Raw genomic sequence first — 62,629 nt, 5'->3', positions numbered from 1 at the left:
TACGCTGCCGGTGCGAACAGCCAAAGTATTTAACATGGGCGAAGAAAGAAGGCGGACTGCTTTTCGCAGCCCTTCTACCTCCTTTGCGTCCCCGGGGTTAGAGGATGATGGTGTGACGTTAATGTATTGTTTTACATTGCATGTGTCACGTCATGATAAATCAGTCTCCTATGTCGCTTGTACCAGGAGCCGCCCGTGTCACTGGTTATCTTGGCTCGCTGTCTGGCCGGTAACCAGCCGTCCGGACCGCTCCGTGAAGAAGGAGGAGGAGATGTTTCTTTACTTGGAATGCGGCCACTTTATTTCTCGGATATACAGCAGGAGCAACACTCGCATCACCTCTAGGTGCTCCGTCACTTCTCCTACAAACACACTTTTAGCGTATTTTCCCACAATACCCTGGTGCACTACGTCACACACTACAAACTTTCCTTAAAGGGGCAGGCCATACCTGCAACACAACAGCTCTCGGTCTCATATACAGATGGCAAGAGAAAGCAGAGACGCAGACTCAGCAACTACATCCGAGATCCGATGCACCTTATTATTATCTGAGGGATTTTTACACACTGTCTGATAAACATTCCGACAGTAAAGGCAAGGGGTAGTGATGGATAAGGTTTTCTTTAGCAAGTTAAGTCTTTCATTCTCACTTTCCACCTTAAAACTATGAAATGAACTGAAATATGAACTAGTTCAGAATTGAAATGGTGAACTATGAACGTGAACTATTCATGTTTACTTGTATGAACTGAAATTTGAACTAGTTCATGAGAGTAGTGAACTTGCACAACACTGGCAGTTCTGGGAGTTAAAGGATCCAAAATCAGGGGAAAACTTAATATCTCTGTTTCTCTATCAAGAGCTTTAGTGTGATTTGTGGGGGCAGGGATTCTGTTGTGATCAGAGTCGTAAAAATTGCTTTATTCACAGAAAACTCTGTCAGATTTAAAAAAGCACATTTAGTAACTAGAATGACACTCAGTAGAGTTCTAGCTTCTTATCGCCACCAAGGCCCAACATTACCAAGTTGCACCAAATTGCTAATTCTCATCAATATCACTCCTCTAAATGTATCTTTTTCTCCCCATCAAGATCCTTGATTTATTCACTGGGAAATCAAATTCTTTGTGCAACGAAAACTGTTTTCGTTTCCTTTTTCTGAGCGTACTCTGTGCAGGTACCATTGATGAGCTCAGAACGCCTTCTCTTAAAAAATGTTGGCTATGTTATTCTTTAAAATTCCTCCGCTTTTGACCAGTATACAAGAAACATGCCAGAGTCGGAGAGGTTATATAATTGCACTGAGGTCATATGAAGCATTGGGCACATTATGTGTGTGTGTGTGTGTTTGCGTGCGTGCGTGCGTGCTTGCATGCTTTTGCGTGTGTATGATGTATGTGTGTGTGTATATTTGTGTAAAGGAAGGGGGGTTGTAAAATCTCTGCCAAACATGGATTCCCTTGGTATGAGTCAGAAAAAGATGCCTTCATTTCTGCATAGTCGTTTACTCTCAGACACGTCCGTGCACATTTACACACACACACACACACACACAGACACACACCCACACATTTCCTTGACTGTGAATTCCTGGATCAGGCTGCCAGACTAAACTCCCGCCTCCTTGTGTTTGGATCATCCTTTTTATTTTCTGACTGCTCTGCCGTGCTGAAGCTTAGGCAGTCATTATCCTGTTTTTTTTAACCATCCCAGTAGCGTTAAAGTCAGCTTATTTGCCAAAAACATCCAGACTCAGTATACACAGATTATTTCATTCACAGCCACGTGCACATTTGGCACTTGGCAAATATTTACTTGCTGTGTTTAGCTCGATAAACACTGGGCAGTTTTTTTTAAGAAGATGGACACGTGGACTTTGCATGGCGTGAATGTGTCATGCAGCAAAAGATGGTAAAGTGATGTTGATGGATGAGTTATTCTGTTGGAGCGGTGCCACAATAACTGTATGAATGGCTAATCCACCTCCATATGTTTTGATGGATGAAGGACTTTTATTTCTCCGTTGACTCACTCTCCACAGGAATCTTCAATCCGGCTGAACTTATCAAGCGTGAAAACCCCATTTGAAAGGCCGGCCGAGGAGGACAGAAGAAAACAAGAAGGTCCTTTCTCTTTTTCCTGCTTGGAAACCTCATTATTCCTGAAGCTCCCCTCTGTCTGAAAAGCCCCCCCCCCCCTTCCTCTTTCTCTACCTTCCTTCCTTCATTTTTTTTTTTCCAAGTCTCCGCCTAACCTCTCCACAAGCCCACACTGTGACCGACTTTCACTGGTTTTTCTTTTTACTATGGCACCACCTCTAATTTCTCACTGGCTCCCTTATTCCCCTCATCCCCGCTCCCTCCTCTCCTTTCTCCTCCCCTCTCCTCTGTCTCTCGTCTCTCTCTCTCTCCTCACTGCTGGCTGCTCACACCAGACAGCTCACAGCCAAAGAGCTCCTCTGTCCCTCTCCCAACTCGCCGCGCTCTAAACCAGAGCTTTCCCCTGAAAAAAGAGGAAAACAAACTATATTTAGACCACCACTGAGACCTTACTCCAAGGGAAGTTATTGCTCAAGTCTAAAAGGTACAGAAACAACTTCTATTTGAGTATTTTTACATTTTAAATGTCTACAAATGCATTTTACCATTTGACCAGTGACCGTGTGTGTGTGTGTGTGTGTGTGTGCATGTGCGGGAGTGTGGATCAGTGTAACACAGACTGTACACGTGTTGTAAGTTAAACTTTATGTTTGCATGCTTTCGACGTTGCAACACATGTGTTTATCATTCACTGAGTTCATTGGATTGACAGAAAAGTTGAACTATCTCAGTTTTTGCATGGTGTTTGTGGAGAATTTGTCATGATTGTTACTCTAAATGATTGTTTTTCTACATTTGAATCTGTCAAGTAAGATATTTATAATTTAATCCACTTTGTATGTGCTGAGTATTGTATACAGATGTTTTAAGTGACATTTAAGTGTAGAAGAGAAGTTAGACTAGTCTAACGAGAGGGTGGACTAGTGGCAGATCTTGGACTATGGGCAGAAAATGTCTCTGGTTCATCTCTGGTTCGACTCCACTGAGAAACAACAAAAAGACGAACCTGGATTGATATGTCAAAAAATCCAAGAGGATTCTCCCTACCCTGTCTAGTGCCCCTGAGCAAGGCATCTTACTCCCCCAACATCTGCTCCCCGTGCGCCGTACATGGTCGCTCACTTCTCTGTGTGTCCTGCACCAGATGGGTTAAAAGCAGAGGTTAAATTTCCCTACCTGCATGAGTGTGCCTGTGCATGTCTGTGCATGTGTTTGGGACAAATAAATGTATCTTAACTTAGAAACTTTTGAACAAACAAAGAGCAGAGCAGTGCAGGGTCTGATTGCTTTTTAATGTTTTGATATATAAATCAATCTGTCGTCCTTCCCTTTCAATCAGACAGCGTGTGGGCTCTGAACCAAAAGAGAGGTGCGACAGAGAGAAAGAGGTTCAGTGGGGTTCACGCTCCTGCAGCAGCCATGACTCAGAGCAACGGGGAGAACCCGCAGACGACCCGGAGCGGCCTCCATCGGATCCGGGATGGGATCCAGTCCCGGTCTCTGGTGGCCAGGAAGAGAGTGGAGAACATCAGGAAAGATGATGTGAAGGGGTTCTTCATCAGAAATGCCTTTGTGTTGTTAACGGTTGCAGCTGTCATTATTGGTAAGTGACATATTTTGGGGGGAGAGTTGCTTTCGTTGAACACACTGTTTGCACACCGGTATTGTTTAGTTAGTTTAATTGACTTCAAAGTGGAGGTTACAGGAAGAAACACTGTTCCTCTCCATCTATCACCACGCCAGCCCCTCCACTATTGAAAGCTTTGCTCGAATGATCCATCAATCTGGTGTGAGCAGCTCCCCTGTAGCTGGACGGAAGAAGGAGAAGAATAGAAAGAAAGTCCCCAGATGAGAGAACAAAGGAAACCCAGATGAATTTAAGAGACTGGCCCAAATCCGACCCTGTAGCCGACCTTTGCCCTGTTGCCATTAACCTCTGAGTCGTACTCAGTGGGAAGCGAGCCTGGCCCACACACCGCCTGCACATCTGCAGCCCAGCTAGAGTTACACCAAGCCATGGCAGACTCATTTGATTGATTGTTTAATTCAGGCTACTCATCACTTCAGGCTGTTGGAGCTGCCACCTGGGCCTGGTGGTGGTTTAGGGCTGACAAAAGTGAAAGTGAAAGAAAGAACTTTTGCAAAAGAAAGTTTTTCCCCACATTTCACAACTTAGGACACATGACTCAGACGGGCGAGGTGGTTCAACGCCTCACAACGAAAGACCAATGTTTTCAAATGATTTCAAATGCGAAATGTGATGACACGTAGACTGGAAACTTCGGCTATTGAACCACACATTTACTTGCTCGGGAAACTGCAAGTTGGTCTTATTATACAAAGATGATGTGTCAGCTTTCCAGAGTTAAACGCTCATAAATACTCAAAATGCAATTCTTTTTTAATTGGCTCTAAGCTCTAGTCGCTTGAAATGTTTTAACAAGGTTTTGACTCTTTCTCCGTATCTGATCCTCTCTTCAGGTATAATCCTGGGATTCGCGCTGCGTCCTTATAAAATGACTTACCGCGAAGTCAAGTTCTTCTCTTTTCCTGGAGAGCTGCTGATGAGAATGCTTCAGATGCTGGTGCTGCCCCTGCTGGTTTCCAGTCTCATTTCTGGTATGGACACCAAACTCGCCAGCCTTGTGTTCATTCATTCATTCAGGTCACCTCTTACATGAGTTTTTTTCACGTACATTTTATCAGAACCAAAGCTGGATTTGTTAATTCACAGACATATGCTTTTTTTCCCAACTTTTCGCGATAAGCATGAGCCCTTTGACTCTTATAACCGACATATGTCTATAATCATATCACATCAGGTTTCCGAACATGGCTGACAATGCTGCAGACACCCAAGGCTTGTTCTCAGTACTCTTACATTGGTGTAACATCAAGTTGAACTCATCTCAGTTGAAAATGACTTCTAAAGTCTAAAATAAGCACACATTTCTCAGATCCTGCCTGTGCTACGTAGCTTTGTTCTAAATTTACATCAAACATCTCACAACCCTCTACTGCATCTCCTGATATCACAAACCCACTAGCAACTTCTCTCTTGTCAACATGGCATCAGTTTTCACATGTGGAAAAAGGGGGACTGTGTGTGTCTGTCTGTGTGTGTTTGCAGTCACACATTTTGTAGGTAAAACTGTGTGAACGGAACGTACCAGTGACAGTGGTGTTTGATATTTCGTGGCGTCGCTGACCAACGTGTACTTCATGAGTGGCAGACTGGGTTGTTTGTTCAGCCGATGCTGTTTGTTGGTTTTGGGCCTAGCGGTGGACGGGGGTTAGGATAACGTCATGAGCGAGAGACACAGAGACAAGGAGAGAGAGAGAGACATGTTTTGAACCTACAGCGCTGGTCTCAATCACATGCTTTGGCCTCGTACTAATTGTCTTCATCTTGACAACATGAGCGACGCCGTCCAGACTTTAATGAGTTTCAATTGAATAAACAGTTTAGAATTCAGAAATTGGTCTGGATTGCTGTGAAGTTCCAGGCCACGTTTCTGGGCCTGTGCTTCGGATAAACCCATTTCCAGTTCGAATCCAGGGATGTATAGAGTTCGTTCACCACTGTTAGTACGATTCTTAGACGCTATCAGACATGCAGGGATTTTTTCTTCCTGGGGCCTCTTCTTGTTGTCGAAGTAAAACAATGCATTTAAATTATGGAACCAGAGCGTCCAAAAGCAGCAGCAGTGACTGATGAGTGTGATCGGAACGTACTGAGAGCAGATGTGGTGTCGCTGAGCAGTGATTGACAGGCCAGGAGACCAATCTCCTGAGGGGATGACAGACACTCATTGTCCGATAATAACCCTACTCTGTGCTGCGGCGGGGCGTAACATCAGCGTCCTCTGACATCATGTCACATGGCCGCAGCTACAACATGTGGAAATCAACAAAGAGGTTGTGTAACCAAGTCATCCAGCTCCTCTCTCTCCTCATCAGATGCAAAGTGGCCTGCTAGAAAGCTGTCGCTCTACCAGATAGAGTCAACTACCGTGTTACGACAGATAACACAACTACACGTCATTTCAATTTAAGCCCGCCACTTCAAAGTTTTCTTTCATCCATACTTCAGAGAGAGACTTGAATCAATGTGCCGTGAGAAAATCTGCCCTTGCAACAATAACATGTGTTAAATTCCTTTAACTTTCAGTGCAACAACAGTAGTTTGAACAGATTTTATTTGCACTGACCATAAATGCAGCCGGCCACTAGCGAGAGAATAGCAGCAGCACATGGAAGGCCATCAGAGTTCAACACTCCAAAATGCTGATGACAAAAACATCATACTGCAAGTTGCTGATGTTAATTATATGTTAGAAAGGACTAAAAGTTATTTTTGTTTAAATCAAATTTTCATCGAATCGAGACTTGCTTATCGATTGAAAGTCATAAGACTATCTCTCATCACAAAAGTGTTCAGGCCAATGTGTAACATGACCATAGTGTTGACACCTGCATCACAGTTTGACCTATATGATACCATTTTATCTTTCAAACTTTTCAGATTTCTGCGGAACCTGTATGACCTCCCATTGAAGTAATAAAATAACTTGAGAAGAGAGAACCTTGTTTTGACAGACTTCGCTGTGTGATTATCTATGTTTCTATCACTGTAGCAAACAGCCTGGATTCACAAAGAATCCGCAATTTGTTTACATGCATGGACTTGGAGCATGACATTGAGAATAACGTATTTTTGAGGATATGAGCATCGTGAATAAGATCATATGACTTCTTTTCTGCAAACACGTGGGCCCTGGACAGTCACGCTCCCCAGAGGGATTTGTGCCACTTTGTGAAATGACCTGTCCCGGTTCAAGGAAACTTGGCTTTAAGTCTAAAAGTTTGGATGAACTGGGAATCTATAAGTCTGAGAACATGCGTAGGAAGCCTGGAAGGTATAAGCCTTGAGGGAAAGATAGCCTGGTGGACAGATAGACAGGGAGAAGAATGGAGGATGAAGGATCACGAGGAATGGGCTTGAGATTAACTGCAGGATCCTTATTGATCTTCCCCCATCCATAAAAACATCTGTTTAACATGTGCTCACTCACATATCAAACCAACCTTTTAATTTATGATTTCTAAATAATCGATATTGTTTCGAGAAATGTCATTATGAGGGCCGAGCGTCCATGAGTAATTATAGAGCCAAGAAGGGGCTGGACAGGAAGAGAGGATGAGGGTAATAAAAGAGGAAAAGGCGGATGATTAAAGAGGAGGTCAATGGAAGGGGGTCTTCAATTTAGGAGTGGGAGTCGAGGGGAAGACCAGGAGGAGGAGTAACGAAAAAAACATCTGGAAAGTATGATGACAACAATGATAGAAATAACTGGACATACACATCATTTGTGAGTTTGTTCAATGACCGAATCAACGTAAAATAGGAAAAAAACTCTTTAGAAGTCAAAGAAATGTCAAAGAATAAAAGTGAGATAAAGTAAAGTTCTTTTGAGGTTTTAAATTCCTGCATTAGGTCATCCAGGTAGCACTAGCAGTATAATTGGGTAAATTAAAGAATGTAGCAAATACTATGATTTGGGATATACGGTCAATATATAAGTAAAACATTATTTAAACGTATCCGTATCTAATTTATTTTCAGATAAACCTCCAAACCTGGACTCAGAAACCATTTGTATGTCTTTCAGGACAGACTTTTTTATACTACATCTTTTGTTAGTGTGAGGAAATTTTTTTTTTTAAACTGGGAAATTACATTTTTTATTTATATCTAAGTTAATGTGCTTCAAAAAATGCTTTATTTCCCAGAAAAGTCCTCATTTACATATGTGGGCCTTTCATGCAGAAGTGCTTAGATCATTTTGATTATTTCCTGACCCCGAAACTCGCTCTTTGCAACTCTCTGGTATCTCGGTGCCAAGCGCAGAGTGCACGGTGCACGGGAGGGAGGAGATCACCAACATGAGGGAGGCCGAGCAAAGGGAGTTGTTGGTATTTTGGTGGAAAATGTCTCATGATTGATTGATTTAAAAAATGTAACATATAAATAAAAAACTAACAATCAACATGAGTTAATGTGACCATTTAGCTCGTGAAAAAAACGTAAAACCATAACTTTGTGGGCTGCAACTGGCTACAATTTCCACTTCTGACCTTTCTTGATAAATCTCTTAATTGTTCGTCTAGATTAAGTAAGAAAAGGGGTAGATTAGTTGGGGTTGCTTTATTTGTCCAACCACCTCATCAAAGTCCAATGATATTCACATTAAGTATACAAGACAAAGAAAAGCAGCAAATCATCCTCAACACATTTTTTAAGTGGATTATCAAACCATATTAATTCTCTGTAAAAATCTTTCAAAGTCCATCAACTGATATGTGAAGGTGGTTTCTGGCTGCAGGCCTTCAAATAAAGTCCTGCTAGAAGTTTGGAGTCGATCTCTGCCCAGTGTCAGGGGATGTTAATTGCTCTCGGGACCGACCTCTTGCAGGGGCCACAATGTCCTGTGATTCAACTCCCCCCCAAAGTAGGCTTGTACTTTTGTGTTTGATGAACATTCCCCCATATGAGAAAGAAAGTCATTCTCCCTGCTCCCCTTCAGTCTTGGTCCTTTCGTTCTTTTCAAAGAATGAAATTGGTGCGGCTGCGTCCGCTGTTGCCTGGACAACAGGCCGGCGATCATTGTGTGTCTGTGTGTGTGTTTGTGTGTGCGGGGCTGACAAAGTCAACAAGTTTTCCCAGGGCTGTCAGAAAGAAAGGGAATAAGAGGAGAGCAGAATAAAGGGGGGTGGGAGAAAAGGAGGAGGCAATGAAAGAGGATTGCAGCAATATAAGATCAGCGTGCAGGGGGGGGAAAGTGCACGGAGGGAAGAGGTGGGGGTGGGAGAGGAGGAAGAGCTGGGGGTGGGTGGGGTACTCTGGGGGGGGGGGGGGCACCCTGAAACAAGAGGTAGTAGTGAGGAGAGGTGTGGAATTTGAGGGAGGACAATGAGGGAGGGAAGGGTGAAGAAGGGAGGAAGAGGATCAGAAAGGACGGTGGATGAAAGCCCAAGTCCTGGGCATGTTGATACAAGAGAAACAGAGAGAGAGGGCCAAAGCCGGGCCACTAGGTACACCCACCCACACCCACCCACAGACACACACAAACACACACACACACACACACACACACACACACACACACACACACACGTTAGTACACACGGTGCCGAAGTGCCACAAGTGAAAATAACACATATCTCCTGTCGCACAAAGCCCTGCTTTGCCTTGTACAGATCTGAATGAAGAAAACAGCAATAATAGGACCTGACAGTGTGAAAATGCAATGCCACAGACGCGATTGTCACAACTGAGGCAGATTCTCTGTTTTCCAAATCCAGCTCTCTGAATGGCTGCATTTCTCTTTTACACCATTATCCCTGCAAAGTCTGCTTAATGCTATTAGAGCTGCGGAGGACAGATTCAGCCGCGGGCTCTGTTGAGCTCTGACTGCCTCCAACTTCTCTCTGGTTTGGACAACTCTTTGCAGTCAGTGGCTTATCAGCTTTTACACGAGGATCAACTATGTTGATGTTTAAATAAATGTTTTTTATTCTGCACCGAACTGATTTGTGGCCTGAAAAAGATTCACATATTTTAGGTCATGTGTGCTGAAATAAAAAATTAACAGAAACAAACCAAACCACATTTTTATGTGTGTAATCAGGAGCAGATTTGCTGCATCACATTTGTTTCTGTGTAAAACATCAATCTGTGCTATGGCCTTGACTGGATATCCCTCACAGTGTTTTCAGTTTTCCTCTCGCAACACAGATACATTGTTTTTAGTATCCTTGTCTCTGTGACACAGATAGTCAGCTGCGGTCAGACTGTTCATCCCTTACTGACACCTCCGGCTGGTTTCTGTGTTAACAAACTAATGTCACACATGGGAACGTATATGTTTCTGTTGTATGATCAAATAGAAGAAAAAAAACTGAAAAAGCCCAGAATGGCCATTGGCTTTCAAAGAGTTTTCCCCGCACCTATGATTTAGAATATATTATATATATTAAATATGAATATACAATATATAAACAGATTTTTGTACATTTGATCTGCGGCTGGATGCTGCACAGAAGGTGTTATCTTTTCCGCCGGTAAAGTTCAGAGTCAGCTTATGTTTCTTGCCGCTCTTTGTTGTCACAGATACCTCGTCATATAATCCAGATGGATGCGCCGCACTGATAATCACAGCAGCTTTTTCTCAGGCTAACTGTTTTCCCTCGGGAACACATGCTGGTGAAAACAAGGAGCGTCAATATCAAAGCAGTGTTTTTTGATTATTTTTTGTTTTATATGATTTTATATCTATTTTGTTTTGCTACTTTATTTAGGGTCAGGTTGGGGTTAAATCACAGCACTCCCAATGAGTGCTTCGGCAGTCCCCTTAAAAAGTCCCTCATTAAAGCAATAATTGATTGGTTAAAATCCCATCATAAAAGGAATGAATAAAGAAATAAGTCAACAAAATAATTACATCGGGGAACGTTTAAAAGACCACAGGCACAGACGGGGCAGCAGGAGTTTAAGTTCTCGTAAAAAAAATACTTCTGCAGATCTTCAAGGACTCTGGAGGAAACATTCTAATATCCCAATAGTAAACAATAAGAAATAACAGCAATAATCATTTTAATCAATAAAATACACTGATAAAAGGGTTTGTTAGGAAACAGTTTCTAATGCGAGTCACGATAAGCTGATTCAGGTCATTGGTAAAAAATATTTCATATAAGCTGCTCTGTAGCTGGTTATGTGGTTTGTTTACATGATTCCACATGGAGCTGCTTATAGCACCACAGGCTTATAGCATTGCTGCTCCCTCTATAGGAACCATGTGGAGAATAAACATCCAGGCCTCTGATGATGTTTGGATGTCGATAAATGCTAATATATAGATACATTTGTATGGTATTTTCTTGTTTTTTAGGTATGGCTGCTCTGGACGGCCGTGCTTCAGGTAAAATGGGCATGAGGGCGGTGGTCTACTACACCACCACCACTGTCATTGCTGTGTTCATTGGTATCGTCATGGTGCTCATCATCCACCCTGGAAAAGGATCCAGGGATGAGTTCGCCAAGCCGCCGCAGATAGAGCAGATCAGCCCGGCTGATTCCTTCCTGGATCTTATGAGGTGCCCACACACACACACACACACACACACACACACACACACAAACACACATTGATAGCTTTTAAAGCATTCCACAATCAAGACACGATGCATATCAAGGATTTACTTTCTCCCCATGAGCCCATCAGCTGATCTTCTGGTAGTTCTCAGAGCCTGATTGGTTACTGCAGGTCATCATGCTTTTGCAAGACAGGCCGCCTATCACTGGAATTACTGACCAGCTGAGATCAGATATCTGTTATTGCTTGTAAATCTCATTTTATAGTGTTGTTCAAAAACATATTTAATCTTTGGGATTTTATGTAATGTACTTTTTTTTCTTTTATTTATTTTATTTTTAGGACCTTTTTGGGAAAGTGCTATACAAATAACTTATTGTTAATAGGCTTTTTCTACTACTAAATATCGAAACATGCTCATATAGGTATTTCAGTGATTCTGTCCTCAAAAATAGTATTCCCTCATTTATTGTCACTTTGGGTATTGATCGCTCACATGGAGGATGACAAAGTGGGGGATGGAAAATCTAAGATCTGTGACATTTGAAGAAATACATTTTCTAAAAAAGGCAGCAGAATGTCAACGGGCCAGTTTCTGTGTTTCAGTGCTGCACAAGTGAATTCTTAATCCCAACCTCTTTCGTTTTTCAGGAACATGTTTCCTCCAAACATCGTGGAAGCTTGCACCAAACAGGTCAGTCTCTCTCCACCTCTATCTTCATCTCATTCACTGTCCTGCAGTTACACAAAATGCTTTTATTACGGAACTCGCTCTTTGGCATATCATCACCCGTATTGAAGCATTATTTAAAGTCTCTCCATGCATACTTTCAATTGAATATGTTTCCGTATATATTTATACTTCCTGTGAACTTTCAGCTTCCTTTCATAGATCTCTATGCCACTAACTAAATACATTTTTTTATTTACAATGATAAAAAAAAACACAATTCTCTCAAGGTCCAAAATAAAGTTTTTTCCTGTATATTCAATCGCATATCGTGCTTCAGTTCCGCTTTCAATTCCTCATTCCAGCACATTTGAAGTGGTAAGGGCATTTGGTATTGTGAAAGTTTGTTAACCAGTTAGTTAGGGCAACATAGGAAAGCCCAAAGAAATAAATGGATTCTGAAATTCTCTTTAGTGTCAAATATCTATATCCACTTATCAATAAACTTGATCCATTCATGTTATTCTAATGAATTGGGACTTAAAAGATGTCTTCAAATTAGAGTCTTCAATGAACATGAAACTCAAATGTTACACTTGAGTAAAAGCAATTATAAAATGCTATTGCCCCTGGAGTTAACTGCTGTTTAACCCAATTTGTTTCTGTTTTAAAATCCAGTTCAAGACGAAGTATGCCAAGAGAGTGGTCCATGTGAAGATGACGGTGAATGACACTTTATTCACACTCAACGGCAGCCAGGAGATCAGCCGGGAGGAGATGATCCCGGTGCCGGGGTCGGTAAACGGAGTCAACGCCCTCGGCCTGGTGGTGTTCTCCATCGGCTTCGGCCTGATCATCAGCAGCATGAAGGAAAAGGGACAGCCCCTGAAGGACTTCTTCGACTGCCTCAACGAAGCCATCATGAGGCTGGTTGCCATTATCATGTGGTAAGTGCATGGATGGAGGAATGAGCAGAGATTCTGTTGAATGAATCGCTGATGAACTACCACCTCATCAATCCTCAGGTATGCCCCCATCGGTATCTTGTTCCTGATTGCCGGTAAAATCGTGGAGATGGATGACATTACAACCATGGGTGGCCAGCTGGGGATGTACACAGTGACGGTCATCAGTGGACTGGCCATCCACTCCATCCTGGTCCTGCCAACGCTCTACTTCGTCATCACCAGGAAAAACCCCTTCGTTTTCATCGCAGGGCTGCTGCAGGCGCTCATCACCGCCCTGGGAACATCCTCAAGGTGCGTGACAGGGCTAAAGGTCGCACTGCTTGATTTCAATAGTGTATCTTTTAATTTGTGTACATCACATTTTTTATTTTGCACGTTTGAAAGTTGCTTCAAAAATAAACTTGCTTTATTCCTATTTATATCTCGGCAATGATACATTTTCTTCAAATTTGGAATATAATAATATTATTTTGTCAAATAATTTGTTTTCCTCTTTCTTTAATAATGTGGCTTTCCCAGGGAATAATTAATAATAATAAATTAATAATAAATGTCTTGTATGCAGTGACCGTGGGCGATAAGCATGATTTATATATTAGTTACCCACATTTTTTGGTTAGTGTAAGAGAAATAACTACTATCTTAGCACTCAATAGAGCGCACACCTTCGCTAAGGCCCAACATTCCCCTTAACTTCAACGAAAGAGGAAAACAAATTCTGGATCGGGAAATAAATGTATTGGTAATCTGTTCAGTACTTTTTGTATATTCTTGTTTACAGACAAACAAACAGCCAATACAAAATAACCATAACCTCCCTAGTGGAGTTAACAGTGCAGCCACTCATTGTAGTTTATAATAGACAAGTTGAATAAATCATCACTCTCCCACTTTCTCTGTCCGACCTCTTCCTCCCTGTGTCCTCTCACAGCTCAGCCACTCTGCCCATCACCTTTAAATGCTTGGAGGAAAACAACAAAGTGGACAAGCGTGTGACCCGCTTCGTGCTCCCTGTCGGCGCCACCATAAACATGGACGGCACAGCTCTGTATGAAGCCCTGGCTGCCATCTTCATCGCCCAGGTCAACGACTATGACCTGAACTTTGGACAGATTCTCACCATCAGGTATGAAACCTGTTTAGTATCTAGTGTTTTATTCAGTGAATGTCGCCAGCTCAGAGTTTTGGGACGAACATGAGAATGTTGCTATTACAAGTCTTTCATTATGGCTTGGAAGACAACTTGAGCGAAGCAAAGCCTCAAGACCACAGTTTCCAGCTTGATAAATGGTTTTCTAACCACCAGTCTGTCAGTTTATTTCCTTGTGGGAGAAATGGGGGATGGCATTTCATCCCGAGGAATGGAATGAGTTTAAGTGACCCTCTTTAATGCAGCAACAAACTAACTAATCAAGTGGTCAAACTAAGGACATGTCAGTATGTTCTTTTTGGTTCCACTGTAATGACAATTTTTTTTCCCTTATTTTAAATTAAATACTATTAACTTTCTTTCTTTGCACCACCTTTTCCCATCAGCATCACTGCCACGGCAGCCAGTATTGGAGCAGCTGGAATCCCTCAGGCAGGACTGGTTACTATGGTGATAGTGCTCACATCGGTAGGCCTGCCCACCGATGACATCTCGCTCATCATTGCCGTTGATTGGTTCCTGTAAGTATTGGATATATCACATCTTTGAGAACGTCACTTTAAAACGATCAAATCTAAATAAAGATAAATAGGATTTTTGTCCAATTTGAGCCACAACACCTTTAATATACTGTAAAAAGTGGATTTATCTACAGTGATGACGGGGGTTAGACTACGAGGAAAGCAAAAAGTGGCGTATAAATTCAATTACGTTCCACTCAGTGGTGTGTTAAGGGATTAATTGATCAGATTGGTGCAATGTACGCTCTTGAGTGGATTAGGGGACAGCTTCCAGAGACACTCCCCTCACATTCCATGTCCCTCAATCCATCTGGTTTTTATTCAGTCAGCGTCCAATCCCAGTGCAAAGCCCCACTTCCTCCCATCTCCTGTCTGTGCTGTGGATGGCCTGCAGCGCTAAGAGCCTCCAGTTTCCGACCATGTTATACACCTAGACATTTACAAACGCGCCACATGGATCTGTCTTTTCTTGTCTCTTGTTTTGTCATGTCTTATTTTTCTTTTCCCGTTTTGTTTCCTCTTGCCTCTCTCGTTTCACATAGTCTTTTTATTTTGTCTTCTCTTGTTTCATCTTATCGTACATTGTCTTGTGTTCTCATGTAAATTCTCACCTCCTGTTCTCACCTGTTCTCACCTGTTCTCACCTGTTCTCACCTGTTGTCCGTCTTTCTTCAGGGACCGATTGCGCACCACCACCAACGTCCTCGGAGACTCAATCGGCGCTGGCATAGTGGAACACCTTTCTCGCCACGAGCTGCAGAACAAGGACCCCGAGGTTGGCAACTCGGTGGTGGAGGAGGCCGACAAGAAGCCGTACAAGCTCATCAGCCAGGAGAACGAGTACGAGAACGAGAGGGCGGCCGACAGCGAGACAAAGATGTAGGGGCGAGCTTTTCGTCCCGGGCTACCTCTTTTGTTATGAAACCATTCTCCTGCATTGAACCTCCACTAATCTCTTCTTTATTGCAAACCTTCCTCGCACATGATTGGAGGGTTCAGATTAAACTCGATGTACAGCTAGGATATAATTCCGCCAAGTGAGCTCCACTAATGTGGGGGGATCCTTCCGGTCACACTATAGGATCTGTGCTATGATGCTTCCTAAGAGTACCGCACGTGTCAGCCATGGGGTGACAGCTGCTTACTATTAAACATGAACTTCACTCGAGCCTGGTGGTCTGTGGCCTGCATGTCATATCCAACTTCTCTCAGAACTGTGATGACTAATCTCTCCCACTAGAGTTCAGTGTTGCTGTGAGTCTTATCACAACAGTCGATCACAGCCCATACTTGACCTTTATGGAAACTTTTATTCTGGCTTTACAGGTGCTGCTTTTAGGGTTGTGTGAGAATGTAATTGAAGGATATAAAAATCATTCTGTTGAGTGTTGAATATCATGCACATACACTGCAGTGAGCAGGCCAAGCTCTTCAGGGGGGAAAGGACTGTGTATCTACAAACTTCTTTACAGTTGTCAGTGGCTTTATTTCTTATTCTTTGGAGTAAAAACTTTATTTTCCTAACTTATACTTATCAAACAAATGACTACAATCATTACAACTTATGAACCAAAATGTCTTAACTTTGTCAAATTGTGTGAATTTGCTCAGTTGAGAATTTAAACTGTCATCAAATCAGATTTGTAAACCTTTATACTTCAACCAAAAAAACAACCAAAAATATTATCCAAATTTTTCAATCTTTTAACTAAATCATACCCAAACAGAAAACCTCTACAACAATGGTGTACTCTTTCAATGGAAAGACGGTAATGATTGTGTGTCTGGTCACTTCTCATTATGATTGTGGATCAATTATTTTATAGACCCTCTAACGCGGATAGATGACTAACAATCATTTAGCTGAAACATTCACGTGTCTCTATGAAATATTAGCTTTTTATTAAATATGAAAAATGGTAGTCAATAGCTTGAATGTAGATTTTTCAAATGTTGTTTGATTATATGAAAATCTTCACTATTCTAAATTCAGCTTCCCGTAGTATAACAATCTAACCCTTATCTTGATTGATATAACATGGATTTTCATTTCTCCCCCCCCCTTTTTTTAGCTTCAATTTATATGTGCTGTTTTGTAATTGATAAAATTCAAATGTAACATTTACATAGACGTTATAGGAGGATGCTTCTGAATATACTGTACTTGTATAGAGAAATGTAGATAAAAGTGTACATTAATTGTAGATTTCAATTGTAAAAGGTTACCCGAGGATTGCACATGTAAAGATGCTGTAACTATGTTCATATAAAACCTGATGACCAAACTAACAATACAGCTCTAGTTCCTTTTATATATTCACAACTGGAAGATATAACGGACCAAATGTTTTCTCCTACACACTTGAGGAAATTGAATAGTTATTTTGTTTACAAATGCTGTTGTCTTCTCTTGATATGGCTGTTTCTCTCACACAAACACACAAACAAGTGAGGTATAGATGTAGTTGTATTTTTCATGTGGTTTTTTTTTCAATAAAAAACTGAAATCAGTGGTTGCTTGCTTGTGATTTTATCATGAACATCTACATATGTAATCTGTGAATCTAAAGCAAAGCCTCTAGGAAAGATGTATAAGTTAATTGTTTCTTAATGTTGAAAATTCTGGTTTAACCAATTTAGGGATTAGCTGCCTGGGAACTACACGTATTTTTTAAAGCTGCCCAGAGGGATGTGATGCACAGATACTGAACAGTCCTCAGTCTTCTTCACCGACCGATCCTGATTGTTTGTGCTGGAGATGTGGCCTCAAACATGGAACCTTCGTCCACTGTGTAGCTTCCTTCAGGCCAATGCCTCCCAACACAGTCACAAAACCTTTACTCAGAATGCCTGCCACCTTTAACTGATGACAATGCTGACACCTTGAGGTCAAACAGGGATTTTCTCTCCTGCGAGACATCTTGACAGAAAGTTACTTTGCAGATGATGAGTTCATGAACCCTGTGGTGGACATAAATAAAGTTTCCCTTATGTCTCCTCTTCCTGTGAAAAATAGGCAAAATATTCTGAGTGGATGTCACTTTGCAATTGTGATTCGGGATCTTGTCTCCTGCCTTGGGTATTTATTTATCTTGGCTCCTGCAGTATGCTATTGGTGAAGGAGGGATGCATGGATTGATAACATTTCTATGCATTATTATAGATTAAACTGCAGTGGCTGAAGGTAGTTAGAATACAGTAATTATGTGAAAGCATAATAGTGCATAACAGGTAATTTTACTTTAGTGCTTGAATATATGTTGCTGATTTAGCCAAGTCGTTTTGCAAAATATGTGTTATGTACACACAAAGAAACAGCAAAGAAATCAGCTTATAGTCTTTTATTGACTATTTCATCAAAATCAGAATTACTTGGGTTTTGCTACAGTCGCTCCTACCAAGAATAGAAAAATATATAGACCAAGACAATAACAATAAACAGAAATTACAGAAATATATACGTAAGAGTATAAAATATGTGGGGGACACACCCAGGTCTGATCCGCCTGGGGTGATTGTCTTACATCCACTGGTGATCTCTGACACCGCCTGTTGGTTGGCAACTTGTATTCAAACTAGTGTGGAAGACTTTAAAAAACATATATATCTACCATCTTGTCCTATGTTTGAATTATAATACATCATATATAGAAAAGCTGGAAAAAAAAATTGAAAAAATACAGCATGTACAATAATATATTATATGCAACAGAAGATAACTCTTATAAATGAAGGTGTAATGTGCCCGGATGTAAGAGGTCTGGTTTGAGACAAGATAAGATAAGATAAGATAAGATAAGATATAATCCAACACCGGTAAAATTTGCAATCAGCAAGGGTGTCAACATTTGATATCTGTAAAGTAATTAAAAGTAACATGCAATATAAGTGGAATAAAATAATGATATATACATTTAGAATGTGAACAGTGAAATTGATTCCACATAAACAATTGAAATGCACTGACCTGAGTTAAAGTTCAGTACATCGTATGTGCATGTGGTTCTACAGCTGATACAGCCTCACTGCTGCAGGACACCTCCTGTGACACCTCCTGTGACACCTCTCCTCTCCACACACAGTCCATCTACTCCTCAGACACCTAACACGTGACCATTTGTTTATAAGTTTGTCTGCAGGCTGATGTTTGCGTTTTGAGCTGAGGCGGAATTCACAGCAAACTTGTCTTGCAGCGCCCCCCGGAGGCACAAACGCGAAACGCTGCATGGCATTTTGTTTGGCGCCGATGGAGGGAGTCACTCCTGAGATCTTTGGTCAGTCAGACGGCAGAACTTCCGGTCGGCATTTTGTTCTACGAGAGGAGAGCCTCTTGATGATCGCAACAATCGTCATATTTCTCGTTTACTGTCGAAATTGGCTGCACTCGGTGTTTACGTCGGCGCAGACCGACTGAAACTCCGAAGAACGAATGTTTCCCCGCGAACGTACGTTGGAACATTCACCCGCGAGTGACGGAAGAAGAGCGAATCAGTCCGACCCGGATTATTGTTGATAGCTAGCAGGCTAGCTGAGCGGCTAGCTGGCAAGCCAGTCGAGTTCCTTCTGGAGGAGCTGCGAGAGAGAAGAAAGGGGGAGCTAGAGATACGGACACAAACCAAGCTCAAACATTCCCCTCCCTTTGAACGCAACATCCGAAGGTAAATACAACCAACCCGTGTCTCTGTATAAATCCAACTTTTTCATTTGCAAATATTTTCTGCCACGTTAATAAAAGCTCTGCTGCAAGACCACCTACGGCGTCGTTAATCGGTGACCGGGAGGTAACGGAAGCTAGCGAACTAGCCAGCCAAGCTAGCTAGGTGTGTTTTTGCTCCGCCGAGGCGCACGGCCTCAACTGGATGTCATTTGTCGAGCCCGGGGATTGGGCCGTTGCCACGGATTTAGTCCCCGTGCGGTCGCCGTCACAACGACTCCCTTGAGCCCGTTGCTTTTTCTCCGCGCTCGGGGGGAAAGCTTTTAGCGTTTATCAGCCCCCGACTTAGCGCTTCCTCGTCAATTTTTGAATCTCCTTCCCTCTTTTTGAACGGGGGAGCAGCGCTAGAGGCGAACTAACAACACTTTGAGCGAGTCAGCGCAACTAGCCAGACACTAAAAAACGACTATGGTTGTTAGCGAATGTTTTGGCAGCTACCGTTGGTGATTTTAGCGGCTACCGCCAGCCGCTCCGTGTAGCTTCGCAGTTAGCCCCGCAGCATCCACACAAGTCAACTTCTGGGAAACTGTATCGTTCCAGGTTTTGCTCGCAAGGAGCGGGCTGCATATGGTAAGTTGGCGAACTTAAGATAAAGTGTTAATTGAATGGCGTCTGCTACTGAGCGCTAACTAAGTGCTGGGACACTCATTCGTGTTATTCGCCTCCCGCTGTTGTGTTTTTGTTTTCGCTGGGTCTTTTGACAGGGCTAACGCTGCCTCTGGTTTTCACTCTGTGTTGGACTGTTTTGACCGAGCTCGGGTTTACGGTGCCTCGGTTGTTGTGGCTCCACATTCCGGAGTTCGCTGGAGCTGTCTGCTGTTGTCAGTTGGACTCGCGGGTATTTGTTGCATGTCCACAACACATGCAGCGTGGTGGCTTTCCTGCAGACACCCGTTTGCAGAGTGCGCACGGTGGCCGTGGTTGCTGGAGGATGCAGCCCCCCCCACTACTGCCGCCACCATCACAGTGCATCTGTTCCTTTGTGCTGCCTCCTGCTTGTCAGTCTCACAGCTGTCAGCCAAGCCTCTGCGTACTGAGGGAGACCACATAGAGTGAGCATGCTAACAGTGTCGCTGGCTAGTGTAACCTTAACAGTGTCAGTCCGTTGATCCGCGGCTGCAGGCGTTTGGAATCGGCTCAACGTGTTTACAATTTAACCCCAACGATCCGCTCGCTCTCAGGTCTGGTTGCAACAGTGTGTTTACGGATCTACACTGGTTCCAGTAAGATGCAGGAGTTGCTGAGAAGGTTGTTGCATTTGTTTAAAAGTCAGTAAAAAGGATTTCCCATAATGTCAACAGTGTAATCTACTCTTGCATTCTTGGTTTGAAGACTGTATGGCAGTAGTGACACTCATTGCCAATCTGAAAACGCATGTGTGACAGTGAATGTTGTGATGCTCTGCACTATTTTTGTTGTTTTGGCGAAATGTCTTAGTCCGACTTCTGTAGACACAGCTTCTTCCAAAATTGTTCAAAAGAAGATGCATTTGAAGTTGTGTGTCCCAGAGTGTGATGCAGAGCCATGTTCTCTTTCAACAGATTGAAGGAGTAGGATTTTTTAAATCTGAAATGTCAGTGAGTCCACCCGAGACTGCACAGAATTCTTCAAAAAGGTAATATAATGTTTTGCATAATGTTTTCTGTCAATGAGTTGTTATTGTTAATAATCATAAAGGCAACTGAGAATGTTGGTGACACATTTAGATGCGGCTGGTGTGTGTAATCAATATCTATATTTGATATCTGACATGTAAACAAAAGGATTTTTTGGGGTTTCATTGAGAATTATGTATCTACAAGTGAGCCCTGCACTGGCCTCATCTCAGCTTGTTGTAGCAGCAGCCAGGTTTATCCCTGAAGCGTAGGCAGCGTTCACATATTCTGGAAATTGCAGCTCGCTTTTCCCTCTATTTTTCTTTGACCTCTCGTACTGTCTTCCTTGAGAGGTCAAGGACATGTAACAAGCAAAGAGATTTTAGACAGATTAAGTGCAGCACAGGGCCCTAATTTGTGCCGATTTATCATATTAAGCTGCAAGCAATTTGAAACTGCACAGAAGATTTACTTCAGTTGGCTCCTTATTCAGTTGCATGGTATTTGTGATGTCAAGTATGTGTAATTTGAGAAGTCAAATTGGGAGTGAAATTGTATTGAAAATAGTGGAATGTTGGTATGTATCCACACTTGATATAGTATCTATCTACTTTATTACCAGGGCAATCAATGTTAAGGCTTATTTACTGGAATGCATTATTGCAGGCACTGTACAACATTCACACATTTATATGAAAATACAGTGATGTTAATATGGTGGTGTGTTTACATCTGTGTCACAGTCTGTTTTCCATACAGAGAATGCACAGGTTTCAATCTTTATGCTAGAGATCAAAATGTACATGTGTACATAACATCTGCCACAAGGGTAAATCAGAGTAATCTTACATGACATTTATAATGAGGCTTAATTTGGAGAGACTGACTGGTTTCTCAAGGTTTAGCAAAACCCCCACAACTTAAAGATTTTATTTATCACAATTTTAGCTTCAGTAAATAAATTGTGGTTTAGTTGCTGCCTATGGTTTGTAGCAGTATAATAACATAGTATGCTGCAGCAGGACGGTCTAATAGTTCTTGACCCTGTTCTTTAAACATAAGGCCTAGAGTCAATCCTGTCATAATGTGCATTTGTTTCTCATAAGACTGCACTCGTGCTCCTGGCGTATTTCTGAACCTGTGTCCCTGTATCACGTGTAGAGAGAACTGAGGATTCCCCTCTTATGGATAGGGAAGCATACGTAAATAATTATACAAATCAATAGAAAATATCTGATATTAGTGTGAAAAGGTTGAGGTCCTCTTTAAATTTAAAACTGTCCACCTGATTGACGAGATCCAATTAAACACATGTTTTTGTGACCTACAGATTATGTGGTAGACATAGCAGTGTAAATATACAGTCGCAAATATCCTGCCTTTCACTTTTAATCGGATGGCCTTGAATAATATTCATTATCGTATTGTTTTACTCCTCCTTATCTTCTCCCCTCGGCCTCTTCACCCTCTTTTTTTCCCCACCCTTCTCCCATCCATCATTCATAATCTCCATTCCCATCTTTTCCCTCCATTACTAACCTCTCTCTCTCTCTCTCTCTCTCTCTCTCTCTCTCTCTCTCTCTCTCTCTCCTAGGTGTCAGGAGATGTGAGGACGGGTGTCGTCCATCGACCCCCTGATCTACCTGTGTATAAACACACTCCCCCACCCTCACCTTCAGCATGAATGGGGATATGCCTCATGTTCCCATCACCACTCTCGCTGGGATCGCTAGCTTAACAGACTGTGAGTAACACAGCTGTCTTGTGAACAACACTGACAGTTTCCCTTATGTCTCCTCTTCCTGTGAAAAAAAGGCAAAATATTCTGAGTGGATGTCACTTTGCAATTGTGATTCGGGATCTTGTCTCCTGCCTTGGGTATTTATTTATCTTCCCGCCTTTGCTCTTTTCATCATCCCTCTCATCTCACCTCAGTGTTGAACCAGCTACCCCTCCCTTCCCCTCTCCCGGCGACCACCACTAAGAGCCTCCTATACAATGGGAGGATCGCGGAGGAAGTTACCTGCCTGCTGGGCTGTCGGGATGAGAATCTGGCCTCCCAGCTAGCCCATGGCCTCAACCAGGTGTCCACAGAGCACATGTGAGTATACAAATGAGAGTGTCTGTGTGGCAAAAATCTGTCTGGATTTTTAACAGAAAGGCAGTCTGTGTTACAGCTCGGGGTCCATCGTAACTAGGCTTTAAAAGGATTAGTAAAAATAAAGAAAGAGAGAGACCACAGTTGGCGTTTGGAGATCAAGTGATGAAGTGTAGTTTTATACAAAAGATGAATCTTGAATGAAATTTGATAATCAGAGATTTAACACTTATGCCAGAATACATGTTAATACATAAGCTGGAGTTAAATATATTAGATGCAATTATTATAAAGCTGTGTACTCTATAATGGTTTATAACACTTTATAGAATGCAATTGGAACTTGAAAAAATAATCATTTATGTTTGAAAGCACAAAATTTAACCCAATCTAGTGTGTGTTGATGTAAATCATTTGCATTTGTGCATGCTTTCAGAGAGCTGAAGGACAACCTGGGTAGCGATGAGCCAGAGGGAGATGCACCACTGTTGTTGCAGACCATGCTGGCCAGGAACCCTGGCATCTTCAGGGAGAAAAGTATGGAGACACTTCCAGTACCGGTTGCACATTATGACACGATGGCATACAATTGTAAAGATACGCTCCATGTTGATATTTTATAAACAAATGAACTGTTTTTTCATTTGTAAACAGATGTGATGCAGCAGCCAATGGTACCACCGTTCAAGATCACCCAGAATTCCATGCATAGTCCCGCCCAGTCTACAAACTTCCAGCCGGCTGCAATGTCTCCCAGTCCGTCAAGGTAGGTTGTGCAGCCAGAATAAGATGGTCCTAGTGTGTCATATAATTTAAAATTGTGTCTATTTAATTGTTTTGCATTGGTATAACCTGCCTATGTTAGAATATGTTTCAATGTTTTCTAGTTTTATGACTGATTTACTGGATGTAGTATCATGAAAAATACTGTCCGTTATTCATTTCCCAGTTAATTATGTAACTTCTTTCTGCCGCCTTGCTTACCTTCTCCCACTCTGTCCTGTCCTTCGTTTCATCCAGTCGGTTTGTTTCACCTTCGAGTGGGTCCAGTAGCCGGTACATGGGCCAGCAGAACAGTCCGGTACCAAGCCCCTACACTCCTCAAAGCCCCGCCCCTGGTTACATTCAGCAGTATCCCCACCAACAACCACCCAGCTATAACCAACACCAACAGATACAACAAGGTGAGTGTATATATGTGTTAGTTGGTTTTACGTGCATAGTATGGGTCTGTGCCTCCGAGTACATGATGTGTATGAGTTGTTTAAAGACAACAGTTTATTTTCTGATTCGCTTTGCTATAATTTGCACATGTTTGGCTAAAGAGTTATGTTTGTTTTATTTAAAGAGTTTATTTTAGGAGATATGTTCCATGGTGTAATTCAATGCGTTCTTACTATAAAATTGAGAGGAACAGTTTTGCTTTCTGACGTGATTAATGTCTGGTAGATTTGATCAGCTTCACATCACTTATAATGGAAAGTGCGTGTAAATTTGTCACATGGGCATTTTACACAACTACATTTGTGACATTGTCTGCTAATCTCAGTGTTGTTGGTGGTGTCGTACTATTGTTGCATGTGATCAGCGGCTGTGGCTATATGGACAGTGTCACAAATGCAATTCTCTTCCTTGTTGAGACACTGTTTATGCTAAATGCTAAATTCACACTACCTTAAGTTGCCTCACATTATCTCTCCTGTGTTGCCTCACGTGTCATTGCTTTAATTTATTTATTTTTGGATTGATTTTAGTCTTGTTTGTTTCCCGATGTTTAAGCAATAGGAAAAAAACTAGGAAATAAGAAAAATTTTGGTGAAAAGCCAAATTTTGAATTCAGATATTCTGAATTTTATAAAAAATGACAGGTTTAAATTATGTGAATGCTGAATTAGGAGTAATAGGCCAGTGATCGTTTTATGACTTTAACCTTAGGGCAGAAATTATTAAGCTGCTTTCAGACATTCACTGAATTCTGCAGATCCTCTGTATTTTCTCCTCCGCTGGATTCAACAGGTGCGAGTGGGGGGGTTGGTGACGCTTCTAACATGTGATAGACTCAAAAATGACAAAAATAAAAATAAAACAAATATCGGGTGAAAAGGCGACTCATACATATAAGACACTGACAAAGATGTCTAGAGACTTTTTAGTGAAAAGAACCAACAACGATGTTGGAGTTCTGCAAAATGATCGCGTGATCTCCGCAGCGGAGTTAATACGTCACTTCCTGCATCTGTCTGCTCCCCCTCTCACCTGAATAACGGGGAGGATTTAATGCTGTTGTGAACACGCCTGTGCAGAGAAGCTCTCGCTGTGTTGTGCATGTGAAAGACAAACTGCGGTTAAAGCCATTAGCAAATTCACCGGATTTTACCTGGAGGTCAAGTCTGAAAACGGCCTTTGTCACGACTGGCTTATAACCAGATTGTCATTGCTGGCAGACATGCAAAGTGCCGCAGACGATGATGTATATTTGAACTTGAATTTGAACACTGTTATGTAGTTATTCATTTGGTGTATTTGTTCTTTGTTGTTTAATCAAATAAGGTGTTTATGTGCAACATTTTTATGTAGTGAATTTAATTATTCAACTTTTTATGCTTTTATTGTCTTTGATACTTAAAATTTTAAAAAAATCCCATGTTAAGGGTTTATTTGGTTAGAAAGTCTCTGCTCTCTGGACATGAATAGATTGCACAATTAATCCTCTAACAGCTGTAACATATGTGACTTCTACCATGTAATTGGTTGACTTCCAGCCAATGTTATTGGTTCAAATATTTAATATTTTCTGTTTTATATCATACACTTCCACTTTAATGGTAAATATTTGACCTGCAACAAGAGAAGCTTCTTTATTTCTCCCGGGTAGTGAATTACAGACAGCAGAATATTTTCCATTGCATATAGAAACCTACAACTGTAAGGGCCATCTCTATTTATAGTCTTTGAAGATTTCATTCACTTATTATTTTACTGGGTCTCAATTTGCTGGAGGGATCCTGGGAGAAGTGAAGCAGATGAACCAGAAACATTTCTAATGTGAAATTTGGTCCAGTATGATAACTTATTTTCTCTGTCAATGTTATCATTACCTCACTAATAGATGATTCTAAAAAATTAATTTTTCCTTTAAATTTGTGACAGTGTCTGTAGCCAGTCCCATGGTTCCTGGTGGCATACGAAATATCCATGAGGGCAAAGTATCGGGGCAGATGGCCAATGCTGCCAACCACCACTCAGACAGACATGGCACTGAGGACTACCTTAACATTGTACACCGACTGGGCAGCGAGGTATGACTGACCAAGTCTTAAAAGGATATATTACAAGTTAACTTAAAAGCATGTATTATATTTGTGAGTGAATAACAAAGTCAGGGTGATGAATAATGGGTGAAACTTCTATGCGCACATGAAAGTGCCCACTCATCATTTCTTAGATGACAACAGGCAGCATTTGTCAATGAACATTGATGTGAGGAAATGCAGCTGTTGTGTCTCAGACTACACAAACATATTTAGACAGAACTCTGGTGCAACATTTTTACAAACTGCTCCGGGCTAAAGTAAAGACAAGTTACGTCAAGTGATGTTTTCCCAGTGGTGGTTATGTAATGTTCAACAACCAGATACTGGGGTTTCTCAATAGAACCTCTAAAGCCACACACAGTATGTGTTTAGTTATATTTGTTTGTCATTTGTTGTGTCTAGGTTTTATGACTTTGTTCTCAATTCCTGATTTTCTAAATTGACACATTAATGGGAAATATTGCTATAAACATATCATATGCTATATAATATGCAATGGAGTGTTTGTTTTAATATTAAATCAACAATATGCTTCTGAATTGTTGGAGATAATTTATAGATAATTCTAGGTCTATAAATTACATATATAACTACAATTGAGATGCACCTGTACACTAGAGATAATGCTCCGTCATACAAGAAACCTTTGGGCAAAAATTTGATTTTCTGTTTAGAAAAATGTTTTGTTTTTGTCACTGTAAAGCTCATGCTCATCTATATGTTGTCTAGGAGGGTGACTCTGCCATGAGGAATACTTTCCCTCTGAGGTCTCCACAGTCCGGCTGCTCCCCAGCAGGGAGTGATGGAACGCCTAAATGTAAGTCCACTGCCAGAGGATAGGAGGAACTACACTGCACCCATCTACACTGCCTCTGGTCGAAATATTCCTAATTTCAATTTCACAGCAGCAGAATAGTTTGTGGCCATCATCTCTCAAAAGTGTTACAAGTTCACAGTGATTTCATTTAACTCTTAATGTCCTTCTTGGTATATAGAACTGCATTTTATTGGATTATTGGATGTGTGAGAGTTTCCCTCACACACGTGCTCTTCTACATAAATTGAAAGGGTAACTCTCTTGTACATTTGGTGTTGCTCCCTCACAGCGGTATCTCGCCCCCCACTGATTCTGCAGTCCCCACCTCCCTATGCACCCTCACCGAGGGAGGGAGGCCCTGACCAGAAACAGCAGCTCCAGCAAAAGAAGAAAGCCCCAGCGGTGAAAGAGGAGAAGGACTTGTACGATATTGTCAGCTCGCCAAACAAGGACTCGACCAAACTCACCCTCAAACTGTCCCGGGTCAAGTCAAATGAGTCAGATCCAGGTAAGAGTAGACTTTGTATGTCATTCAAAGCTGTACTTCCGTATTTTAAGAACAAACTACAAATCTTCTCAGTCTGAATCCTTGAAGCAATAGAAGTCCTCAGCACTTTTATTTACAACCCTGTTTTTTGTTAATATCCCAGGTGACATGCCAGGTATGGACTCAGACAACATGGAGGCAGAACTGGGCTTTCAGCAGGTTCCTGTTCTTCAGCAAAACCTAGCAGCCCGTCTGCAACAGATCTCCCAGCACGGTGGTGCCAGTGGTCTCCAGCCTCCCAGTTCCCCTTACGACGAGGCGGAGCTGGATGCCCTCGCTGAAATTGAAAGGATAGAAAGAGAAACGGCTAGTGAGAAGTGCTCCAAGGAAGTGCAGGATAAAGGTGAGTAAGATGCTACTGAATGTGTTTATGGATACAACAATACAATGATACAATAAACCCATAACTTTGGATGATTTTCTAAGTTTCATGTTTTTTCTGTTTTGCAGACAAGCCTCTGAAGAAGAGAAAACAGGACTCCTTTCCCCTGGAGCCAGGCGCAGGAGGACCAGGTGGACCCACAGGTGCCCCAGGAAGTGGATCAACAGGCGGAGGAAATGCTGGCAAACTGACTCCACAAGAGGCCACAGCAGCTGGGAACGGTGCCAGCCGTCCTCCCCTCATGGTGAGCATCGACCTACAGCAGGCAGCCCGAGCTGATGGCCAGCTTGACCCCTGTTTGGCTGCCCCTATTCCAGCTCTTGAGGCCCAACGCTGGCCTGAAGAACCAGCTAGTGGGCCGGCTGCTGTGGAGGGTTCTGACACAGCTTTACGGTTGAAACCAGACGGGCGACCGGAAGTCATCAAGAACAGGGTTGATAAACATGACGGCAGGAGAGAAGGTCGGGATTCATCAAAGCACCGACACGATGAGAAATCCTCTGACAGGCGAGGAGAGATGCCAAAGTCATCAAACCGTGGGGAACACGGACGAGACAGGGACCGAGAATCTGACAGAGATAGGAAGCATCGGAGCGAGACTGGTGGTCGAGACCGACGCTCTCCCGACTCTCGCTGCCGCAGTGACAGAGATAGGTCTGGCTTCCGGGCTTCTTCCACTGGAGAGCCTGGTCGGAGCAGCAATAGGCAGGATGGTTCCAAACCAGCCTCGTCTGCTTCTGGTGTTAAACTTCCAGATTCCTTCCCTGCTCAGCTCCTGGGAGGGCATAGTGGCATGCTGAAGAACTTCCAGATCCCTAAGGTGATCTTGGTCGACCCCCCCCCCCCCCCAAAAAAAAATCTACTCATCTACCAATCATTCAGCCGTCACTGCCTGCAATCTCACGAAACCAAAATATACCACTGCTCATGCTTCGTTTTGGTTTTTGCTTTTCCATCCATAAGCCTTTTGTTTGTTCCTGGGAATGGCCTAAGATCAGTTAACACATTAACCCACACATCTGTTTAAAGTAGAGATTTTTCTTGTTTAAGTTGTGAGTCCTTTGTGTAAACAAAAGCAATTACCTTAAAGAAATGCTCCAGTGGTCATTTTTGAGGATGATGATTATGGCTCAATATCTACTTAAAGCGCTCGCTGTCAGTGTTGTGTAGCCCAAAAACTTCAAGCTTTAATTTATTTATTCCTCTCTTACTATATCTACTGTCAACAAAGTGTTCAGCCCCTGTGTGCTGAGCTTTTCTGAGTTTGCTTACAAAACGAGCACAATTTGATTGTTTATTGTGTACAGTAATGGAGAGGGTCACTTGTAGCGATGGACAAACATAACAGTAGTTGCGCAAGCAGTTAGTGTACTGAAGCCATATTTAGCCCCAAGTAAACGAGATTTCACTGCTAGTTGTTTAATAGGACAGCCAGTCTAATCACCCTCACCACACGGCTACACCGATTGACTTGTCTACTTAAATGTGGTTATCAACCCGACAAGGGCTTCATGTGCTTTGTGGGTGGAGTTTTCCTGGCAGGACGTAGAGATATAACTCCATCTGATTGGTTACAAAGTAATTTGGAAGGAGTTGTAATTGAATCATATTTAGTTAAATCGGGAAGTTCTTATGGCAAAAGACTAATTTGGTCTTTTTTTAATTCACCTGAATTGAAGGAATTGTTCGCCAACAGAATGACTATCTGTTTGTTTACATGTAAAGTTACCATTGTTGGCACGTGAGTCAATCACCTTCACCTAATTCCGTTCTCAGGACATTATAAATAATATAAATACGACCCCTCAGCCATACTTCTCATTCAGTAAGTTTATTAGAACAAACCTGCTGTATTTTGCGACCACCTACCTCAGCCAAACTCTTATCTCAATTGTAAGCCAACAGGGATCATTGCCATTGTTTCTGTGTGTGCTGTATGTTTTTGGCAACTGTCAGTGTTGCATGTCCAGTTTTTTGCCTATCACCCTTTGTGGCTGTGGGTAATTTTTACCTTGGCACTGAAGTGTTGACAGTGTAATTTGACAATGGATTAGATATCACCCTTTCAAATTAAGATCATGATAATTAGTGGAGTATTCCTTTAGGTCTTTGTTATTAAAACTATACTGGAAACTAGCATCAAAATCGCTAATCTAATTTTGACTAGTTTGTTTAAATTATATTATTAGATTTTTTTCCTGTTCTGTCCATCACTGACTGAAAACTGACTATTTATTTTTTATTTTCCTCAGATCAAACGGGATAAGGACAGCAGTGGGTCAACTGAAGGTCAAACGTGGGGCCAGCCCAAGGTTAAACTGGAGCGGCTTGGTTTGGTGAAGGACTTTGAGAAGAGGCCAAAACCTGTTGTGGTTCTAAAGAAGCTCTCCATCGACCAGATTCAGAGGATCATCCGGCACAGCAAGTCTGGAAAGAACAGGATCTCATCAGGAAAGTCTGGCAAAAGTAAGACCGAGAAGCTGTTAACCTGCAGGGGGTTCTGCTAAATTTAGAGCATCTTCTGTATGGTGTTATCCACACTGTTAAATACATAACTAGCTTTTAGTTCATAACTTTATAATTTTACTATCAACTTTAAGGTGGTATGGACCCTGCAGTTCTGAAAGAGCTGCCTCCAGAGCTGCTGGCAGAGATCGAGTCAACCATGCCCCTGTGTGAAAGAGTAAAGATGAACAAGAGGAAACGAAGCACTGTAAATGAGAAGCCCAAATATGCTGAGGTCGACTCGGACGACGACTTTGACGCAAACGGAGAGTGTGAGTTCAATTCTTTCGATTAGTGTCAGTTCTTTGTCGTTTTTAGAAATATCCTTAAAGTGTAATGAACATTAAAACATGATGATCATTTTAAGTTTTTGATGTTAATATCAATTTGCGTTTGTTAACGATTGGCCTTTATTTTCATTCTATACAGCTGCAAGGAAGCGGCAGCGCAGAGAAAAAGACCGGTCCTGGGACACTGAAGAGAGGGAGCGCCGAGGCTCCGGGGAACATCGGAAAATCGGGCAAAGAGAAGGCCGACGAGGCTCAGGAAGTCGCTACCGAGACTCCGAAGAGGAAGAATCGCCGCCTCCCACCATAAGTGATCGTATGTATTCAAGTCACATCATGTCAAATTCTGTCTATTTACTTTTTCACAGTGATAAAACTTTATTTGGAGTTTTTTTAAGAGTTCGATAGGTCCACAAAATCTAATATTTAGAAAGTTGAATTTGAAAAAGAAAGACAAAAGTTTTGGAAAATAGACATTTATAGGTATGGTTAATTGAAGTGCTTGAATTAATATATTCTTTTTTAAAAGGAAAATTGGTTCTTTTTCGATATATTTATTCAACCAGTGCTGGCATTAAATTTGTATGCAAAAAAATGCAAACATGTCAGTGTCAGGCTAATATGTTGAGCTGAAGATTAGAAGAAAAAAAAATTCTAAACAATAATGAACTTGTAAAAAGACCATTTGGGAGATCGGCCTGCATGATGAAAACAGCACGATGAAAACCAAACAAAATAGCCAAAGACTAATATGAAATTCACCTCATTTAAGTTGCCAAAAAATTGAAGATGAAGGAGAAGCAGAAGAAACGGAAAGCGTATGAACCCAAGCTGACCCAAGAAGAGTTGATGGACTCGTCCACTTTCAAGAGGTTCTTAACAAGTATTGACAACATCCTGGAGAATCTGGAGGATGTGGATTTCACTGCCATGGGTAAATAGCATTTCACTGTGGTCCATTTTTCTAAACCAGACGACATCAACCTCACTGTAAGTAATTGTGACTTTGTGTAATGTTTTTATTTTGTTTTCCAGCAGCAGATGATGACGAGATACCTCAGGAGCTGCTGCTCGGTAAACACCAGTTGAATGAGCTGAGCAGCGAGTCTGCCAAGATTAAGGCCATGGGCATCTCCGGCAGGGTATAGTATTTTATCAGAGATTGTTGATTCATAATGCTGCTGTAGAGAGCTGCACGTCTAAATAATGGTCTATGTTGTTGTAGATCCCATCAGACAAGCTCGTGAAGCTATTAAACATACTGGAGAAGAATATCATGGATGGGTCCAGGCTCACCACCCTGATGAACCATGTGAGTCCCCTTCCTCTGTTTTTGTTTTTTACATTCTTTGCAGTGGAACTGATTTACAGAATTTTTGTGATATACTTGACAAATCCATACAGCATCCATTTCCAACAAATTTAAAGCAATAAGGCTGTCACTGGTCTCATCCATTTCCTTTCTATCTTAGGACCATGATGCTGAAGATGAGGAGAAACTTTGGAGAGACCTGATAATGGAGCGAGTCACCAAGTCAGCAGACGCCTGTCTGACAGCTCTTCACATCATGACCTCAACACACATGCCAAAGGCGGTCTACATAGAGGACGTCATCGAGCGGGTGCTACAATACACCAAGTACCATCTTCAGAACACACTGTATCCACAGTATGACCCGGTCTACAGGGTGGACCCACATGGAGGTGAGGACACTGCTTCTTCATTTTAGTTTTGCAGTGGCAGCCCTCAAGGATTAAAATATAGCTTTTTTATTATCTAATGATATTTAGTCTGGCAACCTTGGGCATACTGGGTGAAATCTGGGTGGGCCACTGCACAAGTAAGTTGTGGAACACAAAAATGTCCATTAAGCTTTTATCGGCTCTGTCAGTCTCTTTACTGACGGTCGCTGGGTGTGCAAGTTAAAACAGGATAAAGTAAAAAGCTTGATTTCATTTATTTGTTTGACTTTATATAAGCCGGAGTCTTAGATTCTGCTGTGATTTAATGTAATTAATGACTTTGTTGGAACTTGATGAGAAATGCAGCTTTATCTGTCTCTTTTACTGACTCCTTAGACTTCTGTCATGGACACACAAAGAGTATGAGAAGTCAAACTTAAGATTAATTTGTAAACAACCTAAATGATTGTTATTTACAAAATGAGTTTTTAAAGTTGTCAGCTCTGTCATGATGATTCAAGGAGAGTAAAATTGAAGTTCACTTTGAAATCTGTTTGGATGTTAAGAAACTAAAATTGTTTTTGGATCAAAAACACTATGAGAAATGTTTTGAAAGGGAAGTTTCTCGTTCATCTAGGTGGCTTGTTGAGCTCCAAGGCAAAGCGTGCAAAATGCTCCACACACAAGCAACGAGTGATCGTCATGTTGTACAACAAAGTGTGCGATATCGTCAGCAACATTTCTGAGCTCCTTGATATCCAACTGCTTACCGACACCACCATCCTCCAGGTGAAAACTTAAATTATATGACAATTTCATCGTTATTTATTAAGGTACAAAAACTGAATTACAAACCAGATGATTCATTGACTCACTCTCTTTTTCCAGGTTTCTTCTATGGGAATCACTCCGTTCTTTGTGGAGAATGTCAGCGAGCTGCAGCTGTGTGCCATTAAACTAGTAACAGCAGTAAGTCTTCATTTTCCTCTTTGGAACGTACAGAAATTGAGTGTTCATCATAAACAATGCTCATGACCATCTTTGGGTCACTTTATCCTGAGGACGGCAACAGTGTCTCATATACATCCCTTGGTGTGTTACAGTGTTAATTTTGGCAGCTATTTTTGATTTAGTCTTAGTCTTTTGACGAAAATGCATATTAGTTTTAGTCACATATAGTCATTTTTATCCTTCTTAGTTTTAGTGTAGTTTTAGTCGACGAAAACAAATTACATTTTAGTCTAGTTTTAGTCACATTTAGTAGCCACATTAAACTCCTTTTCTTCTCTTCTCAGGCCCAGGGACCCTGTGTTGTGTCTAAAACGGCATAATAGTCTAGCTTGCAGTACTTAGGTTGTCCATTAGATATCCCTACCAGCATAAGTCTATAGCAGGGGTCGGCAACCTTTACTTACATATTTTGCCCCCTCTTCCCCCAAATAAAATGTGTCTGGAGCCGTAAAACATATTTGATAATAAAGTTTAATATAAAGTTATACTATACTAAACTATAGTTTGTTGCATTTACGAAATTATATAACGACAATAAAGAAAACTCTTGACATTTTATTGCTGTTTGTACCTGTTACAACAAAGGAAAACACCGAACACTTATGAAGAGAAGAAATACACAGGCAAGTGTAGGCCTACTTTGATATAAATTAAACACAGAACTTTGTAGGGTTATTTGAGTCCTCCCAATATTTGTGGGAAATGTATGAAATAAGAAGAACCCTATTTTGAAATAAATAAAAACATATAGGCTGCAGCCTAATAGCTTAAAAATATATATTTAGTTTTAAATGTGAAAACAAAAAGTGAGAGCAGGTTAGACTGGAGGCGGACACAGAAACTGAAGCTTGGTAGAAACCACCTGCAGCTTCTGCTCTGATCAAGAAGCTGCTGCGCTGATCTCTGATCAGCTGAGATCAGAGAAACTCTTTGTTTTCACTGTTTCCATAGTTAAGAAGCAGCCGGTTCACGTGAAAGAGCTCAGATCTTGTGTCTCTGAGCGAGTGAGGGGGGCGGGGGCAGAGCCTCGGGACCGGTGCGCTATCTGGGGCGCACACACACAGACACACACAGACACACTCACTCGCCTGCTCCTGATACTTCATGACGGCCTTATATGATGAGGTTTAAAAAAATTATTATGACTTAGTCAACCACCAACATTTTCGTCTCGTCAACGAAAGTTAAAATAGATTTAGTCATAGTTTTTATTTTCAAAGATCCGTTTTCGTTACGTCTTCGTCTCGTCTTCGTCATGGAAAAAAGTTCGTTAACGAATATTTTTCGTCATAGTTTTCGTCAACGAAATTAACACTGGTGTGTTATTCTTGCTTATGTTCTATAAAGCCATGAAGGTAGAGACTAACTGCCTGAATGAATCCTGTCTCCAGGTGTTCTCACGTTATGAGAAGCATCGGCAGCTGATTTTGGAGGAGATCTTTACCTCTTTAGCCAGACTGCCAACCAGCAAACGCTCCCTCAGGAATTTCAGGTAATGATTTTCTCCACCAGTGCAGCATAACATTAGTACCAGAGGTGATTATTTCCTAATAAGAAGGCCTGTTCCCCACCAGTCAGTTTTTGTCTGGGAAATGCACATGATAGTGAATTCTTGTGTTTCCTGTTCTTAGGCTGAACAGCTCAGACCAAGATGGCGAGCCGATGTACATCCAAATGGTGACGGCTCTGGTGCTGCAGCTGATCCAGTGTGTGGTTCACCTCCCCAACGACAAGGACTCTTTCGAAGAGTATGACACCAAGGTAGGAGAGCAAGCCAACACACAAACACCACATGAAAAAGCAAATGTACAATGCTTGGAAATATAAATCCCATTTCTTTTTCTTTTCTCAGGTGGATCAAGACCTGTTAATAACCGCTTCATATGAGACGGCAATGAGAACAGCACAAAACTTCCTCTCAGTCTTCCTCAAAAAGTAATTAATGACCCTTGACCCAATCTTTAGCATCCTGCTGTCCCTTTGTCCCTGTTATTTCCTGTGTTGACCCCCTCCTCTCACCTTTTTCCTCTCAGGTGTGGCAGCAAGCAGGGAGAAGAAGATTACCGGCCGTTGTTTGAGAACTTTGTCCAGGATCTGCTCTCAACAGTGAATAGGCCAGAGTGGCCTGCTGCAGAGCTGCTTCTCAGTCTGCTTGGTAGACTACTGGTTAGTATGAATGAACACTTTTCTTTAAACTGGAAATGCATCTATTAGGGCTTAAGTGTTGCCAACAAAAGATGATCTAGATTAATAGCAGGGGACAGTTGAACGATCTTTTGACGAAAGGAAACTCTTTGCAACTGTTTATTTGAATGACATCCTCCCTCTTCATTTATTTTTGCATTGCAAGTCATTTTCGTACTGCTGGTTTTAGACTGTGCAATGAACTTCACAGTGGCAGTGAAGTATTTGTCCACTTAAATAATGGCAGGTAAAAATTGAATAATCCTTAATGCAGTTATAAGGGTTTTCCTGTGATCTTGAAGGGCCTCGGGCTGTGTTTGCTTGGGGTCAGTCAAAATGTAACATTGTGTAAAAGACTATAGTTACACTCAGTCTTTTTTTTTTTAAAGTATCTGTTTTTATTAATGAACACTTGCCCGGAAATTGGAGAGACTACACTATTTATGTATTTTTTAAACCTGCAGATATGGATTTTATTTTCTTTTGGCCTGAAAATGAATGTGTGCAAAGCGATAACAGCTCATTTCCTGCTGACGTCTCTTTTTTTGTTGTTGTGTTCTTTCTTTCAGGTCCACCAGTTCAGTAATAAACAGACAGAAATGGCTCTGAGAGTAGCATCTCTGGACTACCTGGGCACAGTGGCTGCCCGTCTGAGGAAGGACGCAGTCACCAGCAAGATGGACCAGAGATCAATTGATCGAATTCTACAAACGGTAACCAACACCTCATATTTAAATTATGATGATGATGACTTTAAAGTGTCAATATAGCGACAAAGATAATTAGCAAGTAAGAAAATGCATGTTTCCAATTTAGTCCCTCTTTTGATGATATTCCTCATCTACGTGTTTTTGCTGAAAAATCTCTTTTCTCTTTCTGATCCAATAGTGTCAAGGTAACGATGAGACCCAGCAGCTGCAGAAAGCTCTACTGGACTACTTGGAACAGAATGCTGAGACAGATGCTTCACTGGTGGTGGGTTTACATTAGACTGATTGTGCAAGTGGTGGCTTTGAACAGCTTTAGATATCAGAAATCTATGAGCATGTTCTGAATTTACTTTTTCAATTTAATGGGGCTATTTAATCTTGTGTGGAACGCTACTGCCAATTCAAATCACAGAGTACCATCCATTTTAGATGTAAACCCCAAGTTCATGGTAACATCTGCTTGAATTGCTCAACAGTACGCTTCTATAAAATTCAAGTAACATTCGAGTGTTGCCTTAAACTCTCAACTATTGATTTCTTACGCTAAAGAAATACCTGAATGCTTTGAATCATCTCCATCTGATACTAAAACCCTCTTTGTAATTTAGTTTGCTCGAACGTTCTACATTGCCCAGTGGTTCCGGGACACCACCACAGAGGCTGAGAAGTCCATGAGGAACCCGCATCCTAAGGATGAGGACTCATCGGATGGACCACAACACGCCAAGGAGCTGGAGAGCACCGGTGAAATTATGCAGCGTGCTGAGAAGCGCAAGAAGTTCCTGCGTAACATCATCAAGACCATGCCTTCTCATTTCACAACACTGAAGTAAGGATGTGACTGTCTCGTCATCCGTGTCATTACATTGTCCTGCTCTTTTTTTTGTGTCACAGTTGCCTGTGAGTTACAGTCACTGCCAGTTGTCTGACTGTATAATACTAAAGTATCCTTCCTCTGTGTCCTTCTCCTACAGAATGAACTCTGACACTGTGGACTATGATGACTCTTGCCTGATCGTGCGTTATTTGGCCTCCATGAGGCCGTTCGCCCAGAGCTTTGATATTTATTTAACACAGGTACAATTTATTCTTGCAACAAGTATATTTTTAGTGAAGCACAACAACCACATATAATGAATTGTCAACAACTCCGTTTTAATCACAAAATATATTATTGATAATATCAGGGCTTACTGGTTTGATGCAAATATATTTTTGTGAAATTTATTTAAATTTTATAGATCTTGCGAGTCCTCGGGGAAAGTGCCATTGCTGTGAGGACTAAAGCCATGAAATGTCTGTCTGAGGTCGTGGCTGTGGACCCCAGCATACTGGCAAGGGTATGTGAGGATCTGTGTCTGTAAAGACACTTTGTCATGCCTGATTAGCACATTCTTCTTTGTACTTCCAATTTAGTTCTCTGCTATTCTGTTGTATATGAAGTGATCTCTTCTTTTTCCTCATGCTATATCCTGACACTCTCGTTTCCACGTCTGCAGTCTGACATGCAGCGTGGCGTCCATGGTCGTTTGATGGACAACTCCACCAGTGTGAGAGAGGCAGCTGTGGAGCTGCTCGGCAAATTCGTACTCAGCAGACCCCAACTCACTGAACAGTACTATGACATGCTCATAGAGAGGATACTGGTAAGTTGCCCAAACTTGCTCTGAATACCTGACCAGCCATTCATTACTTCTCCTCAATGAATGAGCCTTTTTTGCGATGATGTTTTGGTTTTTGCTGCATCAATAATGATCTGTAGGTATCAGAGGGTCCCTTCAGTGCTCCTCTAACAACTCATCACTCTTGTCATGTCCATTTTCGCATTGTTTACACCACACCCAGTTTGTGATGCTGTGGTTGGAACGATGATTATACAGAACAAACAAAAAAATTCAAGTTATTGGTGGTTCATTGATGAGGTCAAATCTACCATCTCTCCATACCAGCTTAAGTGTAATACAGTCTTTGTGTGACACGACTGTGATTTTAATTATTGATCTGTGAACTGGCAGAAGATCAATATTACCCAGGACTGCTCACATCCCAAATGTTTATTCATCAACAAACTCATACAAACCAAGGTTTTTTTTTCCGAGGTATATTTTTGTTGTGGTCCATTTATTGTGCAGTCCAACATACACACAAAAAACAGCTTCCTGACACCCACAACATATTTCACATATTCTTAGAATCTCAGTGAACTATTCACATTGACAATTATTGTAGAAATTAAGCTGCTGTTTCATGCACCTTTTTAATTCATATACAAATGCAGTACATGTCTCTGCTTTTACATGAAGAAGCATCTGCAGTGATGGAGATTGATGAAAAGTTGCTGGATTTTGGATTTCTTACATTTATTTTACATAATATAAAAAATTAAGTCAGGAGCCAGTTAAAAAGCAGGATGCAGTACAGGTGATTGCGTGTCCGTTGTAATGTAAGGAATCGATATTGAAATGCGGTCCAACACAGAAGCCTGGTTCTTATTCTTTGAGCTCAGCATCTGAGAAGTGAACACATTGGAATTGTTTTGCCTGTTGTCATGGATATGTTCAGGAGGGTTCATCAGAAGTTCACTCCTCATTACAGTCTTATACTGCCACCTATTGGCAGACAAATGCTGTTGCAACCCATGCAAAAATGTAACTAGACTGGCATTCATGAGGCCACATACTTCTGCCAAGGCCAAACAACTCTACACACGTCTCTCGAGATCTTAAAATAGAAAAAGGAAAGGAAGTAGTCTGACTATATGCTCTAAATTCGACTATTTCATTTATAAAAACATAATTTTTTTTTTTAGATAAAAGTAATTTATCTCTTTAGTGATGTATACAAATTCCCCCATTGGATTCATATTCAAATTTAATGGGTTTTTCCCTGGACCCTTCATCTAGTTTAGTACTTTTTGCATAATCTTGCTTACAAATGAACAAAAAATGCGTGAAAACAAGAACCATATGTCTATAGAATATTTGTATAAAATTGCAAAGCCTTAATGACTTGAATTGGCTTTGTTTCACAGGACACTGGTATCAGCGTAAGAAAACGGGTGATAAAGATCCTCAGAGACATCTGTCTGGAGCAGCCAACTTTCAGTAAGATTACTGAGATGTGTGTGAGGATGATCCGTCGAGTCAACGATGAAGAGGGCATCAAGGTATGGATTAACTGAACCTTTGTCCTTTGAGAATTTTCATTCTTTTTGAGCTATAACTTGAAGTCCTACCATTTTTATTTATATTCTCTGTATTTCAATATATTCTTCACAAAACCTGGTGCTTAAAAGATTAGCAACAAGTGCAGATCTCAGCTTTTGACACACAAAGTTGTATTATTCATAGAAATTGGTGAATGAGACATTCCAGAAGTTGTGGTTCACTCCGACTCCAGCCCACGACAAAGTGACAATGACCAGAAAGATCCTGAACATCACCGATGTGGTGAGTTTCAGCACTAATAACAATAGACTTCAACAAGAAAGGGAACAATCTCTCATCAAACACTTGCCCAATTTTATATTGACATTGAATTCTCGTGTGTGATTTCTTCAGGTCGCAGCTTGTCGAGACACCGGCTACGACTGGTTCGAGCAGCTTCTTCAGAATGTAAGTATTTTATTTGGAATCTGGGCTTCCCCTGCTTGGTAAAATAATCATTTATTAAAGCTTTTATAATGAACATTGTCTCTCTTGCTCTAGCTTCTCAAGTCTGAAGAGGACGCATCATACAAACCAGCCAAAAAGGCCTGTGTTCAGCTAGTTGACAATCTGGTGGAACACATCCTCAAATACGAGGAGTCTCTGTCAGGTATGCAAGTTTACCACCATGTTTATTCATAACTAAAAAACATCTGTGACTTCCAGTTTTTATTGTATATATTTTTACTTTTCTTTTTTGCTCTGTAGACAACAAGAGTGTAAACTCAACACGGCTGGTGGCGTGTATCACCACCTTGTACTTGTTCAGCAAGATCAGGGCCCAGCTTATGGTCAAACATGCCATGACCATGCAACCCTACCTGACCACAAAGTGTAACGTAAGTTGGGTCTACTAAATACATTCTGTTATTGCAGAATTATCAAGACAACCATAAATATCAAAGTAAAATCAGTGATCCTTTAAAGCAGGCTGGAGAAATAACATAAATCCAGTTGAAAACACAGATTTTTGTTTGACGTCCTCTCCCATAATCCCCGTTTGGCTATTTAAAGACCATCAATTAATTCATATTCATGCCTGATCTATCTAAGTTTCTCCATCACTTATTCTCTTACTGTTTCCTTTGCAGACTGCCAATGACTTTATGGTCATCTGTAACGTGGCCAAGATCTTGGAGCTTGTGGTACCCCTGATGGAGCACCCCAGTGAAACTTACCTTGCCACCATCGAAGAAGACCTCATGAAGCTCATTATCAAATATGGCATGACTGTGAGTGGCAGCGGCTCTTTGAGAATTCATTCGTAGAACCTGGTTTGCTGTTGGATCAGTTTTGTTGATGTGACATGCTTTTTCTCCTTCCTCCCTACAGGTGGTCCAGCACTGTGTGAGCTGTCTTGGAGCTGTTGTTAACAAAGTGACACACAACTACAAGTTTGTCTGGGCTTGCTTCAACAGATTTTATGGTGAGCACTGTTTTTGCAAGCGTAACAGCAATCTGTGGTGTTGAGCTTTGAAGTGTCACAGTACAAAGAAGGAACTATATCAAGCTGGTCTATAAATGTGGTGTATCCCCAAATCTCTTTACGAGAATGGTAAACCTGTCCACTTACATTATTTTCCTTTTCTTCCAGGTGCACTTAACAAGCTTAAGGTTCAGCATCATGAGGATTCTAGCAGTGCCACGTTAGTAGCAAACAAGCCTTTCCTGCTGCGATCGCTCTTCACTGTGGGTGCCCTGGGCCGACACTTTGACTTTGATCTGGAGGAGTTCAAGGGCACCAACAAGGTAGGAGAGCAGTTGATGTCCCATTATATTTCATATTTGAGACTAAACCAGAGTAAAGTTATGGATTGTCACTGCGAACAGATGATACATTTTGAGTGTTAATGCTGAAATGTACTGTTGTGTCAATATTTTCTTATGTTCAGCAGATTGTTATTAAGGAGAAAGTTCTCGAGCTGCTGCTGTACTTCACCAAACATGAGGACGAGGAGGTCAAGACCAAAGCCATCATCGGCTTAGGCAAGAACACAAATATTAAACATAATGATGGTCCACAAATGTAAAGATTAGAAAGGATGAATGCATTGCATGTTGTTGTGTTGCTGAGTCACTTTCCTACAGTGTCATGTTAGCAACCGACAGGGCTGCAGGTGTAAGGTCAGATTTGTACATGGAGACAGTATTGTTTGCTTGTTCTTAAAGACCTTTGCTCTTTGATATTCTCTCGCCTCAGGCTTCCTTGTGATCATGCATCCCAGCCAGATGTTTGTGCCTGAGGTGAAGACATTGTACAATGGCATCCTGGCTGACAGCGCTTCCTCCATCAACCTCAAGATCCAGATCCTCAAAAACCTCCAGACATACCTTCAGGAGGAGGACACGCGGATGCAGGAAGCGGACAGAGAATGTAAGTCGTTAGGTGTATCGAAAATACTTATTGAGTACCTCCGCTCTTGGAATATGTAAACTCTTTACTTAATAGAACAGATAATAAACACATCATTTTCATGCTTGCAGGGAAGAAACTGTCCAAACAGGAGGATCTGAAGGAGATGGGCGACATTTCTTCAGGGATGAGCAGCTCAATAATGCAGCTTTATCTAAAACAGGTGTTGGAGGCATTCTTCAACACCCAGTCCAGTGTACGGCACTTTGCGCTCAACGTCATAGCTCTCACACTCAACCAGGGTCTCATCCATCCTGTACAGGTAAGAAGGGATTCATCTTCTTCAGTTACTGTTGACTTTCTGTCTGAATATATTCTTGTGTGTAAGCATTTTCAATTCTCCAAGTGCTCCTAAAATTAACTAATTAAGGACTTAAGATCCGTCATTTTATTTGCTGTGGTACATTTTTATCCCCCAGCACTTTGATTTAAACTTTTTATTGTATGGTAAACAGAGTCATATAAACATATGCTTGTGAACGTAACCTTGTTTTCATCTCATCCGTGCAGTGTGTACCCTACCTCATTGCAATGGGAACAGACCCAGAGCCCAGCATGAGGAACAAAAGTGACCAGCAGCTTTTGGAGATTGACAAGAAGTACACAGGGTTCATCCATGTGAGTTGATTGATATGACTCATGTTGTTACTCATTGACTTAAGCTGGTTAAGACAAATATACCTGGTTCGGTCATTCTAATTTATCCTTTTGGCCGTCCAGCAACATGTGACAGTATAAAATAAATGACCCTTATATCGATGTGAAATTAAAATATATTTAAGGCTTATATATCTAACCCTAACCCTTGGTTTGTGACACATCTCTTTGAACCTTTTCTTTCACAGATGAAGGCAGTAGCTGGGATGAAGATGTCATACAACTTGCAGCAGGCCATCAATATGTCTCGCAAGAGCATCATCAGAGGTTTCAGAAAGGACGAGACTCACACTGCACTCTGCGCCCACCTCTTCACTATGATCCGGGGGAACCGCCAGCACCGCAGGGCTTTTCTCATCTCACTGCTGAACCTCTATGACGACAGTTCTGTGAGTGAACCTGCACTCACCTTAACGTGTATCTGCACGGCTCATCATTAACTGCATGCTTAGTCAAAATCGACTTTGTATTTGTTGTGTCTATGGAAGAAATCTATAAAGTGCTTCATACAGGAACACTGCGATTTGACTTTGTCCTTGGTAGTTACATTTAACTTTTTAACTCTGTTTTATTATTTCTCTCTGCAGAAAACGGAAGTGAACATGCTGCTGTTTGTAGCAGACAACCTCGCCTGTTTCCCATACCAGAGCCAGGAGGAGCCTCTCTTCATCATGCACCACATAGACATCACCCTGTCTGTGTCTGGCAGCAACTTGTTGCAAACCTTCAAAGAGGTACTTTTTTGAATGTATTCTGCTAATTTGGATTGCGTGTTGCCTTTTTTTTAACCACACCCCAAAAGTTGTAAATATTCGTACTGATTATTTTTCCTGTCTGTGCAGCTTTTGTTAAAGGAGCCAAAGCGTAAGGAGAAAAAGGTAAAGAAGGAATGCAAGAACACGACAGATGGGGAGGATGGCGAGGAAAAGATGAACTGTGATTCTCCAAGGAGCGACGACAGAGAAAACGGCAACAGCAATGATGAGGATAATGACGGCGAAGATGTGGTACGGCGGCCTAAAAAGCCCAGAAAACCTGTTGCAACAGTGACCTCGGAGTCCGAGTCTGATCTGGAGGATCTGGATGTAGATGATGCGGAAAAAGTAATGAGGCTCCTCCCTGACAACCCTGGTAGTCTCTTGGACTTTGCTAACGCTGTTCAGGGCATCTTGTTGTTGCTGGTGCTCAAACAGCATCTGAAGAACCAGTATGGATTCTCTGACAGGTAAGATCAACATAACGCAAGAAAATACCTAGATTTTTCACTGTGGGTCACGTGTACCACTCTTACTGAAACATTTCATCTTCCAACAGTAAAATTCAGAAGTACTCACCAACTGAGTCAGCCAAGGTGTACGACAAGGCAGTCAACAGGAAAAGCAACGTTATCTTCCACCCTCGCCAAACCATTGACTTCATCTCCAACAACATGGCTCACGCCACACTGACAGACGATGTCAAGAAGCGGATAGTCAAACAGTACCTAGACGTAAGTGATGTAGCTCACTTCAGTGCCTCAGTTTCCTTTACATCAAAGACTCCAAGTTAATTTGAGTTTACATTTTTTAAATGCAAGATGATTTCTAAGATGACTTGTGATTTCATTTGTCTGAAGAGAATGGCATCTTAAAGTCAAGTGGTATTTTTCACTTGTTTATTATACTGTGCGTAACATTCATTCTTCTGGCATCAGTGGGATAAGTGCACCATTGATGCTCAGTGCTGACCTTATAGTGTTAAACACTCATTACAGGTTACCCCAGCTCCAGTCTATTAGATGGTGTTCTTAGATATTGACAAACTATTGAGGAGTGCGAGAGTTGTCTAAAAATGTCTTTCTTGCCATTTACCTCCACAGTTCAAGTGTCTGATGGAACATCTGGACCCAGACGAGGAGGATGAGGAGGGAGAAGCGTCTGCCAGCGCTAACATCAGAAACAAAGCCATAAATGCCCTACTGGGAGGCTCCGGCCCCATGTCAGGACCCAGTCCGCGCAACCAGGCAGGACCAGAGACAGATGATGATTATAGTGATGGCGACGAAAGAACCCCAGGGGTGAGATAGATGCATTCAAACACACTATTTGAAAAACTCTTAAAATTGTTAAAGTGGAAATAGCTCAATATCTGTTTTTTCTCTCCTCCCTGCAGTCCTCTCGAAAGTCAAGGCGAGCGGTTGACCCCTCGGACCCCGGCCGTATGAACGAGACAGTGGATGCAATGGATGTGATTGCCCTTTGCTGCCCCAAATACAAGGACCGGCCACAGATAGCTCGAGTCGTCAACAAGACCTCCAGTGGTTACAGCATCCACTGGATGGCAGGCTCCTACTCGGGGCCGTGGGCCGAGGCCAAGAAACGCGATGGCCGCAAACTGGTGCCTTGGGTGGACACTATTAAGGAGTCGGACATCATTTACAAGAAAATTGCCTTGACCAGCAACCACAAACTGAGCAACAAAGTAGTACAGACTTTACGCTCACTGTATGCAGCGCGGGAAGGAGGGGCTAGCTAATGGCTCCCGTGTGGTGTTTTTTGTTTTGTTTTTTTACCCCTCTGCTCAATTTCTACTTTATCAAAATCATCCTTTTCCCCTGCTCCTGCTCCTCCTCCACAACCTGCCACCTCCAACGACACAGCCAAACTTCACTGGATTCCTACCCTCCTCCTCTCCTTCCTCATTTTTGTAAGAAAACACAAGAGGGCAAGAATATTTGACACTACATACTTTTACATGAGTTATTCTTGCAAAAATGACACAAAACATAAGACTTATTATATTAGAGGGACTGCTCATGTTTTGTTTGTGTATAAGTTCAGAGGATAGAATCCAGAAGGCATTAAAGGAATAATTCACCCAAATTATCCCTTAAAAAGGCTATCAGAAAAGAGACCTGGAGGGAAATGTTTTGTCAACATTGTTGTGGGAGCTCCTTCGCTGTTGTGCAGCAGATTCTAGTCGCTCATTTCTACTCCCACTGTATCATAGTTTAACACAACAAAAAACTAAAATGTTTATATCTCTGAAGACAAAAAAGCTGTAAAAAAAGAATAAAACCTTAAGTGAATGTTGGAAATTAGTCTTTTTGATGTTCTTATTAAAGTGTTTTTGGAGTTTATTATACTACTAGCACCCTGATGATTTTTCCTTTTAGCTTTTAGATATTTGAAAGAAAAGTGTGAAAAAAGAGAAAAGAAAAAAAAATAAGAATTTTTATTTTTGTTCACTTTTATTTGTCCATGCTGTACAATGGCAGAGTCCTCTGAATATAATTTATTCTATTTCGAACTACGCATGCAGTATATGTGGCCTATTGCAGGAGGATATTTTGTAAATGTAGATTTTGTTGTATTAGGTCACGCTAGTAATAAGAGGAAAGGGGATTCATACCCTTTTGGTGGAACAAATACTGCAATAAATTTTCTACTTCTCTTTGTCACTTGTCTGCTCAAAGTGTTAATCTGATCTTTTCATTTTACAAGTGGAAGAAAAATATAGGAGCTGATATCATAAAAAATAATCATTTATAGACCTGAAGTGCATTAAGACAATTGATAACTTGAGGGAGAGCGCTAACAAATAGATGCTATAGCCGTCTTCTATGAACATTCATAGACTTGGATGTAAAGTGAAACTAAAATGGTTTAATTTGGGGTCTAAAGTGTTTAAATTGCCACCAGTTAGTTTGGTTTTGTGCACTTTGGAGAATCTGGCTACACAACATTTGCATCGATATGTTGCCATGTTGTTTAATAGGATATTCATATAAAGACAATATTTGGCAATTAAAACTGTACGATCACATGTGACAAATCTGTCGGATCGTCAGGATTTTAAAAGTAATACTTAATACAACAAATGTACCAAACCAGAGGACTTACTTAATATCTTCAGCCTTCTTTAGGGCTCCTCAGCCGTTTGATATTTGTCTACAGCTAAAACATGCACAGAATCAATTCAACTTTACTTGTATAGAAACGTTCATACTAATCAAACCCAATTCAGTGTGATGTGCAGGTGATTGACAGAACAGAGGAATTTCCACATGAATTAAATATTCGGATTACGACATAAATGGCTTCATATAATTTACCTTCCAAACAAAAGTGTAACCTTGGACTCATCGTTTTATTCAAATAACCAAGCGGACAATTCGGTTATTTTACGCGGTGCGTTGTGAAGCCTTTTTTGGACCAAACGGCTCTCCGTACTCCAGTGACGTCACGGCCGTCCGGTAGTTCGTATCGTTTTGGCGGGTCCGCATTTAAATACGATCCTCGACGATTCCTCCGATTGTGTCGGTTTCTATTTGCTTTCTTCAGACGAAACATGGAGCGGTACGTGTCAACTTCGCTCGAGAACTCGTTAAAGTCAACGCATCGCTAACACGAGCAGCTTATCACATTCTGACTAAGTTTAATGTTTGTCGTAACGTAGCCAAGATGTCGTCAGTCACCCTGGTGCTAACGTTTCTGCCGTTTCTAACCTTTACGTGTTGTTTACTGTTTACCGCAACATTCAAACTTAGCAAACAACAACATTAACCCGGTGTGTTTCGCTAACTCAGCGAACCAACACTGCAGCTACTATGCTAGTTGGCTAACTAGGCTACCACCACATAACAAAGTGACAGACTTAACGTTAACTAGCTCACTGACATTCAGTCGAAGTCAGCTTTATACGCGGCGTGTTGGTGTGTGTGTGTATTTTGTGAATCAACAGATCAACGCAAATGAAACGACGTTTTGTGTGCTTGTTTTTTTTATAATGTTGTGTCCAGTGGGAGGCTGAGCCGAGCGACCAGCAGCCGACCGCCCGAAGTGCCGATGAGGGTGCAGGACAGCAACAGGATGAGCATGTACACAACGCCCCAGAGGTGGGTTCGAAGTACCCTTCTTTAGTCACTCTCATTCACTCAGACTCTGTATTTACTCGTACTTCTTTACTATACCGCGTGTTTCTGTCCACTTGTGTATAACGTGAACCACACCCACACAACATTGATGAACTTGACTGCTTGAGTCTTTATGATCAGGGAGATTATCCAAAATATGATATCGCAGCAGGTTATTTATCGGGTATAGTTTTTGCTGTTTTCTCTGTACGTCATTTACTCGTTAACACAAGAAAACACAGACAAATACCCATCATACTATCCAGGAGCTCAAGTTGACATCATTAAATGTCTTTAATGGTACAAAACTCCCAAGTGAGTAATAACAGAAATAGTTATTCATATCGCACTCACACAGGTTAAAAAACAACAATTTTAGATGACAGTAAATATAGAGTGCGTTTCATAATCACATGTTGAAATATTTCATTGATGATCAGGTTCTTTCATATGAGAGTCTGGAAACATCAACATTTGTGCAGATTTATGCTTGAAAGATGACTTCAGCATCAAATAAATGTATCAATCAATTCATTTTTGCCACTTTAATTTCATGATGTGTAATGGATAAAAACACCAGAATATTTATTTAAATAGAGGCTTCAGACTTGTAATTATTCAAAGCACAGTATGACATGTGGAAACATTATTGGAGAATATGGGACGACTCAATGAAGAAAGCTGAGCGATGGATTAGCAGCAGCTTGTTCAAAAGAGAGTCTGCCGGTGACGACCATCTGTTTGTTCACACGTTTTGTTTCTTCACAGTAAACAGCCTTCGTTTGGAAAACTCAGCATTCCCAAACCCCAGTCTGTGACCTCTGACCGACGAACCAGCTTCTTCGGTGCCCGGTATGTGAATTCTATTTCAGAAACTGACAACATAATCACTGCAAGCTAATAGAAATGAGAACATATGGATGTACATCAATAAAGTCTGACAAAGATTGTGTCAGTGTGATCTCAGTCGTAGTGAAATGTAATAAAGCAATGAAATTGTTGTCCATTCTTACAAAGTGTAGAAGGAAAGTTCTGCAAATCTCCTGTTAATAAGAATCATGCTAAACTTCTACTGACTGAACCTTTCAGGATTTACTACACGTTAGAAGAAAAAAATACAGGTTCAATCGGTCATATTAACTATTTCTTATCATTCTTATTAGTGTCTTTTTTTTAATTTTTTGGTTGATATTGGATGTTTTGTTTGTGTTTAATGTTGATCCTTTGACTGCAGGACGAGTGGAGCCAGCATGAGTCGCAACAGCACCATGTCTGGCTTTGGAGGAACTGAGAAGATTAAAGACGCCAGACCTCTGCATGATAAAGCTTACGTTCAGCAGTGTATCAGGACGCTGCATGAGGTAAAAACCAACGGATCTATGTATTTAAAGCAGTTAATTACCAAAATATAAGCTGCGTTTTGCTAAATTTGTAAATTAAGGAAAGCTCAACGGTGTACTTACGTATGTCCAGCCTGATATTTGATCTTGTATCTCACTAGTATTTGATGGAGCAGGGTTACCCAGGAACTCTGTCACCCAAGACTCTCACGTCTCCCTCCACCAAGGAGTTTGTGAAAATTTTTGAGTTTGTCTACCGTCAACTGGACCCGACCTTTGAGATGCCGAACTCTAAAGTGGAGGAGGAGGTTCCCGCTATCCTCAAAGCTCTGAAGTAAATGCATCTGGTTGTTCGTGTTATAAAGTCATAAAGAAATATCACATAAATACAAAGAACATTAGAAATGCTACTTTATAAAAAAAAAAAAAATCATTGTGGAAGAAGTCTAACATGGAAGTACCATACATTGGTTGTGAGCCTTGGTGTTGACTCCTCTCCTATAGTTTCAGAAACATTGGTGACTGTCTGTTTATTCCTCTCCTCCTTCTTTATGGTTGCAGGTATCCATTTGTCCTCTCAAAGAGTTCAATGTATTCTGTGGGAGCTCCTCATACGTGGCCTCAGGCCCTGGGTGCGCTCATGTGGCTGATTGACAACGTTAAGGTGCGATACAAGCAAACACGTATTAATAGGATGAATGTATTTTTGATTAAAAAGAGACGAATGCTTACTGTGTGTATCTGTGTTTCAGATCTACTCGGGTTTCAGTAAACAGGAGTTGCTGTTCAGCGACTTTTGTGAAGACAGTGACAACATCGAGGAAGGGGCCGATTACAACAAGGTATTCTGACTCTTTTAAACAATACTGAACAGGGTTTCCCCCAGCACTATCTTGTTAAGGCGGCCGCCTTAACAAGACTAGGGCCCCGCCTTGACTACCAATGTATTGAAAAAAAAAAAAAAAAAAAAAAAAAATGGCATTGATAATACTCAGGTAATACTGTTTACAACATTAGTCGTGCCAATAAAGTTTTTTGAGTGTAATTGAGACGGCGACATCTGGTGGTTGAATATATTGTTGCATAGTCTATCATAGTCACCTGTCAATCTACCGCCAGTGACGTGCGGTGAGGTCAGTGAGTGGGTAGGCACTGAGTTCTGAAAGCCAGATTTCTCTAAACCTATATATTGTTAAATCAAAAACAATAAACAACAAACAGGCACGCACGGCCGATTTCAAATAAGTTCCTCCCTTTCTTTCTTTCTCTCTCACTCACTCACTCACTCACACACACAGACGGGACGTATATGAAATGTCACGACGGTGACTTCAGGTTTGCCCGTAGCCTACTGTAGTTTGGTCTAAATGATTAAACATCGCATCCATCGACTTAACGGACCCGTCCCTCACACCGAGGGCAGAATAAACGTAAGGCAACAAGTCAAACCTTCGCCGATTCAAACTACCGGTACTACTTCTATTCAACTTAAAAATAAAAGACAGCATTCATCATTATGTAGGACTACAGCATAACTAATGGCAACTCCACTCCATAAACTTTATCTTAATAGATATAGTACCAGTAGCATATGCCCCATGGACCTGTCCAGCATCAGAATGTAACCATTTATCCACATTGCAGAGCTTAGGTTTGTCCGTCAGTAACAATGAAAACACAACTGCTCAATTGAATATAAAATGCAGAATGGATTGCACTCGGTATCAATTCATCCAACTTTATTATTAAATAAACCCCCAAAAAGTTTCTGACTCACCAATCTGACTCCCTGGCTGTAGAAATAAGCAATACGATAGTAATCCAGTGACAGTCTGACTGACAGCACAGCTAGCTAGCATCCTTCCGTTCATGTAGGCTACCTGTCCGTTTGAAATGCTCGAACATTGTTTGTCCCTGTTGCTGCTGTACACCGTCCAAGGCTGGCGCAGGCCTTTCTCTTGCTATTCATTCTGTTCCTTTTTAAATTATAATCCAATTTGTTAAAATTCCTCCAGTCTGAAATATCTGCGGGCACGGACACGGCAGCTGCAATGTTGACTTAAAAATCCGCGGGGGTAACGCGACGTGAATGAGCATAGCCAACGTAATGACGTTGGCCTAAGCTGCGTAAATGTCTAGTAATATCTCGATTTTAATTGGTCCATGAATGATATGTAACGTAAAGGCTTATGCAGTATGATGAGCTACATCAGCTGTATCCAAACCTGTCCCTCCTGTCAGCGATCGCGCTCACGATACCAGTGGCAAGTGTCAATTGTGAGCGAGATTTTTCTGCCATGAATAGGGTAAGCCCATCATCTTCTCACTATCTTAGTTCAAAATTTAAAATATTAAATACAACATTGACTTCATTCACTCTATGTGTAGATAAAGACAGACCTGCGAAACAGGCTGCAGGGCAAGAGTCTTACAGCCTGCATGAAGATCAGCATCAATGGCCCACCAGTGTCTAAGTTTAATTTCAGCAGGGCGCTGGAACTGTTCTTTGCACAGCCACGCAGAATAGCATGCACTGATGCCTCTTGTCAGCTGTGCCGCAAATAAGAAGATCCAGAAAGGAACTGTAAATAGTTGAATTTGTCCTTTTATGTGCATACAAAAGTTAAGTGTATTGTCCATTATTTGTATTTAATTTGCACTGTTCTTTAATTTTATTTTGTAGTGTCTGCATGTTTTCCACAACATTTGTACCTACTGTTGTTTATTTATATTGAAATAAACAGTTGTTTATTTCATTCATGCGTACTGGCATCTTTGAGCAAAATACCCCCAAAAATTTTCGCCGCGCCGCTACGCGCCGCGCCAACAGCACCGCTACACACCGCGCCAACAGCACCGCCACCTGCTTACCACCTTGACTGAGACATTTACTGGGGGAAACACTGCTGAAAAAGCTTGATGGAGACCGCTCAAGAGGAATTTAAACACAATACCTTCTTGTTACATGGTTATTAACAGTTTGTGTTGTTTTACTTATTTATTAATAAGCTATATAGGTGTTCCGTGTCTTTGACCAAAGTCAACGTCCCTAACAGAAATATGGATTTAATGGGTTAACTGTCTTTTTTTTTGTCCGTTCTAAATTTCTATGTTTTTTTTAATATTCTCTTTCACTTTATTACTGTGCAGCTCTTCTTGGATTACACAGCAGAGACATACTCCAAGTTCATGCAGGGTGATGACACGTTTGAGGATGAGGATGACTCATTCCTCACTAAACTAAGTAAGCACATCATCCTCAAATTAGTTTCTTTGTATTTTTGGCGCTAAATTTCAATTATAAATTTTGATGTTTAAAGAAAATTATAACTCCATTAAATATTTTTGCTTGTGCGTTCATAGAGAAGCTTTACAACGTTGACGAATGCCTGCTGGCCTCGATGTTGGAGAAGCACAGAATCCTCAGTGATGAGGTTGAACTGCTGGAGAAGGAGAGCCAGACGGTCAGAAGCCTTTTACATTGACTCATTCCCATCTGCATCAATTAATCCTTCGGGCTTTCATAGATTATACTTATTATGCTGAGTTCTGTCAGTAATATAAAACATGTGTAGGGAGAGCAGATAATTTACCGTCTCCCTTTCGTGTACAGGACCGGCTAATGACAAAGAGGATGGAAAAGATGAAGCTGCAGGCCGACCTCAAGAAGCTCCAGAGTTACCGGATCAGCCAGGAGTCCTTTAAAGCCAACCTGGAAAACAAAGCCTCAGAACTGAAAGATGACCTGGAGACCACTGGTAAACACGATAGACCGATGCACTGGAGGCTGTGGGGAACTGATGATGTCCGGTTTTGAATATTTAGTCTCCATGAAGATGTTTGTGATTATTTATATGGTCTAAGAAGCTGGAATTACAAATTTTTATACAATTATTTAATGTACTTTACTTCTGATGGATTAATGATTTTGAATAGTGGTTAAATTTTAAGTCAAATTGTTGTAAATGAGACTTAAAAAATATAGAAAGATATATTTTCCTTGGTTTTTACTGGTGCATGTTAGTATGTACTGCATTGCTACCACCAGAAGGGGGCGGTAATGCACCTGAAAGCTATTTGCCAACCACCATGAACAACAAAAGGAGGAGAAGAACCTGTTGAATGGACGTGATTACCTGAACACCATGTTTCTCCTTCTCTGTCACTTTGCAGCCAGTCATCTGGAGTCTCTGAAACATGAGCAGTATGAGCTGCAACACCTCCTGCAGAACCAGAAGTTTACACCAGCTGACGTAGAGAGGATCAACAGAGAGAAGAGAGAACTCCAACAGACCCTCACCAGTATCAGCAAGAGCCTGGAGGATTCTGAGCAGCACAAGTGGAACGAAGAGATCGCTCTGGCCAAAGGGAATGAGAAGGTACTAGTGAATCATCTTATTTTCTGAAAAGATCCATCAGATCTTAACGTCCATATCTGTGGATGAAGGTTTAACTGACACTGCATAATTTGTAATTCCAACGATTTATACTTTTTGTGAGTATAGATGTTTAATATCAGATGTTCCAGTAGGAAATATTCTAACCTGTGTTATCACTTGTTTCTTTGTCGCTTCTGTCTATTTCTCTCACGTCTATAGGCTGAGTTGAAGGTGGCGGAGTACCACAAGCTGGCCCGTAAACTGAAGCTGATACCGCTCTCTGCAGAGAACGCCTGTGGTCATGATTTTGAGATCAAACCTTTTGAAAATGGACCCAACGGCATGGTTCAGCATAAAACACAGATACAGGTACTTCCAGTTCTTTATACACGACTATTTGAATCTGTATTTATTGCGATTTGAATCAGATCAGTTTGAACACGACGAGCCTCCTGTATTCTGCACGTTGTTGTTAAATTTGTTTCTGTGTTGTGTAGATGTTGCTGAGAAAGCTGGTTGGTGACGTGGAGGAGGAGAACAGCCGATTGGGCAACATGATCCTCAGTCTGGAGGAGTCTTGTGAACAGGTAAATAACTGTTTGTATTTGTGACTGTCCCACATTAATCTAATGGGATCGTAACATTGATACTGTGGCATGTGTTTGCTTTTTTCTTTTAGTTGAATTCGAACATCTTGGACAAGTCCAACGATCTAAAGCAGCTGAGAGAACAAATTCGCAAGCTGGACGAACGGTTGGATTCCGGCATGCAGGTATCGTCTTCAAGTTTAGCTTCATATGCTGAAAATGTTAATGTCAGTGTCCCAGTCAGAGTCCGTCACCATGATCCAACGCTGCTTCTCGATATTTCTCTTGCTTTGAGTGACCCCTAGTGGCTGAAGTTATATATTGTACGTCTAAGGAACTTTGACCTTTCGACAATGGTTCCAAAAACATACGAACAAGAAATCTTCATACCTGCTCAATAGAGAATCCCATACAGGTTGTCTTTGCATCATCAGAACCTCACTGTACCGTTTGTCTACTGAGCTGAAACAGACAGAAATGAATTCATCTGCTCCATACACTATAATAACTAGTTTCCCATCTGTGTGTGTGTGTGTAGGAGCTGGCTCGAGAGGAGCAGGATTGGGCAGCAGAGATGGAGTCAATGGACAACCATCGTAAACTTCTGGAGAAAAAAGTCAACTATGGTTACGATGAATCGGTGCAACAGCTGAAGGCAGCACAGCAACAGTAAGTGACAACCAGGGTTAACAATTCAAATGATCTGTATGCTGCTGCTTGCATTTGGCCACTACAAAACAAAACGAGATTACAATGAATCTGCTACATTTATTCATTCAGTGTCACCTGGAGCCTTAACATCCTCTGTTTTTCTCAGTTCTCGGTTTTTCCAGTAAAAGAACTGTGATCCTCTCTTCTCCAGGTACCACCTGGTGCTGCAGGAGACCAATGAGGAGAGGCGAATGGTGGCCAGCAACCTGACGTCTGTGTTCACCACAGCAGCCAACCACCTGTCAATCACAGAGGTAACACGACTCGAGTTCTGCATGGTAGAATCACAATGTGTTTCAACTTACATGCAGTAGGCATGTTTTAATTGTACCAGAAAGAATAAAAGACTGATGCCTGCTGCACGATAAAGGATAATCACAGCGCGTTAGCAATTTGTCCTGTTTTATTAAATTACATAAACTAGTACACCCAGATGATGATGCCAACAGTGTGCCTCCATGTGGAAGTGGAAGGTCCCAGATTTTTACTGGACCCTCATGTGTGTGTTCTCACAAATACAACCGGTTTCATCCGTCTTGGGTCTCAGATATTTAAAAAAAATTAAAAGATTGTATAGTGTGCAGCATAATGTGCTCTTGAGTTCGGTGGTTCAGGGTTTTTTCTCCGCACACTCAACAGAGGCTGATCAGAGAGTATCTTATGTATTTCACTGGTTTAGATTGTAAACAAGTACTTGATTGTTAGAACTCCGGGTAATGAATTAAAACAATACAGTTTTATGAATACAAAACCCCCCTCAATAATGAAACTTTAAGTAAACCAACAGTCTGCATCTATACACCTGTATTTAAATTTGTATTTAATGTTAACGCTTCGTTCACTTAACTTTTTGCTCACGTTGCTTTTTGTGCTTGGTGTTGTGCAGAAGTGGCTGGATGATCTGCACAGCCGAATGCAGCGCTCCTGCTCGAAGGCCGTGGAAGAGGATGCTGCTGCTGTGCAGACCATGCAGGAAGCTTTGAAGAGCTTCAAGTCCAAGGCCACCAGACTGTAAAGAAAGACGACAAGATGACGGCCCCTCGTTCATTTCAGGGACCGTATGAAGTGTGTGTGTTATTTGTGTTTTCACGTGTCATTTTCTAACAACACTTTTTTTGTTTTATTATTTTTTAAACATGTAAAATAAAAAAAAGTTACTTGAACATCTCCAATATGTCTTTTATTATTTAAACATGTACCAACTACATATCATAGAATGTGTTTAAGGTTCTTCATTGAGTAATTATTTCAGTCTTTAACAGAAAATCTGTGTTGAAAGACATTTCCTCTCTTGGTTTGTTTGTGTGTGTATGGCTGCTCTATAAATAGCTCCTCAGTTCTTCCTCACTGATCATCCTCTACCTCATTAGACAGTTGCTGAAGCCACTAGAAGACGGTGCATACCACTGGCTGCTGAAAGTCACTGTTGAATACAGGGTTTCTGTGGGCTCCTTAAAAGATTAACGTGTAATAATGTGTGTAATAACTGAAAGGTCTACTAGGTCTAAAATACACTCAGGTAGGTCTTCACTATGGTAAAATTGGATACCTGAGCTGCTTTAACTCATTTCCTAACTTCTCAACTGTTCAACGTTGCAAAATCAAGTTTTTATTTGGTTTATCAGGCCGTTTGTTAATCTGAGTGCAATGTGACGCCCAATGTCGCCAAATTGTTAAAGTTTTATCAAATAAATGTCAAGACCAGACATAAAGTCAAATCAACACTCCTGCTGCCCCACCAATGGACTGGTAATGAATATATGTTTGATCCATAGACTGTTAGTAAAGATGGACTACATGACAACTCTCCAAAAGTGAAGCCAAAGCGTCTTGATTGCCCCCTGGTGGCTGGCTGAAGTATAAATCATAAACCCTGCCTCACTTATGTTAGTGGCTGGGACATGGACTAAACCAAGAAGTCCAACTATTTGTCTCTAAGAGGGTTTCTGTCTCTTGAGGCACTTCTGATCACACTGACATTTGTTCATGTGCAAATTTTTCAGAGAAGTTTGGTTCTGATTAGTTATTTGATGCTATAAAATGCTCATTGGTTGATTGCGCCTCGGCACAAGATGGCTTCGCTCGTATCAGTTATGTTTTGGCTTCATTTCTGGATAATGGAAGGAAGTGGAGACGTGTTTCCCTTAGGTTTGATCCATTTCATTTACTACTTTTACACATAATGATAAAATGCGTTTCATTTCCTCCTCATTCTGTTCTTATCTCATAATATTATAGACAGAATTAAGTTAGATATTGTTGGCTCAGGTTTAAACACAAAGAATCATCAGACAGATTTTCCAACACGTCTCAGGTTTTCCAGACCACGTTTCAGTATTTAAATTCCTCATATTGGCCAAAACCCATAAAACTGAGTCGCTCATTACAAACCAAAGCATTTATTGTAGGAGTGAGTGTTTTCTGCTCCTCTGGCAGGAGCGTTTATTGCAAATCATTCGGCCGGATACAAAGTTGGCAGCGAGGACACAAACAGGAAGTGGAGCACATCTCTCAACCATATTCTCCTCCAGTCATTGTCAACATCGCTCAATGTTCACTACCTGCTGTTTTCAATGGGTTCCGCATGCTTGGCCTTCGATATTCGATTTTTTTTCTTTTAACATCCACATCCAGTCCAGAGGTTCAATCCAACGGTCTTGTGTCTATCTTTATGAAATGTTTTGAGAAGCTTTAAATCTTTTCTGTTTCCTGTCACATCGGCTCTGATCCAGCGTCTTACGAAACTCCCGGGATCACAGACACGGAGGATCTTTTTCCAATTAGGTCGTCGACTTTGAAATTCCGCTGCTCTTGTTGGACGTGATGATGTTGATATGTGACTTCACGGACGTGCGTATTTCTTTCCATTTGTGTTGATCCGATTAAACCCCCAACACTCAAAGCTGTGCAGTGTCATTAACCAGTAACAACCTGAGTATTGATTCATTCCTCGAGGTGGCAGATTAAATCAGGTGGCAGATCTGGGATCTTTGTCTCCTTCACTTTCTGTAATGGTGTCATTGATTTCTCAAAGAATAATTCATGGTTTTTATCAAAGAAATGAGGCTGATGGTTGTACGATTTAGTGCAGATCGAGAAAATTCTTTATCAAGTGAACTCAAATGTGCTTCTATGAAGGGACTTTTGGGCCTTGGTGGAGGTCAATGCAAGTTACCAAGTTCCAGTCGAATTTGTGTTGGTTCTACTCTGATTTTTTTTTTTTTTACATTATTTGATAAATTAACTAAGAAATAAGATTTCATTCCAGTAAAAATAAGAAGAATGTGAAATCTGACCTTCAGGAATTGTCGGAATGCTCCTCAAGTTTTTCGAGTTCTTTGATTCATCACTTAATGCTTTTTAGTTTTCCATCTTGGCAAAGGGTTTGTTTCTCTTTGCTGAAGATTTCTTGGAAGACTGGTGTGAAAATGCCAAAAAAATCGAATGGAATTATTATTCAGTCATTAATGATTAACTACAATGATAATCAATCAATTGTTCCAGTCATTTCCAAAGCAACAAGCCTAATACTCACAAATGTGTGGATTCGCTTTTGTATCATTGCAAGCTGATAATCATTAAGTTGACAAAACCACACGCTGAGGACGTCATGTGACAACGAGCTTTAACAGACTACACAATCAGTCGATCAAGACAATCATCTGCAAATGGAAACACTCCACCCAGAGTAACTCGTGACACTGACCACCAGAGATCTGCAGCGTTTCTACCAGTAAAGCATTTCCGAGCGTTTCCAGCGAGGCAGGAAGTGTCAACCTGGGATTTGCGCTGATGGGCCAACTTTAAAACTCCACATCGTGTCGATACAGTAAAAGCAAGTTTTCACAGGAGGAACATTTGAAAGCTGTCAGTGCTGCGAGCGTGAGAGAGAGAGAGAGAGAGAGAGAGAGAGAGAGAGAGAGAGAGAGAGAGAGAGAGAGAGAGAGACGGTTTTGGCAGATGTGATGAGGAGAGATGAGGTGACTGCGAGGGCCTCCTGTGAGGGGGGGGATGAAAATGTGATGGATAACTTCCACCATGGGCTGTGTGTGTGTGTGTGTGTGTGTGTGTGTGTGTGTGTGTGTGTGTGTGTGCGTGTGTGCGTGTGCGTGTGTGTTGGGGTGGAGTAGAAGAGAGGACGGGCTGTGCAGGAAGTGAGAGAGAGAGGAGAAAGGCTGGTGCCATGTGCCGACAGCTACAGAGACTTATTCAACTAAACAGCACAGGCCTCCGTGTGTTTATCAGATTCCATATGGACAGGTGGCATCCATAATAACAATTTTACAAGACTTAGGTCTGTGTGTGTGTGTGTGCGTGTGTCTTTGCATGTGTGACAAAATGAATGTCATGATTTGTGTATCTTTGAACCCCTGGAGACTTGGACTGGGTGGCGTCAGTGTGTACGTGCGTCACTCCTCGTGCCAACTCCTGCATAAAGTTATGTTTTCATTTGCTTCTGCATATTGTGTTCTTACATGTAATGTGGTTATTAGTTTAGTGTGTATGTGTGTGTGTGTGTGTTGTACAGGTGTTCCTCATGTTGTGGGGTCATGGCCTCACCTGTATTCCTTATGGGGAGACCATAAACCACTGAAGTTTGGGGTGAAGACGTGTTAGGGTTAGGGTTAAGGTTGGGTTAGGGTTAAGGTTGGGTTTAAGTTGAGTTTTAAGTTGGGCGAGCAGCAGTTAAGGTTATTTAAGGTTGGAGGAAGTCTCCTGGAAATGAACATGAGCCTATGTATGTGTGTGTGTTGCTTGTTGCCCTGTAGCCCCCGGCCTGTGTGGACCTATTTCCTCATGGATCGCTGCATTCGAAGACATGCACCATGAATTCTTAATACACTGTATGTTCCTGCTCTGACACAAGGGAAGTCAATATGACCTGGCTGAGGGCACAGACTCAACGCAGCGTGTGTGTCTGTGTGTGTGTGTGTGTGTGTGTGTGTGTGTGTGTGTGTGTGTGTGTGTGTGTCTGTAAGAGAGAGAGAGAGATCTAAAGAGCAGGCCATGTGGATGTGTGTGGTGTGCACATGAGACTGAGACTCAGGTGCCAAGAAAAAAACCTCCAAGAAGTAAAAGCTGAAATTCAAAGGTTATCTTCTTCACTGCTGTGAGCTGTTGCTGTGTATCACAATGTTTCCAGGACAATGTGTCCTATCAGAGAAGGTCCGCCGCATTAGAGCAGCCGGGTGCTAACGTGGAGTCTTTTCAGGGGTTAACCTCACCCATCCGCTGCTGGAAGAATCTGTTCGACAGATGTGGGAATCGGGGGCAGAGAGACAGGGGAAGATAAAGATAGACAACTTGTGGCTTCGTGCTCTCTTCTGTTTCCTTTCTCCCTCCTACCTGTCAAAACACTATCACGTGGCTGACTCCCCCTGAAGGAGGAGACTGTTGAATGGATCATGGAGGTGGAGGTGGAGGACGTGGATTCTTCTTTCTAAGATTGTAATGGGAACAAGATGCTTTGAGCTTGAGTGACAACGCAAGGGGCAGAAAGAGACAAAGAAACTCCAGTGCAAAAGTAAAGTAACTAAATTAATTTAATTAAGTCCATTTGGGACTAAATCAATTACATTAAAAAAAATGAATAATCATGATATAACTTGTTATAAATTATACTGAAATAGCTTAATTTAATTTACAAAACTTATTAAATTAAATTAAATTAAGTGAATTAAAGTTCAATTAACCTGATCTAATCTCGTGAGTTAAATAATATAAATAGATTAACCTTTGTAAATTAAACTAATTTAAAAATGATTAAATACATCAATCTACACTTCCTTTTCCAATGAATGAACTCTAGCATTGAGGTCTTATGAAGAGGGTCCTTATATATAAGCCAATTACAAAGTAATCAAGTGTATCCAAGTGACATTTACTTGAATTCAGTCAAAGCATTTTTCTACAAAAGCACTTGATCATGAATTTATACTAAAAACAAGACCAACTACTTTTTTAAATCTAAATACAGGATCCTTCTGCTTGGTCACGTGAACAGTCTCTGCAGTGCGAGCCTCTTCTTCCTCAGACCTACACGATGAAGCTCTGCCCTTTTAATTCCTGCTCCAGCAGCTCATTGTGTCCAGATGTTGTCGTCTATACTGATGAACTTGTGCTGTAGCTGTGTGGCAAACCACAGAAATGATGCCACAGCTGGAATAAGATTCAGACTCGACAAACTTCCCCATCGATCAGGCACAGACAGATGTTGACATTTCAACTTCAGAGGAGCCATTAACAGCATCAGCACAAACATTGCTACATGATGTGGATCTACCCTAAACTGAAGGAAGTCATAGATCTCAACACTGTTAGTAGTCTGGCATAAATATTTTCTCTGCAAGTCTCTTACATTATTTCCTGAGAGAACAGAAAACAAACAGAGGCGGGTGAAAACCTCCTGTAGATTTCAATCATGATTTACTTTGTGCAATGTTTGCTCTTTGCAAAGTGTTTGAGTTCCAACGTGTTTCGTTCACTCAGGGTTGAGGTTCCGTTTATTCTTTGTCTGCTGAAGAATGAGCAACATTAACGTGTACCTGTCTGACATTTACAAGTATCTATCCTCTGATAAGTACTTATGAATACGGACATAGACATAATGTGAGACACAGATTTATTCACTATGTAATGATCTTTACAACAACAGGCCTCTGGTTGGTGCTTGGGGAGAAGAATGTCTCAGTTTTCACACAGAACCTTCCTTCTGTGGACTGAAGTAGCAGAAAGTTTCAACTCCCGTCATCACATGTGTTTTTTATGTGACAGCTTTTTCCATCGGCTCCCCCCCACCCCCCCTCCACTGCTCGTGATACAAGTGGGGCCCAGCGCCTCCATCTTGTTGTCTATGATCATGTTGACATTACGTCGGCTTCCTGTGTGAGTTCGGCCCCTGTTGACAGCTGCCTGAGTGCCCGGGCTCCCTGTGAAGGGCTGTAATCAGGGCATCTCTCGTTGAAGAATAGCCGCAGTGAGTGAGACGGTTTTCAGGCACAGCAGGTTTTTCCATTTCAATTTGCTCATAATTCAGCGAAGGCACAAAACCGACCAGTTTTCTCCAATGTTTTTATTTTGTGTCAGGGCCGTTTATCCACAGAGCGGCAGATCCTCGGCAGAAGACAAGACACAGAGTGTGTCCCGCGTTGATGCCACAGTCACGTGGGGCTCTGCAGGAAGTGAAAAGAAAAGCAGCTGGAAACCTCCTTTGAATTTACTCGTGGTTCTCCGTGGGTCAGACTATTGTTTTGTAGTTTATCCTCATAGAGCTCAGTTTGATGTGAAGACATATTACTCCATATCTAGTCAGCTTCAGCTTTGTTGTCCCCAAAGTCTTATTTATGTCTCAGACGAAACATGTGCACCCTGCAGGGTTTAACTTAAGATGCATAACACACACTGGAATAATAAAACGTGTGTTTTCCTTGTTACTCAAGATATTCTGTAAGAGGCAGACACAACAGGATGTCGCTTTTTGTTGTGCTGACTTGTAAAAAATAAATAAAAACAAGCATATGAAAGAAGTTAAAACCAAAAGAGTTTGTTAGTAAAGGGAAACTTCAACAATATTCCAACAGACTTTCATTCAAAAGCACTGGATCCTGCACAGCTCACAATGAATAATAAAAACTTGTTTTCTCATTAAATTGAACATCAGCAGGATCACTTTTTGTACAAAAGTATGAGACGTAATGGAGCAGTGTTGTGCAAGTTCACTACTCTCATGAACTAGTTCAAATTTCAGTTCATACAAGTAAACATGAATAGTTCACGTTCATAGTTCACCATTTAAATTCTGAACTAGTTCATATTTCAGTTCATTTCATAGTTTTAAGGTGGAAAGTGAGAATGAAAGACTTAACTTGCTAAAGAAAACCTTATCCATCACTACCCCTTGCCTTTACTGTCGGAATGTTTATCAGACAGTTTGTAAAAATCCCTCAGATAATAATAAGGTGCATCGGATCTCGGATGTAGTTGCTGAGTCTGCGTCTCTGCTTTCTCTTGCCATCTGTATATGAGA

At 41.3% G+C, this 62,629-nt stretch overlaps 3 protein-coding genes across 8 annotated transcripts; all 3 read left to right on the top strand.

Moving 5' to 3' along the window:
- The first annotated feature begins 2,339 nt into the window (after positions 1 to 2,339).
- On the top strand, positions 2,340 to 17,079 carry slc1a3a (solute carrier family 1 member 3a). Of its 2 annotated transcripts, none has more exons than XM_053421011.1 (10): positions 2,340 to 2,586; positions 3,446 to 3,705; positions 4,584 to 4,721; positions 11,057 to 11,261; positions 11,912 to 11,954; positions 12,609 to 12,877; positions 12,956 to 13,189; positions 13,830 to 14,024; positions 14,435 to 14,569; positions 15,245 to 17,079. In XM_053421011.1, the coding sequence occupies exons 2-10, from the start codon at positions 3,522 to 3,524 to the stop codon at positions 15,450 to 15,452; spliced, it is 1,611 nt and encodes a 536-aa protein (XP_053276986.1). In that variant the 5' UTR covers positions 2,340 to 2,586; positions 3,446 to 3,521; the 3' UTR covers positions 15,453 to 17,079. The 2 variants fall into 2 exon arrangements, with proteins under 2 accessions (XP_053276986.1, XP_053276985.1); XM_053421010.1 differs by having other exon boundaries at positions 2,361 to 2,586; positions 3,442 to 3,705.
- A 1,723-nt stretch (positions 17,080 to 18,802) lies between these two features.
- On the top strand, positions 18,803 to 46,131 carry nipbla (NIPBL cohesin loading factor a). 5 transcript variants are annotated; one of them, XM_053420360.1, is made up of 49 exons: positions 18,803 to 19,227; positions 20,825 to 20,898; positions 22,473 to 22,622; positions 22,814 to 22,979; positions 23,413 to 23,513; positions 23,631 to 23,742; positions 23,997 to 24,160; positions 26,127 to 26,275; positions 27,020 to 27,107; positions 27,397 to 27,615; positions 27,758 to 27,997; positions 28,105 to 28,856; positions 30,289 to 30,502; positions 30,637 to 30,813; positions 30,971 to 31,144; positions 31,601 to 31,762; positions 31,867 to 31,970; positions 32,054 to 32,140; positions 32,301 to 32,532; positions 33,149 to 33,300; positions 33,400 to 33,480; positions 34,914 to 35,014; positions 35,154 to 35,283; positions 35,375 to 35,457; positions 35,556 to 35,688; positions 36,276 to 36,419; positions 36,595 to 36,681; positions 37,025 to 37,245; positions 37,391 to 37,493; positions 37,658 to 37,756; positions 37,916 to 38,062; positions 39,448 to 39,582; positions 39,767 to 39,865; positions 39,977 to 40,030; positions 40,124 to 40,232; positions 40,331 to 40,461; positions 40,714 to 40,854; positions 40,955 to 41,048; positions 41,217 to 41,371; positions 41,518 to 41,608; positions 41,823 to 41,996; positions 42,107 to 42,297; positions 42,546 to 42,653; positions 42,881 to 43,081; positions 43,280 to 43,426; positions 43,535 to 43,917; positions 44,007 to 44,181; positions 44,551 to 44,748; positions 44,844 to 46,131. In XM_053420360.1, the coding sequence occupies exons 3-49, from the start codon at positions 22,559 to 22,561 to the stop codon at positions 45,204 to 45,206; spliced, it is 7,635 nt and encodes a 2,544-aa protein (XP_053276335.1). In that variant the 5' UTR covers positions 18,803 to 19,227; positions 20,825 to 20,898; positions 22,473 to 22,558; the 3' UTR covers positions 45,207 to 46,131. The 5 variants fall into 5 exon arrangements, with proteins under 5 accessions (XP_053276335.1, XP_053276334.1, XP_053276333.1 ...); XM_053420359.1 differs by having other exon boundaries at positions 41,515 to 41,608; XM_053420358.1 differs by having other exon boundaries at positions 31,864 to 31,970.
- Positions 46,132 to 46,917: 786 nt separating this feature from the next.
- On the top strand, positions 46,918 to 55,766 carry ndc80 (NDC80 kinetochore complex component). Its single transcript, XM_053420710.1, has 17 exons — positions 46,918 to 47,029; positions 47,473 to 47,568; positions 48,355 to 48,438; positions 48,821 to 48,947; positions 49,088 to 49,260; positions 49,488 to 49,590; positions 49,679 to 49,768; positions 52,077 to 52,170; positions 52,290 to 52,390; positions 52,540 to 52,684; positions 53,100 to 53,305; positions 53,525 to 53,674; positions 53,803 to 53,892; positions 53,985 to 54,077; positions 54,431 to 54,561; positions 54,755 to 54,857; positions 55,490 to 55,766. Exons 1-17 carry the CDS (start codon positions 47,022 to 47,024, stop codon positions 55,616 to 55,618), a joined length of 1,923 nt encoding a protein of 640 aa, XP_053276685.1. The 5' UTR covers positions 46,918 to 47,021; the 3' UTR covers positions 55,619 to 55,766.
- Positions 55,767 to 62,629: the final 6,863 nt, after the last annotated feature.

Source organism: Pleuronectes platessa, chromosome 4 (assembly GCF_947347685.1).
Source record: "Pleuronectes platessa chromosome 4, fPlePla1.1, whole genome shotgun sequence".
Taxonomy (NCBI): Eukaryota; Metazoa; Chordata; class Actinopteri; order Pleuronectiformes; family Pleuronectidae; genus Pleuronectes; species Pleuronectes platessa.
The sequence above is the reverse complement of the archived record's forward strand: the minus strand, read 5'-3'. Positions and strand labels throughout refer to the sequence as shown.

Excerpts from the sequence above, each read along its gene's own strand:
- slc1a3a (XM_053421011.1), top strand. The coding sequence starts at position 3,522 with ATGACTCAGAGCAACGGGGAGAACCCGCAGACGACCCGGAGCGGCCTC. Across the intron at positions 11,955-12,608 it reads TGGAAGCTTGCACCAAACAG|TTCAAGACGAAGTATGCCAA; the intron begins GTCAGTCTCTCT and ends TTTAAAATCCAG. Across the intron at positions 14,570-15,244 it reads ATTGCCGTTGATTGGTTCCT|GGACCGATTGCGCACCACCA; the intron begins GTAAGTATTGGA and ends GTCTTTCTTCAG.
- nipbla (XM_053420357.1), top strand. The coding sequence starts at position 22,559 with ATGAATGGGGATATGCCTCATGTTCCCATCACCACTCTCGCTGGGATC. Across the intron at positions 36,682-37,024 it reads AGACAGATGCTTCACTGGTG|TTTGCTCGAACGTTCTACAT; the intron begins GTGGGTTTACAT and ends TTTGTAATTTAG. Across the intron at positions 43,082-43,279 it reads ACCTCTATGACGACAGTTCT|AAAACGGAAGTGAACATGCT; the intron begins GTGAGTGAACCT and ends TTCTCTCTGCAG.
- ndc80 (XM_053420710.1), top strand. Across the intron at positions 48,439-48,820 it reads ACCAGCTTCTTCGGTGCCCG|GACGAGTGGAGCCAGCATGA; the intron begins GTATGTGAATTC and ends CTTTGACTGCAG. Across the intron at positions 54,562-54,754 it reads CTGAAGGCAGCACAGCAACA|GTACCACCTGGTGCTGCAGG; the intron begins GTAAGTGACAAC and ends TCTCTTCTCCAG.